Here is a 72,089-nt window from a genome sequence, read left to right on the forward strand (position 1 = left end):
CCTACTGCCCCCTTGACCATGACCTCCCCCCCTCCCCTCACCAAACCATCATCTCCCAGACCGTAAACTACCTCATCAACTCGGGAGATCTCCCACCCACAGTTTCCAACCTCATAGTTTGGGAACCCCGCACCACTCGGTTCTACCTCCGACCCAATATCCATAAGCTGGACTACCCCAGCTGACCCATTGTCTCAGCCTGCTCCTGCCCCACCGAATTCATCTCCACCTTCCTCGATACTGTCCTATCTCTCCTTAGCCCAGGAGCTCCCCACAAACATTCGAGACACTACCCACACCCTCCACCTCCTTAAAGACTTTTGTTTCCCTGGCCCGCAACGCCTCATCTTCACCATAGAATCCAGTCCCTCTACACCTCCATCTGCCATTACCAGGGCCGCCATCCTCTCCTGACGTCCCCAATACTACCCTTCCTCTATCTATCAGAGATTGATAGATTCTTGATGTCACGAGGAATTAAGGGCTACGGGGAGAATGCGGGTAAGTGGAGTTGAAATGCCCATCAGCCATGATTGAACGGTGGAGTGGACTCGATGGGCCAAATGGCCTTACTTCCACTCCTATGTCTTATGGTCTTATGGTCTTCCACTGACACTCTTATTTGTTTGGCTAAACTGGTCCTCACCCTCAATAGTTTCTCCTTCAAATTCTCCCACTTCCTCTAGACAAAAGGGATAACCATGGACACTTGCATGGGCCTCAGATATGCCTGTTTCATTGTCAGCTATGCGGAACAGAACATCTTCCACAGTTACACCGGCACCACTCCCTTTTCTCCGCTACATTGATGACTGCATCAGCGCCACCTCATGCTCCCACGTGGTAGTTGAACAATTCATCAATTTCAGCAACCTTAAATTCACCTGGACCATCTCAGACACCTCCCTCCCCTTCCTGACCCTCTCCATCTCCATCAACAGGAACTGACTTAAAACTGACATCTTCTAAAAACACACTGACTCCCACGGCTACCTGGATTACACCTCCTCCCACCTTGTGTCCTATAGAAATGCTATCCCTTATTCCCAATTCCTCCTCCTCCACCACATCTGCTCCAAGGAGGACCAGGTAAAAACAATGACTGCAGATGCTGGAAACCAGAATCTAGATTAGAATGGTGCTGGAAAAGCACAGCAGTTCAGGCAGCATCCGAGGAGCAGTAAGATCGATGTTTCAGGCAAAAATCCTTCATCAAGAATACAGGCACAGAGCCTGAAGGGTGGAGAGATAAGGAGGACCAGTTTCCCCACAGAACACACCAGATGACCTCCTTTTTTAAAGACCACGTTTTCGCCTCCCATGTGGTTGATGATGCCTCAGCACATCTCATCCATTTCTTGCACCTCCGCCCTCGAACCCCACCCTTCCATCTGCAACAAGGACAGAACCCCCCTGGTCCACATCTTCCACCCCACCAAACCTCCGTATCTATGGCATCATCCACCGACATTTAAGCCAACTACAAAAGGACCCCACCACCAAAGATATATTGCCCTCACCATCCCTATCTGTTTTCCGTAAAGACCGTTCCCTCGTGACTACCTCGCTAGGTCCATGCCCCAACAACCCACCCTCCCCTCCTGGCACCTTCCCCTGCCACCATAGGAATTGCAAAACCTGTGTCCACACCTTCCCCCCCTCACCTCCCTACAAGTTCCCAGAGGAGCCTTTCATATCCATCACAGTTTCACCTGCACTTCCACACAAGTCATTTGCTGTATCCGTTGCTCCCATTGCAGTCTCCTCTACACTGGGGAGATAGGATGCCTACACGAAGAGCACTTCAGAGAACACCTCTGGGACACCCACAGCAACCAACCCCACTGCTCCGTGGCCAAACACTTCAACTCCCCACCCACTCGGCTGAGGAAATGCGGATCCTGGGCCTCCTCCATCGCCACTCCCTTACCACCCGCTGCCTGGAGGAAGAACGCCTCATCTTCTGCCTCAGGACCCTCCAACCCAATGGCATCAATGTGGACTTCACCAGTTTCCTCATTTCCTTTCCCCCTACTAATCCCAGTTCCAACCTTCCAGCTCAGCACCGACCTCATGACCTGTCCCAGCTGTCCATCTTCCTGCTCACCTATCTGCTCCACCCTCCTTTCCGACCTATCACCATTACCTCCACCTTAATCCACCTATTGCACTCTCAGCTACCTTCGCCCCAGCCCCACCCCCTTCCCATTTATCTCTCAACCCCCGAGGCTCCCAGCCTCATTCCTGATGAAGGGCTTTTGCCCAAAACATTGATTTTCCTGCTCCTCGTATGTTGCCTGACCTGCTGTGCTTTTCCAGCACCACACTCTCGACACTATGAAATCAATATTTATCAAGTGTCAATCAACAAAGCAAGATGTTCACACCTGATTCTCTCATACCATTCCCATCATCACTAATGCTCAGAATGCAAGTGTGGAGTACTTTGCCCAGTAGGCAATTGTCTGTCCATTCCAGGTTACAGGAATTTCTTCTTCAAAGCCAAAGGAGAATAAAAGAAAGCCACTACGACAGAGAAAATAACAAGTTGTGAAAACTGCACACTGGTCAGAGTGTGAGTTAGAACTACAAACAGAAATATGTAGCAAAGGCTTTTAAAATGTGCAACCATTCATACAAATTCATTGCTGATCATGGAGTTACATTGCAAAGCAACAGAAATCAGCTTGGTTCAATGCATAGAATATCAAGCATGTATAAAGAGAGTGAAGAAGAGCACTTCAATGTGGATAATAATGTGATAATGCTGAAACAGCAGCAAGACTACCACTTGTCAGATAAGTACAAAAGAGAACAACGTGCATCATTCTATGTGGATTTATGATCACCAGATCAAGATAAATTTTCTAACATCCAAAGCGTTGAATTTAATTTTAAAATTTAAACTCTCTTTTTAATTTAGTCATTCATGGGATGTGGATGTTGCTTTCTGGACCACATTCATTGCCTATGTTGTTTGTTAGCATAATTATTAGCGTCATAGAGATGTACAGCACAGAAACAGACCATTCGGTTCAACTCGTCCATGCCAACTAGATATCCCAACCCAATCTAGTCCCACCTGCCAGGACCCAGCCCATATCCCTCCAAACCCTTCCTATTCATATACCTATCCATGACTTTTAAATTTGTAATTGTACTAGCCTCCACCACTTCCTTTGGCAGCTCATTCCATACACTGGACAATGGCAATATCTGTTTGGGATAAGTTTTTGGCCTGGGCAAAAAAAGTACAAATAACTGAAATCATGTACCAACAGATTTAAGAACAGTTTCTATCCTGCTGTCATCAGACTTATGAACAGCCCTCTCATACATTTGAGTTGATCTCTGTTTGCACCTTCTCTGTAGCAGTAACACGATATTCTGCATTTTATTCTGTTACCCTGGTGTAATGATAATTTTGTATGCTTTGTCTGGGTAACACACAGAACAATACTTTTCACTGTATCTCGGAGCATAGAGTCATAGAGTCCTACAGCACAGAAACAGGCCCTTTGACCCAAACTGGTCCATGCCAACCAAAATGTTCGTCCACGCTAACCCCATTTTCCTGCACTTGGCCATATCCTTTTATCTATGTACTTGTCCAATTGCGTTTTAAATGTTGTTAATGTACACGCCTCAACAACTTCAACAGGCAGCTAATTCCGTATGCAGCCCAGCTTCTGTGTACAGCCGTTGCTCCTCAGGTTCCCTTTCATTCTTTCTGCTCTAACCTTAAACTGATGCCCTTGAGTCCTCCATTCCCCAACCCTGGGATAAAAACTGAGTGCATTCACCCTATCCATGCTCTCATGAACTCATACACTTCTTTAAGATCCCGCTTAATCTCCTATGCTCTACAGAAAAAAGTCTAAGCTTGTCCAAAATGTAGTTACTTGTTTTCAATGTAAGCAATAAAAAGCCAATTACAAGGTTTTTCTGAGCAAAAGAAAGAACAATTTTATTAGTTGCTGACCCTGGAAAAATAATAAACATTCAATGTCAAATCCCTTGTGCAGTCACTGAGGACCTCAAAAAATGCAAACAGAGACATGCACACAGATATAAATTTGAAATGGGATAGTGTTGAAAGTGAAATGAAAATAAAAGAATTTACAGTTAAGTGACCTTTGACTGTCCTTGAAGCATACAGCTTTAATATGAGCCTTCGGTTTGTTATTTGGCTTCTTGGACTGTCAACAGAAGCAAAAATTGCAGCAATCTTTTCAGTGCTTGGTTTCCCAATTTCTCTTTAAAATCAGTAATGTCACCTGGATTTGCTACTTGAGAGACAGGCAGAGAAAGACTTCTGCTACCTTTTTTCAGTCAAAGTCAATCTTGCTCTTCTTCTACAAAGGGGTTTTTTCTTCTTTCTTTTCATTTATTTATTTATTTTATTATATCCAGAAGTGTTCCCACACACAACTGAATGATTTTTCTCCCAATCACCAAACCACGGTGGCTTTTTTTGTTGTTTTTAACCCTTAACAACCACCAGGAAATCATCCATGTAACAGAACTAGACTTTTTTTATTCAGTCTTGAGATACGGACATTGTTTGACGGCCAGCATTTATTGCTCTTTGAGATGGTGGTGGTGAGGTGCCTTCTTGAACTGCTGCAGTCTACCTGCTGTGGATTGACCCACAGGGAGAAAACTCCAGGATTTTGACCCAATGACAGTGAAGGAACAGAGATACATTTCCAAGTCAGGATGACAAGTGGTTTGGAAGGAACTTGAAGTTGGTGGTGTTCCCAAGTACCTTTTGCAGAGTGTTGGCAAACACATTTCATCAATCACATTACTGTGGATCTGGAGTCACATTAGACCAGACCAGGTAAGGACAGCAGTTCCCTTCCCTAAACACAATTAGTGAACCAGTCGGTGTTTTTTTCCTGACAATTGACAATGGATTCATGGTCAACATTAAATGTTTAGTTCCAGATTTTTATTGAATTAAAATTCTACCATTTGCCATGATGGGATTCAAACCTGTGTCCAGGACATTAGCTGGGTCTCTGGATTAGTCATCTAGTGTTAATACACTAAGCCATTGCCTGGCCCTTGTCCTTATCTACTGCCCTTGTCCTTTTAGATGCCAGTGATCATGGATTTGGTGAATTTCTGCAGTGCATCTTATAGATGATACACGCTGCTGTTATCAAGCATCAGTGGTGGAGGGAGTGGATTCTTGTGGATGTGGTGACAATCAAGCTGGCTGCTTTGTCCTGCATGGTGTCAAGTTTCTTGATTATTGTCAGAGCTCACCCATTCAGGCACGTGGGGAGTATTCCATCACAGTGCTGACTTGTGCCTTATAGATAGTTGACAGGTTTTGGAGAGTCAAAAGGTGAGTTGCTCACCACAGCATTTCTAACCTCTGATCTACTGTTGTGGCCACAGTGTTTATGTGGGGAGTCCAATTGAGCTGGTCAATGGTAACCTCAAAGGCGTTGATAGCAGAGCATTTAATGATGGTAACAGTTTTGAATATCAAAGGCTAGTGCTTTGAGAGTTTCTTACTGGTGATGGTGATAGCCTGGCAGTTCTGTGGCGTAAATGTCATCTGTCAGTCCAAGCTTGGATATTGTCTCAAACTTGTTGCACTTGAGCATGAACTGTTTCAGTGTCTGAGGAGTTGCAAATGGTGCTAAACAATGTATAATCATTGGCAAACATCCCTACTTCTGACGTTATGATGGAGTAAAGGCTATTAATGAAGCAGCTAAAGATGGTTGCGCCTAGGACCCTACCCTGAGGATCTCTTACAGTGATGTCTTAGAGTTGAGATAACTGAACTCCAACAAGCTTGACTATCTTCCTATGTGCCAGGTATGATTTGAACCAATGGAGAGTTTGCCCCGATACCGATTGATTCCAGTTTTGCTCGGGCTCCTTGATGCTACACTTGGTTGACTGCAGCCTTGATGCCAAGGCTATCACTCTTACATCACTTCTGGAATTCAACTCTTTTGTCCATGGTTGAACCAAGACTGTAATGAGGTCAGGCGCTGAAAGCCACAGATTCTGGAGTCTTCAGTGCTAATGTTGAAAAGTTGCCAGGGCTCATAGCCTTTGCATAATCCAATGTTTTTTTTGATATCACATGAAGTGAATCAAATTGGCTTATGATAGGTATCTGCAATGCTGGGGATCATTGGAGGAGACAGAGATGAATCACCCACTCAGCACTTCTGGCTGAATATGGTTATGAATGCTTCAGCCTTATTCTTGGCACTGATGTTGTTGGCCTTTTCCATCATGAAAAATAGGAATATTTGTGTCACTCCTCCTCTGGTAATTTATTTAATTGTCCACTGATGTGGCAAGACTGCAGATCTTAGATCTGATCTGTTGGCTGTGGGATCACTTTGCTCAATCTATCACTTGGTGCTTATGTTGTTTGACTTGTAAGTAGTCCTGTTTGGTAGCTTCACCAGGTTGACACCCCAGTTTTATGTGTGCCTGGTGCTGTTCCTGGTATGTCCTCCTGCACTCTCCATTGAGCCAGGATTGATCCCCTGCTTGATGCTAACTGTTGAGAGGGATATTTGCCAGACTGTGAGGTCACAGATTGTGTTGGAGTACAATTCTGCTGCTGTTGATGGTCCACAGCGGTACATGGATGCCCGATCTTGAGTTGTGAGATCTGTTTGAAGTCTGTCCGTTTAACACTGTGATAGTGCCACACATCACAATGAAGGTTATCCTCAATGTGTAGGTGGGAGTTTGTCACCACAAAGATTCTGCAGTGGTCACTCTTACCAATACTTTCATGGATGCATCTACAGCTGGCAGATTGGTAAGAATGAAGTAAAGTAAGGTTTATTTTTCTCTTATTGGTTCCCTCAGCACTTACTGGCACGGTGGCACAGTGGTTAGCACTGCTGCCTCACAGCGCCTGTAGACCCGGGTTCAATTCCCGACTCAGGCGACTGACTGTGTGGAGTTTGCACGTTCTCCCCGTGTCTGCGTGGGTTTCCTCCGGGTGCTCCGGTTTCCTCCCACAGTCCAAAGATGTGCGGGTCAGGTGAATTGGCCATGCTAAATTGCCCGTAGTGTTAGGTAAGGGGTAAATGTAGGGGTATGGGTGGGTTGCGCTTCGGCGGGTCGGTGTGGACTTGTTGGGCCGAAGGGCCTGTTTCCACACTGTAAGTCAAATCTTACTGCTGACCCAATCTAGCAGCTTTATCCATTAGGACCCAACCAGCTCAATCAGTAATGTGCCGCTGCTGAACCACGCTTGTTGGTGGACATTGAAATCCCATATCCAAATTACATTTTGCAACCTTGCCATTCTCAATGTTTCCTCCAAGTGTTTTTCAGAATGTAAGAGTACTTATTCTTCTACGGAGGGAGGACGGTACAAGGAAACCAGCAGAAGGTTTCCTTGCCAAGGTTTAATCTGAAACCACAAAACTTCATGGGTTCAGAGTTAATGCTCAGCAACTCCATCCTGACTGTATACCACTGTACTGCCACCTTCACTGGGTCTGTCCTGCTAGTTGGACAGGACAATGTAGGGATGGTGATAGTGGTGTCTGGGACATTGTCTCTAAAGGAATGAGTCTGTGAGTGTGACATGTCAGGCTGTTGCTTGACTAGTCTGTGAGACAGCTCTCCCAATTTTGGCACTGCACCCGAGATGCCAGGTTATCTGTCTGGTTTCATTTCTTTGCGACATTGTAGCAATTCATATGGCTGAATGGCTTGGTAGGCCATCTCAGAGGACAGCTGCGAATCAACTATATTGATGTGGGTCTCAACTTGATGGTAGGTCAGACTAGGGGAGGATGGCAGATTTCCTTCCCTGAAGAACATTTGTGAACCAGATAGGTTTTTCTGATAATCGACAATGGTTTCATGGTCATCAGTAAATTCTAAATTCCAGATATATTTTATTGAATTTGAACTCCACCATTTGCCATGTCCCAGAATATTCATTTAGTTTTTGGATGAATAGTCCAGCAATAATATCATTAGGCCATCACTTCCACTTCTTGCGATAGCAGGGTGGTTTTTTTGCTTATTTCATCTGCTGAGTTCTTTCTATGCTAAAGAATCATAGGTGATGTTTTCATCTACACGATGTGTAAATTCTCATAATGCTGTAAATCAAATTAGAGATCAACACTTTCACACATCTCCTGTACAGTAGGAAGGGGGAAGTGGAATGGCATTGTTTTCTAGCGTCATTATTTTTAAAAGTGGTTCAGTTCAGAATATCTTTCATGTAATCAACATTAGTATCATGATAAAAAAATAATCGGAACAACTTCAGATGATCAAACTCAGAAATAAAACAGACATTGCTGGAAACATTCAGTAAGTCTTGGCAGCATCAGTGGAGAGAAATTAAAGTTAAAATTTCAGGTACAGTGCCCTTCTTCAGAACTGGAAAACCACCTTACTAGTTTCTGAAATAACTGAACAGAGGCTGTATCCTGGCAACAAGTCCTCCTTTAAATTTCCATGTGCACAGTACATGAGCAGTGATCAGCCAGCTAAGGGCCAGTCCTGAGGATAAGGAAACTCTGATTTCTTAGTTATACCTGTCAGCCAGGGCTCCTTGATTGGTGTGTACGAACAACCCCAAATCAAAGATCACATAGTCAATGAGACGCACCGAATCCTCACTTCAATGCTTCCAGTTTCAACGTGTTTGAGATATCTTAATGTCATGAAAAATGTTTTAAGTTCTTTCATTCTTGTCATAAATGGTGAAACAATTTAACAAACTTTTTTTAGTTCTGTGCAAAAATGAATGAGGGACAAGAAAAGAGAATAAAGTTTTTGGAGATAAAGGTAAAGGTTACAATGATTTTGTTGATTTCAGTCCTAGGGGATGGAAACAATTCTTTAATGAGCCACTAATAAAAAACACATTCCTATAAATTTTGCATTTCAAAAATGTAGGCACCTGGGCTACAACAATGAATAATTAATTATACAGAGTAAGGTCATCACTTCTACTTTTCATCTGTTATTAGGTTTGTAATATTTCACTGGAGGTTACTTAGCTCTTTTAGCTGGACAGATGATGTGCAGTACATATGTGGGTTCAATGATGGACTCACATTCTCAATGTTTACCTTTGCCTGAGGTGTGAAGACTTCAAGGTTAAACCACCACAAGTCATATCTCTCTCTTATGAGAGAGCAGCCCTCAGGTCTGCAGGACTGTGGGAACTGTTTTTTCTTTAATTAATTCATTAAAGCACAACTTCATTTACAATCATTTATTTAAGTTAATCCTGCTCCCTGCATATTGAAATATTGGGCAAAAGTGAGGACTGCAGATGCAATCATGGTATTCAAACAAATGAAAGACTTAACAGACAATCATTTTTTCAATGTATAATTTCATTGACATTACACTGTAAATTTTTGCTATAAATTCTGTGCATTAGGATTGAGCCCTTCACCATCATCTGATGGAGGAGCGACGCTCCAAAAGCTAGTGTGCTTCCAATTAAACCTGTTGGACTAGAACCTGGTGTTGTGTGATTTTTAACTTTGTACATCCCAGTCCAACACCGGAATCGCCAAATCATGACTACTATCGACACCACTAACCGCCGGCTTAAAGTGGATTGGATCTCCAAGAAGATCACACATATCGACATCGACATCAAGTTTCTACAGGAATGCAGGCAAGCAGGAAAGATCCCGAAAGGATTACGTATCACAAACCCACTTAGGTCAACCTACAACACAGACTACGCAGAGAGACTTTGCCACCGCACTTCTCATAAACTCCTCAATCATCTCATGCACCAAGTCTACAGCAGGCGCCACAACCTTGAAATTCAGATGGAGTCCACACTCTCAGCCTGCACTCAGGATACAGTAGTATAATTACGCGACATTGTCAAACAGACAAGGTGACAAAATTACACTACGTACATGCAAACCAAGAACAAAAATCTGGAGAAACTTGACATTCTCACCAGTAATAGCAAAGCCCACCCTAGAACCACAGTAGACAACATTATCACTGCGGGGAAGTCTATTGTCAACTTATCAGACCACACCCTTCGAAAGGAAGAGATTGAAGTCCCGAGTAGGGGTCTCAACTTCTGCCCCACCACCAAAATGGACCCCTTGGTTCTTGCAGCAGACACGGAGGAGTTCAACAGACGAATGAGACTCCGGGAATTCTTTCAAGGTGCCGGCAGTGATCCCACTGAGCCCACTGATGAACTAGAACAGTCATCACAGGGATCTGTAGAGGACCGACTAAAGAAGGTGTCAACATGGACCCCACCGGAGGGCCACTGCCCTGGGCTTGACATGAATGCTCAAACCGTCAGGAAATATATAAATGCCAGATTCACCAGCTGTACCCACAAGGTAGAGCAAAACATCACCCGTTCACAATGCAATGCCATCCAGGCTCTCAAAACCAATGACAACATTGTCATCAAACCAGCAGATAAAGGAGGAGCCATTGTCATTCAGAATAGAACAGATTACTGCAAGGAAGTGTACTGACAACTGAACAACAAGGAACACTACAGGCAACTACCAGCTGATCCGACCAAAGAACATGCCCGTGAATTAAACACATTGATCAAAACTTTGGATCCAGTCCTTCAGACTTCCCTAAGTGCCCTCATCCCACGTACTTCTCGTGTAGGCAACTTTTTCTGCCTTCCAAAGGTACACAAAGCCAACACACTAGGATGTCCCATCATGTCGGGCAATGGGGCCCTATGTGAGAATCTCTCCAGCTATGTTGAAGGCACCTTGAAACCTATTGTACAAGGGATCCCCAGCTTCTGTCGTGACACTACGGATTTCTTACAGAAACTCAGCATCCATGGGCCATTCGAACCGGGACATTCCTCGTCACAATGGATGTTTCAGTACTCTACACCAGCATCCCCCACAATTATGGCATCTTGGCAACAGCCTCAGTACTCAACACCAACAACTGCCAATCTCCAAACGCCATTCTACAACTCATCCACTTTATCCTTGATCACAACATCTTCACCTTTGACAACCAGTTCTTCATCCAGACACATGGAACAGCCATGAGGACCAAATTTGCACTCCAATATGCCAACATTTTTATGCACAAGTTTGAACGAGACTTTGTCTCTATGCAGGATCTCCAACCAACATTATACACCAGGGTACATTGACGACATTTTCTTCCTCTGGACCCATGGCAAGGAGTCACTAATAAAACTACACAGTGACATCAACAAGTTTCATCTCACCATCAAACTCACCATGGACTACTCTCGACTATCTGTCTCATTCTTGGACACATGTGTCTCCATCACCTCAGCACCAAACTGTACCGCAAACCCACAGACAACCTCACAATGCTACACTTCTTCAGCTTCTACCCAAAACATATTAAAACAGCCATCCCCTATGGACAAGCCCTACACGTACACCGGATCTGCTCAGATGAGGAGGAACGTGACGGACACCTGGAAGTACTCAGGGATGCCCTCACAAGAACAGGGTACAATGCCCAACTCATCGACTGCCAATTCCGAAGTGCCACAGCAAGGAACCGTAATGACTTCCTCAGGAGACAGACACGTGCTGCAACCGACATGGTACCCTTTGTTGTTCAATAGTTCCCAAGAGCTGAAAAACTGCGCCATGTTCTTTGTGATCTGCAACACATTATCAGTGAGGATGAGCACCTCACCAAGACCTTCCCCACACCTCCACCACTTGCCTTTAAACAACTGCCAAACCTCAAACAGATCATTATTCGTAGCAAGCTGCCTGGTTCTCAGGAGAACTCCATACAACCCTGTCACGATAGGCGCTGCAAGACGTGTCAGAGTGTTGGCACAGATACCACCGTTACGCATGGGGACGTCTCCCACCTTGTACATGGCAGGTACTCATGTGACTCAGCCGATGTTGTCTATCTTATACATTGCAGGCAAGGATGCCCGGAGGCATGGTATATTGGGGAAACCGAGCAAAGACTACGACAACGGATGAATGGGCACCGCACAACAATCAACAGACAGGAGTGTTCCCTCCCAGTTGGGGAACACTTCAGTGGTTCAGGACATTCAACCTCAGACCTTCGAGTGACCACCCTCCAAGGTGGACTTCGGGACAGGCAGCAGCGAAACGTGACCAAGCAGAGGCTGATAGCTAAGTTCGGTACCCATAGGGAGGGCCTCAACCAGGACCTTGGGTTCATGTCACATTACAGGTGACCACCATTGCATTATACACACACACAGACACTCCTACACACACACACACACACACACACACAGGCACTCCTATACACACATACAAGGACACACATGTACACACACACGCACACACCCTTACAGACATACACACTCCCACACTCACACATGCACCCCCTCACAGACTTAAGACACTCTACAATCACTACACACACACATACACTTTCTCACACTCACAACCCCCAACCCAGACAGATACACACACACACACACACACACACACACACACACACGCATTTTGTGGGGTGAATTTGTACTTGCAGGGTTACATTGTACTTTGCTCAAAAACTGCATGAATCCATGTAAAACTCCGTTACCTCACTTTTTAGATTAGAATCAATCTAAACATCATGGCATAGACAGAGAACACAGGGGCCAACAACTTCAACATATTGTCTAGCTATCACCATTGTTAACAGCTAACCCGAGAATGCAATTTATTAAAAAAAGGTTTTGTGATTTACACATGAAAGAAGTGAAACTACCATGGTATTCAAACAGTTAAAAGACTTAACAGACAATCAATTGTTCAATGTGTAATTTCAGTTACATCACACTGTAAATTTTTGCTATAAATTCTGTGTGGTAGGATTGAGTCCTCCACTATCAGCTGATGAAGGAGCAATGCTCCGAAAGCTAGTGTGCTTCCAATTAAACCTGTTGGACTATAACCTGGTGTTGTGTGATTTTTACCTATTGAAGTATTGGCGTGGAGTATCTGGCTTTGGTTGTCTTCATATACATCTTGTTAGCTCATTTTTGCTCAGAAGATGTTCAACTCTTTATGTCCTGAAACATTCCTTTATTTACATCTGTATGTAAAATTTGTCAAATACAGTTCTTAGTACAATGTCTAAGACCCCTTTCTTCACATGCTCATTCTGGTTTGGTGTCTTCTCTCTTATTGATGTCAAACCATATGCTCAAATTTATCATCATGACTTACATGAGGCTGATTATAATTACATCTTCCATGACCTCAGGGCTAAAGTGCTTTACAGCCAATTAAGTACTTCTAAAGTGTATTTACTCTTGTAATATTATTGCAGCCAATTAGTAAACAGCAAGAATGACCACGCTGTAATGTGATAATGACCGGATGCTCTGTTTTTATTGATACTGATGAAGGTGAAAGTACCCTCCAGGACACAGAGAAAATACCTATTCTTTCTTGTTCATTAATTTCATGTGATTTTTTAAATGTTGATTTGAGCGGGCAAAGAAAACAGTTGGTACAATTTCTCATTCAAAAGGCAATCATTCTGACAATGTGGCTTTCTCTCATAACTCCATTATTGTAAAAACAACTATCAATGATATTCTGGGGAACCCACCCTTTAACTTTACTTTGTTCTCAGCCAGCACCAACGATTTACATACAGAGGTTGCAGATAGCTGAGAGTGTGAACTCACATTGAAATCCTAAGCTGTACTGCATGATGTTGGTAATGTGGCTCTACTGCCTCCCAGTACCAGGAACCTGAGTGCAATTCTCCCTACAGGTGACTGTGTGGAGTTTGTACATCCTTCCTCAGGTTTCCTCTGGATGCTCAGGTTTCATCCAACAGTCTATTGATGTTAAGGTTAAGTGAATTGGCTGTGCTGAATTTCCTGTAGTAGCCTGGGATATGCAGGCTAGATAGATTAGTCATGGGATATTCTGGATTGTAGGAGTGAGGTGGGTTTGGGTGAGATGTGTTTTTGGAGAGCAGGGTGGACTTGATAGATCTAATGGCCTGCTTCCACATTGCAGGGATTCCATGATACATGGAACACTGCTCTGCTCATTAAAAATTACTGAAGGCTGACCAAAATGTAAAGTGCAACTAGTTTAACACAGCTAACATTGGGCAATAAAAGACAAACATATATTTTACTTATTCTTTCAAGATGTTAAAAATTAAAATAGTTTACTTCCTGTAAGCATTAATGTTATAGGCTAGTAAATTTAATTTATTATTGTTTTGATTTCAAAGCAGCAATGCGTTTCGAATGGTGAATGTTGTGGTCCCTATACATCTGAAAATCTGCAGCATGTTCAAACTTGTCATCTCATCTATTTGGTGGCACACACAGGCATTACCCTCAAAACCAAGCCATTTAATGATAAATACAGGCCTCTTGTATGATTTTAAAATTGGGATGTTTCCAATTTGCTTTGGGAAGGGAATCAAACACAGTGCTCTGTGTCAAAAATTTTCATTTTTGTTTCCATTTTTGGGGCATACCACTGGATGTGGTTGGAAGCTTGTCTTCATTGAAAAATAATGGACTGAACTCAGAACAATGAGCTGCCCAGAATCTTGTTCATTCTTAAAAACAAACGTAACATTAATGAACTTTCTCCCCTGTCTCCTTGATCATTGCTGACACAAAACTAAAATATTCAGATTGTTCTCATACTGGCAGAACTAGAAAATAGCTGAAGCCAATTTCTGCCAACTGGGAGCCTTATTGCACACAAATTGCAAAAATCCCCTCCCCCATCTGCCATTACTTTTTATCAAGTCAGGAGAGAAGCGCAGAGCTCCCAAAGAGTTGCATTTTATTACAACATTGGTATGATAATAAAGAGATGGGACATCATTTTTGATCTCATTTGGCAATCTGATGGTCTAGTCTACACTCTTTCAATTCTTCAAATTGCTACTCTCATTATGCCATTTAGTTAATATGGGCATTTTAAGTTTGCATTCCTGATTTAAATTTTACAGTAAATAGTGGTTAATTGATTTTGTACAATGATGAGTATTGTACTTAAGATACAGCTTGACAGAGATTTTGAATCACCACCTCTGCTTTTTCATCAGTGATTTTTGCTGCTGATATTCAGTATGATGCTAAATGTCATAGACGACTATACAACACAGAAAAATGCCCTTCAGCCCATCGAGTCTGTGTTGGTCACAAAAAAGCACCTTATTATTCTAAGTTTAGATTGTCTCCCAATGATCAGAAAGTATCTTTAATAATTCATTGACTGATTTTTCTCAATTACCGATCTCTTACAATAATGAACAGGTAATGGAGTACCTGCTTTGTCAGTATAAAAGCCTCAGAACATGATGGGGTGGCACAATGTGTGTTATAAGCCAAAACATATATATTTCTGTGCCTTGCTATGTCTCTTTAAAGTTTACCTCAGAATTTGACCATGGCAATGTGACCAAAATGGTCATTCAGGGATTTTAAAAGTGGTTCAGTCAATAACCTTACTCCATCTGAACCGAAGGACTCCTTAGTAGATCCAAATTTTGAACATTTTAGGCCAAACTTGACTACTTGCAGAAAATGGTTTGAGTGATGGACACAGTCAGAAGCTATATTCAGTTTTCAAGAACATTCTAAGTTATGGATTTTCTTTTTATCCAGTGATTCAGAAAATGACATGAGTAATTTGAGCAATTTGAAATGTCTCAGTTTAAATAAGCCAAAGGAGAATTAGGCTACATTTCAAGAAAGAGTAGAGCTTTTATTTTACTTTAATCGATCATTTTGAATTCAAATACATTCACCTACACCATTGTTTTTCAGTCTAAGTGGTTGTGGCCAGAAATATGGCATAAATTCAAAGAATTTGATATAGTTATTGACTAGACTTGAGAAGTGAATGTATTATAAGCAGTTTTGCATAGTTTCGGTGGAACATTAATACAGCATTCTCTTGAAATTACCATGTACTCTATAGCTCATGGAGTAAGTTGAATGTAATGTGATGGATGAGGCATTCCAAAAGCACAGGAAATGGTGGCTGGATTAGAGTGGTGCTGGAAAAGCGTAGCAGGTCAGGCAGCATCCGAAGAATAGGAAAATGGACGCTTCGGGCAAAAGCCCTTCATCAGGATATTATGGCTAAACAGCTCTGGCATAGAGGCTTGCTTGCTTAGCGCCGAACTTTGTGTGATATCCTTTTACAGCTCTACTCTCAATTCTGATCACCCTCCCATCTCACTTGAACTCTGTACCATTGATTCTTCAGATGCTTCAAGTTATAGGAAAGATGTTGTCAAACTTTAAAGTGTTCAGAAAAGATTTATAAGGATGTTGCCAGGGTTGGAGGGTTTGAGCTATAGGGAGAGTCTGTATTCCCTGGAGTATTGGAGGCTGAGGTGTGACCTCAAAGAGATTTTTAATATCATGAGGGGCACGGATAGGGTGAATAGTCAAAGTTTATTCCCCAGAGTAGGGGAGTCCAAAACCAGAGAGCATGGTTTTAAGGTGAGATAATAAAGATTTAAAAGGGATCTAACAGGCAACGTTTTCATGCAGAGATTGGTGTGTGAATGGAATGAACTGCCAGAGGAAGTGATGGAGGCTGGTACAATTGTGGCATTTAAAAGGCATCTGGATGGGTATATGAATGGGGCGGGGGGGTTAGAGGGATATGGGCAAATGCTGGCAAATGGGACTAGATTAATTTGGATATCTGGTCAGCATGGACAAGTTGGATCGAAGGATCTGTTTCCATGCTGTATAGCTCTATGACTGTAAATGGAGAACGTCTAAGATTATAAGTGAAGAATATTTCACCAGTCGATTATTTTTTTCACCATTTATCATTCTTCAGTCCATGACAATGACCTAATTCAGATCAGTGCACCAGTAAATCATGCAAAAAGATTCATTTTGATCAATATTTCTGCTGACAGTAGTCACAAGAAATCTCACAGACAGGTATCTTCTTTCCAATGGCTGGCACCTGCCGTGAAATCCAGAACACTATAACTCATTCTCCAAGTTTCTATTTTCTATCTGTTTATAAGAAAGTGCCTAAAAATTCTTGTCACTGAGCAGCAGCTTTCCCCGATGACACATGCAGTTAGAATAGGCATCACGACACGTCGAGAATTATCACTTTCTGCTTCTCCTTCAAAACACTGTGAGGGCATCAAGATCCTGGAATGCGAATATGTTCATTGTACTCTGTCTATTATCATGAACACAGAAATTCTTTCTTTTGAAGATTACGCTGGGAAATCCTATTGAATTACTCACAGTAAATCAAAGGATGTGCAAGTGTATAACAACACTGTATACATGCTTTGTACAAGTTACTATGTTTTTCTGAAATTCATCTGTATATTAAAGGCCACAGATCTAATCCCTTAAATCATTTACAGCCATGGTACATCCAGACATCAATTATAGTGCAGCCAAATCTACATGATAGCAGTTATAGCTCTTACAGGCAGATTGCCCTGGAAATGAAGCCTCACTACTCAATAAGCTATGCCTACTGTGTGGTTGTTTCTTTTTTTGCATTACTATCTGGAATAAAAGGAATATCCACTGGGCTTCAGTAATTAACTAATAAATAACCCATTTAATAGAAGCGAGCTTAATCTTGCAACAAGTGGTAAAATTGAGTAAATTAACTAAATTATGCAGAATTGAAATATATTGATCCCAAACACACATTCACAGTGGTGTTCTGTAGTGATCAGAACTGTAAACAAAACTCCAGTTCTGGCCTTACCAGTGTATTTTATCGTTCCAGCATTACAACCCATTGAGGTGTTTTTGTACTCGGCACCTCATCCAATGAAGGAAAATATCCGACATGCCTTCTTTACCATCTTCTCTATTGGTGCTGCCATCTTCAGGAGCATGTGGACATGTTGTCCAAAATAATTCACTTGCTCTAAGTCTCTTCATAACCTATCATTTACTGTGTGTTCGGGCTGCCTTTGACTGAGCAGTACAAAATGGCCAATGGCTGCCCCTGGCTAATGCAGCAGGACATGACTGACAATAGTTAAAGAGCTTGGGAAGATATTTGCTTAAGTCTTCACAAGTAGAACAACAGTAGCTCTGTAGAATAAAAGTCAGCTGCAGTTGTTGACACATAAGACAGAGATAAGAACATTTCACACTGATCTCTCTTGAAATATTTAATCAATTTGTTCATAACTTATCAGTTAAAGAATTCTAACATTAAGTGCAACAACATAACTTTGGTTAAACTGATATTAAAGTGATTCATAAAAATCAACATCCTTTTGTATTCCCTGCAATGAGCTTAATAAGGAATTTAAAAGATCCTTACGTGATAGGCAAATATTCAATTAATTGGCACGTAATATGGTGTAGCTGGGAAATGCTTGGAAAAGAATTTACATGAAGTTAAAAATCACACAACACCAGGTTATAGTCCAACAAGTTTAACTGGAAGCACTAGCTTCCAATTAAGCCTGTTGGACTATAACCTGGTGTTGTGTGATTTTTAACTTTGTACACAGTCCAACACCGGCATCTCCAAATCAATTTGCTTAAAAGCTGTGGTAAGCAAGGTACTGGAAAGGATTCTGAGAGATAGGATTTATGACCATATAGAAAAACATTGTTTGATTAAAGATAGTCAGCATGGCTTTGTGAGGGGAAGGCCATGCCTCAGAAGCCTTCTTGAGGATTGATGAGACAGGTTGACGAAGGTCAAGCAGTGGATATGGGTGTATCTGGATTTCAGTAAGACATTTGATAAGGTTCCATATGGTAGGCTCATTCAGAAAGTTAGGAGGTATGCGATACAGGGAAATTTGGCTGTCTGGATACAGAATTGGCTGGCTGAAAGAAGATAGCAAGTGGCATTGGATAGGAAGTATTCTGCCCTGAGGTCAGTGACCAGTGGTGTCCCTCAGGGATTTGTTCTTGAGCCTCAGCTCTTTGTAGATTTTATAAATGACTTGGATGAAGAAGTGGAACGGTAGGTTAGTAAGTTTGCCGATGACACAAGGATTGGTGGTGTTGTAGATAATGTTGAGGACTGTTGCAGGATATAACAAGACATTGACAGGATGCAGAGCTGGGCTGAGAAGTGGCAAATGGAGTTAAATCTGGATAAATGCAAAGTGATTCATTTTGGAAGGTTGAATTTAATGCTGAAAATCGGGTTAAAGACAAGATTCTTGACAGTGTGGAAGAAAAGTGGGAGCTGGGGTTCCAGGTATATAGATCCCTCAAAGTTGCCACCCAAGTTGATAGAGTTGTTCAGAAGGCGGATGGTGTTTTGGCTTTCATTAACAGGGGGATGGAGTTTAAGAGCCGCGATGTTTTGGTGCAGCTCTATAAAATCCTGATTATGCCAGACTTGGAGTGTCTAGTTTTGATTGCCTCATTGTAGGAAGGATGTAGAAGCTTTAGAGAGGACGCAGAGGAGATTTACTAGGATGCTGCCTGGATTGGAGGGCATGTCTTATAAAGAGAAGATGAGTGAACTAGGGCTTTTCATGCTGGAGAGAAGAAAGAAGGAGGTGACTTGGTACAGGTATACAAGGTAATGAGAGGCAGAGATAGAGTAGATAGCCAGAAACTTTTCCCCAGGGCAAAAATGGCTGTCATGAGGAATCATAATTTTAAGGTGATTGGAGGAAGGTATAGGGGAAATGCCAGAAGTAGGTTCTTTATGCAGAAAGTGGTGAGTGCATGGAATGCACTGCCAGGTGTTGAAGTAGAGTCAGAGACATTAAAGACATTTAAGCGACTGCTGGACAAGCACAAGGATGGCAGTAAACTGAGGGATGTGTGGGTTAGGCTGTTCTTAGATGGGGATAAATGCTTAGCACAACATTGTGGGCCAAAAGGCCTGTACTGTTCTATGCTCTACATTCTAAAAATGTGTTGCTGGAAAAGCGCAGCAGGTCAGGCAGCATCCAAGGAACAGGAGATTCGACATTTCGGGCATAAGCCCTTATTCAGGAAAGGTTCTACGTTCTACTAAAACAGACTATATGTTGAAATTGCTCAGCACAGCAGTACTTCCTTCAGGTTATAAAAAGCTGTACCAAAGATCTCCAATTACAAAGCTTTGAGCTTGGGCTGTATAAAAGCTAATTCAAAATTGCTTTTTGGACCTTTCTGCTGTGAAGATCTGAAGCTGAACCTATCACTGGGCTCAGACTTTCATTAAAAGCTCTGAGATCTAACACTGTGTAATCCTTCCCTCCCCCAAATGCAAAACCTCTTTTCAGACTAAATTCCATTTGCCACTTTTCCGCTCACTCCACCATACCACAAATATCTTGCTGCAACTGATCTCTTCACTATCAACTTCCCAGACAATTTTTTTTGTGACGGCTGCAAATTTCTCAATTATGCCTCCCATATTTAACTTTAAACCATAAATATAAACCGTAATCAACAAGGGACTCAAATCTGACCTCTGTGGAACACTGTTGGAAACCACTTTATTTTCTATCACTGAAACAATTTTGGATCTAACTCATCATATTGCTGTGTCTGAGAGGTTTTAATCATTCTTAATTTTCTGCCATGTCGGACTTGTCAAATCCCTTCCTAATATCCATGTAGACAATATCCACTGTACTATCTATATTAATCCTCATTATTACTACCTCAAAACATTATTTAGACATGACCTTTCTTGAACAAAACTATGTTGACTGACTTTGATTAATCCATTGTTCCCCTACGAACAGCTAATCCCATCTTTCAATATTGATTCCAATATTTTGACCACCACCGAGCTCAGTCCGATCAACCTACAATTACTTGGATAATCCCTCAGACCCTTTTTGAATCATGTTACAATGAATGCTGACCTCCAACCTTATGGCTATCTAATGAGAATTAGAAAATGATCCTCAGGGCATCCATTATTTTCTTTTGGTTTTCCTTTCAACCTTTAAGAGACTATTTGTTCAGCCCTTGCAACTTATCCATCTTCAAAGAGGTCAGTCCCTTTGGTACTACCGTTCTATTCACTCCTATTTAATCTAAAATGTCACATACCTCCCCTGAGACTTGAATGTCTTCATCATCTGTGTCATTTGTAAATTACCATGCAAATGTCTTATAGGCAAAGCCCTTTCCTTCATCACCCCCTTGCTCTTAATATACTGATAAAACATATAAGAGATGAGAAAAGAACTAAGCCAATTATCACACTGAGTCTGCTCCATTTGTTCATGGCTGATACGTTTCTTAAAGCTATTCTCCTGCCGTCTTCCCACAATTTTTTATTCCCTTACTAATCAAGAACCTATCGATCTCTGTCTTAAATGCACTCAATGACATGGCCTCCACAGCTCTCTGCAGCATTGAGTTCGACAGATTAATCACCCTCTGGCTGAAGAAATTCATCCTCATCACAGTTCTAAAGCATGGTCACTTCACTCTGAAGTTACACCTACACATTTTAGTGCCTCCTAGTATTGGAAACATATTCTCCATGTCCATTCTAACCAAGCCTCTCAGTATTCTGTCAGTTTCAATCCAATCTTCCCCTCATCCTTCTAAACTCAATTTACAGACCCAGCCTCTTCAACTGCTCCCCAAGAGACAAGCCTTTCATTCCAGGGATCAATCTTATAAACCTCCTCTGGATCCCCTCCAAAATTAACATATCCATCCTTAGAAGGGGTTGAAAACTGCTCACAATATTCCAAACGCGGTTTGACCAGACCCTTGTCTAGCCTCTGCAGCACGTCTGTCATTGTTTTACAGCCCCATTGAAATGCTTGCCAACATTATTTTTGCCTTCATAACTGCCAACTGTTAACCTTCAGAGAATCCTGAACTAGGACTCCCGAGACCATTTGCACTTTCAGATTTCCAAAACCTTTCCCTGGTAGAAAATATTCTACATCTCTATTCTTCTGACTAAAATGTATAACTTCACACTTTGCCACATTGTAATCCATCTGCAATTTCTTTACCCGATCATCTAGCATGCCAAAATCCCTCCGCAGCCTTCCAGCTTCCACAACACTACCTGTACCTCCAACTATCTTTGAGTCATTTGCAAACTTAGCAACAATGCCCTCAGTTCGTTCGCCCAGATTGTTAAGATGTATCTTGAATAGTTTTGGTCCCAATACTGACACGTGTGGAACTCCACTGATCACTAGCTGCCATCATGAAAAAGACTCCTTTATCCCTGCTCTCTACCTTCAGTCAGCAAATCCTCTATCCATGCCAATACCTGACCTCTAACACCATTGACTCTTTTCTTACAAAGCAACCTCCTGTGCAATATCTTCCAAAGGCCTTCAGGAATTCATGTCCACTGGGTCTCATATGTCAAACTTGCTCATTACCATCCACTGGTTCTCCTTAGTATAACTTCTAGACAATTCCTATGGAATCTACTACACTGAGGATTCTACTGTGATGTCAGTGTACAACTCCCTATGCTGCAGAGATGGTTGTCTGATCATTGAAAAATCCAAACCCTTGTGGTTATATACATAGCTTTCAAAACTACCAATTTTCAACAACGCAAAAATCTGATGCCCGATCTCCTACACCGGATTCTGAGGCACATGTTCAACTATTCAATTCTCCTAGTGATACATGGGACTGGGAGTAATGCTGAGGTTACTACGTTAAAGGAATAAGTGAGGACTGCAGATGCTGGAGATCAGAAAAGTGTGGCACTGGAAAAGCACAGCAGGTCAAGCCGCATTCAAAGAGTAGGAGAATCGACAGTTCATGCATAAGCCCTTCAACAGGAATGTGGGGTGGGAAGCAGATCATCACGTCGAATGATACCATGGTTTCTTCTTTGTCTATGTGTGTATTCCTGATGATGTCCAAGAATTCCTGTGTTGATTGTATGGAGTGTTTGGATCCGCTGACTAGGTGTTTCAGTTTTTGTTGTAGTTCTTTGGCCAGTTTGTATGCTGGTGTCCCTGGTAGTGATACTATGGGTCTGAGTGGGATGTCTGGTTTGGGTACTTTGGGTAGTCCGTAGAATCTGGGGGTGTTGTTGCTTTCAGGTTTCATTCTTTGCTGGTCCGCTTTGGTTATCTGTCTGTTTTTTTGTAGACTCCTTAGTGTGTTGATTATTCTATTATTCCTTGGACATCATCAGGAATGCACACATAGACAAAGAAGAAACCATGGTATCATTCGACGTGACCGCACTGTTCACATCAATTGACAAAACCCTAGCCAGAGAAACAATAGCCAACCTACTGGACATACATAACAGAACACAGGAGGCCGAACCTATCAACAAGGACGGCATACTTAAACTACTAGACCTGTGCCTCACCACACACTTTACATTCAACAATCAGATATACGAACAAATCAACGGAACACCCATGGGATCACCAATCTCGGGACTCATAGCAGAGGCAGTTATGCAAAGGTTAGAACATACAGCCCTACCACAAATCCAACCCAAACTCTGTATCAGATACGTCGATGACACCTTTGTAATCATCAAAAACACAGAAATAGAAAAAACACACCGAATCATCAACGCCATACTCACAGGAATACGATTCACAAGAGAAGAGGAAAAGGATAGCCAACTCCCATTCCTAGACGTGTTAGTAGAGAGAACACCCAACGGAGAATTCACCACAAGGGTACACAGGAAACCAACACACACAGACCAAGTCCTAAACTATGAAAGTAACCACCCCAACACACACAAACGAAGCTGCATCAGGACACTATTCAAAAGAGCCACAACACACTGCAGTACACCAGAACTACGAAAAGAGGAAGAGGAACACCTATACAAGGTATTCGCCAAAAACGGATACCCACGCAACTTTATCACCAGATGCCTAAGAGATAGACCACGGAACGAGGACATGCCACAACCAAAAGGACTAGCCACACTACCATACGTCAGGAGCGTCTCAGAACTGACAGCCAGATTACTGCGACCCTTAGGACTCATAACAGCACACAAGCCAACTTCCACACTCAGACAACAACTCACTAGAACAAAGGACCCAATAGCCAGCACGAGCCAAACTAACGTAGTTTACAAAATACCATGCAAGGACTGCACAAAACACTATATAGGACAAACAGGAAGACAGCTAACAATCCGCATCCACGAACATCAGCTAGCCACAAAACGACACGACCAGCTATCCCTAGTAGCCATACACTCAGACAACCAGGAACATGAATTTGACTGGGAAAACACTACCATCATAGGACAAGCCAGACAGAGAACAGCCAGGGAATTCCTAGAGGCATGGCATTCATCCACAAACTCCATTAACAGACACATGGACCTGGACCCCATATACAAACCACTACAGCTGAAACTGACACCCGGAAGCGGCAAGAACATCCATCAACAGACACATCGACCTGGACCCCACATACAAACTACTACAGCTGAAACTGACACCCGGAAGCGGCAAGAACAAACCACTATAAATACCGGAAGAAACATCAAAGCAGCGCTTCACAGGAGGCTCCAATAGCACTGATGATGTTCCCTAGCCAGGGAACGAAACGTTTGCAGCAAAAACTTCCAGCGCGGCGAACAGAACCACAACATATCCAACCATTTCTTGAAAATATTCAATATTTTGTCCTCAGCCACTTTTTGCAGCAGTGAATTCCACAGGCTCACCACTCTCTGGGTGAAGAAATTTCTTCTCATCCAAGTCCTAAATGGCCTACCTCATATCCTTACTTTGTGACCCACTGGTAACTGGACCCACTGGTAACTGGAACATTTATCCTATTGAATCCTATTAGAATTTTGTAAGTTTCAGTGAGAACACACTCATCCTTCTAAACTCCAGTGATTATTATCCTAATTGATTCAGTTTATCTTTGTATATCAGTCCTTCTATTTTAGAAAACAGTATGGTAAACTTTTGTTGTGCTCCCTTCCTAGCCACCACATCCTTCCTTAGAAAAACAGACCAAAACTGCGTGCGATTGTCCAAGTGTGGTCTCACCAAGACTCTGCACAACTATAGCAGGACATCCCTGCTCCTGTGTTCAAATCCCCTCAAATCCTCTAACAAACCATTTGCTGTCTTCACCATCTGCTGCACCTACCTGCTTACTTTCAGCGACTGGTGTACAAGGTTGTCCAGGTCTTGTCGCATCTCCTCCTGTCTTAATCTATTGCCATTTAGATAATAATCTACTTTTCTGATTTTGCTCCCAAAGTGGATAACCTCACATTTATCCACATTACACTTCTTTGGTCTTGCATTCACTCAGTCACTCAATGTATACATATCACACTGAAGCATCTCTGCACAGTTTAGCCAGCCACCCAGCTTCCCCCATCTGAATCATTAATACATCTTGTGAATTGTTGGCATCCAAGCACTGACTGCTGTGGTACCCTTGGAAAATGAGATTTATACTCATACTCCTTGTTCTCTATCTGCCACCAGTTCTCTCTCTGTGTCAGTGCACTACACCCAATCCCATGTGCTTTAATTATACGTGATAACCTCTTATGTGGAACCTTACAGAAAGTTTCTGAAAATCTCAGTAAACTACATCCAGTTGTTACCCCCTTATCAACTTTACAAATTACATTCTTGAAAAATTCCAGTAGATTTGTCAAGCATGATTTCCCTTCCATAAATCCATTCTGACTTTGTTTGATTCTGTCACTATTTTCCTGTTTTGTGCTCTGCTATTAAATCTGATGTTTTCCCAGTAGAGAATGCAAAACAACACTTTTCAATGTGTCTCGGTACATCTGACCATAATAAATCAAATTGAATCAAATCGAATATTTTGTAATGGACTAGAGCATTTTCCCTTCTTTCACAATCAGACCTTTTCTATAATTCCCTGTTGTCTCTCCACTTCCTTTTTTAAATAATGGAGTCTCATTAGATGCCCTTCAATCCATAGGAACTGTTCCATAGTCTAAGAATCTTGAAAGATGACCACCACTCTATCCATTACTTCTAGGGTCACTTCATTAAGTACTCTGGGAGGTGAACTAATGGGCCCTGGGGAGTAATCAGCCTTCACTCTCACCATTTTCCCACAAATACTAAGTTTACATCTGTTGTTAAATCTCTCACTAGAACCTGTGTTCCACAACATTATCCACATTCTTCTTTGTGAAGACAGATCAAAATATGCATTTAATTGGTCTGCCATCACTTTTTTTCCTAATTATAACTTTCCCTGTTACTGATTGTGAAGGACCTATATTTATCTTCATTAATCTTTCTTTCTTCAGCTCAGTTCAGCTGAGTACAGTGTACATCCTGTGGGACATGTGAAATCATGGACACGTTGTGTAGCTCAGATGAACACATTTGCAGAAAGTGTCATTGGCTGCAGAAGATTGAGCTCTAAGTCTCAGACCTTCTCCAGTGGCTTGTGTCAATATTGTACTTCTATGGGGCTATATGAATAGCAAGTTTAAGGAGGTCGTTGCATCACGGGTACAGGCACAAGGGAATGGGTAACCACCAGACAATCCATTCCATTCTCAACAATAATGAGAGTGATGATTCCTCAGAATGGTGCAGCAAGAGGCAGTTCTGCTATGCATGCAGGAAGGAAGATGAGTGCTATAGCAACAGTGATAGGGCAACCCACAGTCAGGGGATCAGACAGCTGTTTCTATGTCTATCAACAAGACTTCAGGATGATATGTTGCCTCTCTAGTGCCTGGGTAAATAACGTTCCAGAGCAGCCAGATATTCTTTTTGAGTAGCGTGACCAGGCAGAGGTTGTGGTGTACGTTGGTATCAATTACTTATGTAGGACCAGGGATTAGGTTCTGAAAGCACATTTTGCATGGCAAGATAGAAGATTGAAAAGCAAGACCTTTAAGGTTGTAAGAGTTGAAACATGTGACACTGGAAAAGCACAGCAGGTCAGGCAGCATCCGAGGAGCAAGAGAATCAATATTACAGGCATAAGCCCGTCATCAGGAATGGTGGGGGGTAGGGGAACGAGTCTGAGCAATAAATGGGAGGGGGCTGGGGCTGGAGGAAAGGTAGCTGGGAAGGCAATAGGTAGATGCAGATGGGGGGGTTGATGGTGATAGGTTGGAGTAGAGGGTGAGCGGAAAAGTGGGAAGGAAGATGGGCAGGTGGGAAAGTTCAAGAAGGCAGTGCCGAGTTGGAGGGTTGGATCTGGGATGAGGTGGGTGGAGGGGAGATGAGGAAACTGGTGAAATTGACGCTGATGCTGTGTGGTTGGAGGGTCCCAAGGTGGAAAATGAAATGTTCTTCCTCCGGGCGTTATGTATCTAGGATTTGGCGTTGGAGGAGGCCCAGGACTTGCATGTCCTTGGTGGAGTGGGAGGGACATACAGCACAAACTTCCAGCGCGGCGAACAGAACCACAACAACGGACACCCGAGCTACAAATCTTCAACCAGACTTTAATGGTTGGATATGGCTCTTAGGCCTAAATTGATCAAATCAAATGGAGTAAAAGCAGGAACAAGGTACGTGATCATTTCAAATGGCTAAGCAAGCTCAATGGACTGAATGGCCTTCTCCTACTCCTATGTTCTATATCTCTGTACGCTGACCTGTCATTCAGTCACTTTGAGTAAAACATTTGCAGCATTCAGTCACTTTGAAAAATATTTATTACAATCAGAATAATAGGAAATCTTACCAGTACTCACTAATCAGCATCTTCCTTGTGCCAAAGTACAAGCTAATGAAAGAAGGCAGCTCTTAGTGCAGACTCTGCTCATGTTATTTTCAGTCTCATGAACCATTCCCCTCTTACACTATACTCAAGCTCTTGGACATCCCCCTGCCCTTTCAATGATGCCTACCTTTGTCACATGGTCCTCACTTCACCCATTCCTCTAGTGATGTTGGCAAGTTGCAGAATTAGATCTAACCTCTCTACATAATTCTGATACGTTCATGACACTTTTGTTAAACTTGAATTTACAGCATGAAACAAACAATAGTATAGCATAGGAATAGGCCCTTTGGCCCATCAAACCTGTGTCATCAGATGACACCTTTCTCAACTAAAAACTTTCTAACTCTTCACGTTTCACATTCGTCTATTTCCTGCCTATTCCTGTATCTATCAAGAGGCCCCTTTAACATTGGTACTGTATCTACTTCTGCCACCTTCTCTGGCAGTGCTTTCTAGGCACACTGTATAAAAATCTTCCCTCTCATATCTCCTTTAAACTTGCCCCATTTTATCTTAAACCAATGTTCCCTAGTAACTGACATTTCTAGCCTGGGGAAATAGACTATGATTACCCTTTCTCTCAATGTCCCTCATTACTTGGTACACTTTTACAGGTTGCCATTTAGCCTCCAAACTCAAGTGGAAACAAACTAAGTTTGTCTAATCTCTACACATAGCTAATACTTGCCAAACCAGGCAACATGCTAGTAAACCGTGTCTGCACCATCTTCAAAGCCTCCACATCCTTCTGGTAGTGTGGCAACCAGAACTCTATGCAATATTCCATATATGTGTAAAAAATGAGGTCTGCAGATGCTGGAGATCACAGCTGCAAATGTGTTGCTGGTCAAAGCACAGCAGGTTAGGCAGCATCTCAGGAATAGAGAATTCGACGTTTCGAGCATAAGCCCTTCATCAGGAATAAGAGAGAGAGAGCCAAGCCGGCTGAGATAAAAGGTAGGGAGGAGGGACTTGGCTCTCTCTCTCTTATTCCTGATGAAGGGCTTATGCTCGAAACGTCGAATTCTCTATTCCTGAGATGCTGCCTAACCTGCTGTGCTTTGACCAGCAACACATTTGCAGCAATATTCCATATATGACCAAACAGATTGATTTTGCCAATGATGTAATTGCTGAAGGTGAAGGAGACAATTCAAGCCAATCTTCAATTTGAAGGGAAAAATACATACCACAGTATAATTTATGCTGGAATAAAGTTTAAAATCTGCTCACAAACATTGAAGATGTTGTACATACAACTACATGGAAACCACCATCTGGAAGTGACAACCAACATTCGATGATTCAAGATATTACAAGGAAGAAATTGCCTCTTTGGGAGATGCAGGATTCTGCAAATATGTCTGTTTCTGCAGGGAAGGCATCCTCTATGGAAGAAATGCAAGATTCTCCAGTCAAAACTGACTTATGTACACCAGACCACTACAGAAATTGATGGTAGTATATTGCCTCATGGACAGAAGACATTAGAATCATATGACCTAATACCGGATTTTGCTCAAAGTCTCTTTAGAAATGTCTATCATTTCAATATGATGTTTAATTGCTAACATATAATAAACTATACCTTATTAATGACAATTTAGACAAGAAAATGGTTTTCCTCTAACACATTGAACCAAGCAGGCTGTGTAGTTTCCTAAACTTAAAGAAGATGGGTGGCTGCATCTTTTGTCATGAGCAGCCGCTCATGCATTATAATGACTTGACATGACCATACACCACAGCACAGAATCCCTGGTTAGATATTAAAGTGTGGCTGTTTACTTATTTCAGGGGAATGTCATTCAGCAGTTTATTGGATGAAAGGAAGCAATACTCATCTGTTTTGGGAGGACTGAGTACTTCTCTGTTTCAGGAGCTCATGATTGTTCATTTGTTGGGAAAGAGGGTTGGAGGTTGGAGGAGTCAGACTCACCTCTTTGGGTTGAGGGGGTGTGTATGATACTCATCTGTTTAGGGGCAGGGAGAGGTGTTCACCTGACTTGTTTTTCGATAAATGCAGTTGGCTGGACTTTTTCCATGAATAAGGCAAAGTATAGCAGCATTATGTTGGCTTGTTATCACTGAGTCAGAGAAATTTTCCAACTTAAATTGTGGCTTTTCTGTCCATTTTATGTATATTGGCAAGGAAAGAGCATTTTAATTTAAGCCAGCTTTCCAGTTCTTGGTCCACTGCCCTGAAGGTTACAGCAATCCAAATCCTACAATCCCTACAGTGTCGAAGCCATTCAATCCATGAAGTCTACACAAACCCTTCAAAAAACATCCCACACAGATCCATCCTCCTACCTTATTCCTGTAACCCAACATTTCCCATGGCTAGGCTAATCCACCTAGTCTGTACATCCTTGGACATTATGGGTGATTTAGCATGGCCAATCCATGTAACCTGAGTATCTTTGGACTGAGGGAGGAAACCGGAACATCTGGCAGAATCCCACACAGACACGGGGAGAACATGCAAACTCCACGCAAACAGTCACCTGAGGGTGGAATTGAACTCAGGTCCTGGTGCTATGAGAGCTAACCACTGAGCAACCAAGGTGAATAAGTTTTTTTTAATGTTATGAAGACTTCTGCCTTGACCACCCTTTCAGGCACTTAATTCTAAACCCTCATCATCACTTGCATGAGAACAATTTTCCTCCTCCAACCCTTCTACTAATTACTGTTTGTACTCGAGCAGTAGTCAATTTTTTAAACTACTTTTTAAGGTTAAGTTTATGAGGTCGACTATTACATGAATACTATTTTTGAGGGGATGAAATTCATATCAGTCAAAATTCATATTGTATCATTAGCAGAAGCCCAAACCTCTGAAGAAATGAAAAAAAAAGAATTATGGTAATTCTGAAACCCCAGAGCGGAAGCCAGCAGACTGAAAGACCAGGAGCAAAGCAGAGCAAACGGAAGACTGGAATGCTGGAGCAGGACATGACAGCCAGCACCCTGTTGATCTGTTATCTGTGAAGAACTAGGGTCGATCTTTACATGAGATGTGTGAAAGATTCCAGGTAATTTGGCCAAAAATAGGGGGTCAGCTTTTACAGGAGATCGACTGTTACTCGAGTATATATGGTACTTCAATTATTTGTTCATTGCTTGTGATATTTTGTTAAAGGAAGCAGATCCTTCTTATTCACTTTATTTTGGCTCCTCATTGTTTTATAAATTTCCTTTCTACTTTTGCCATCTCTGATCCAAAGAACACAACTCCAGCCTGTCCAAACTATCCTCAGTTAAAATTTTGCCAATACTGATAGAAACCTTTCTGCAACATAGAAACATAGAAATAGGTGCAGGAGTAGGCCATCCAGTCCTTCTAGCCTGCATTACCATTCTCTCTGATCATGGCCAATCCTGTGGTCCCAGTATCCCATTCCCATTTTCTCTTCATACTCCTTGTTCCCTTTAGCAAGGGCCACATGCAGCTCTCTCTTGAATATATCTAACAAACTGGTCCAAATAGCTTCCTGTGGGAGTGAATTGCACAGATTCACAACTCTCTGAGTGAATAAATTCGTCCTTATCTCAGTCCTGAATGACTTATCCCTTATTCTTAGACTGTGACCCCGAGCTCTGGACTTCCCCAGAGGGAACTTTTCCCCAGCATCCAGCCCGTCCAGTCCCATCAGGATTTTATATGTTTCTATGAGATCACCTTTAATTCTTCTAAATTCCTCTGAGGACAAGTCCAGTCAATCATATGTTTCTTCATATGTCAATCCTACCATCCCAGGAATCTGTCTGGTGAACCTTCGCTGGACTATCTCAATAGCAAGGATGTCCTTCCTGAGACAAAGAGATCAACGTGGTCACTGAACAGTACAACATACTTTAGCTGTGGTCCAACTTTCTATGGTTCTATCATAATTTTCCTGCTTTTATATCCTATGCAACAGCTATTAAAGTAAGGGATACTTTCTTACTCTACCTATTTTATCTATCCTTCTACCTTCAGGGACCCTTGGAGATGTGTTCCAAGGTAATGCAATCCTCTATCCTTCCCAGTACCTATGATTTATTAAGCATTTCTTTGCCCTGTATTTGGATTGAAACACTGTCATGTGCAAATGTGTAATCTAGTCTAATGTACTTATATGATCTTTAACATGAGGCACACACACTATAGGCAGACATCTTAAGCTACAATTCAATAAAGTCCTCATTTTGAACATACTGTTGTGTTCTACACTCAAAACACAATGTCTCTGAGCTGAGCACCCAGAGCTGAAATCAAACACAAATGTAGAGCTGTGAGCTGCTACTGAAAAGAGAAAGATAAATGAAAATCAAAGTGAACATGCTCCTTCAGGGATAAAAGCTACAGCTTTTCCCCTTTTTAACTTCTGCTCAAAGAATATGAGACAAAAATGTAAAATCTTCCACACAGAGGTGGAATAATACAATGGCTATGGAATTTGTTGAACAAACGAAAAGAATAATAAGTCAGCATACTTTTATTACATTTGGGAAGAGATTGTTTTAAAATATATTCCACTCAGAATCCCTCTAAAGGAAAAACACACACACAAGAAGTTTTATCAGTTTTGAAAGCAATCTTTGAGTCCCCAGTGAATGTTACATAGAACTGTATGCTTTCAGTGTTAGAGAACAAAGCAAAAGTAGTTCATTGAACAGTACATGGCATCCTTATTCAGTTTGCACAAATTGTGAATTTGTGCAATTAAAAGATGACATTAGAAACAGGATTTTATTACAAATACACAATCCAAACTGAAATCATGCCTATTGAGAAAAGAAAGCAAGAGAGCAATTGACCTGAGCAGAGGTGTCACAGTTGTGAATGAACTGATAGAGCATTTTCAAGGCACACAAGGTTTTGCATAATGCTCACAGACATTCCATGAACAGAAGGTCAAGCACTCACAAACAATGTGAAGGACTCAAATGCTGCAAAAGGCAACATTCCAAACAGAACAAGGCATGCCAGCTCGGGGAAAGCAATGTTCTCACTGCTAGAAGCTGAATAATTGCACACACAAGTGTCTGGCTGAAAAGGAACGCAACAAGCAGGTGCTGATGACCGCTAGAGAGCTTTCAGCTGGAGATTCTGACAAATCACTGCACACTACCCAACAGGTTGGTTCAGTCGGGTCAATAGGTTTGTGGCTGTTAGAACGAGGACTGCAGAAGGAGAAAATCAGACCAACATAAAATGTTAGGTAGACACATGGGTATCATGCAGCAACATGACCTTCACAGACTGGAACAAGTCTAAACGTTGGACTGGTAACCCTCAACATACCAAAAGAGATTTGAAACATATTGCAGCACAATTGTCTATAGAATACATCCTAGATGGAGGAGAATATCATCTCTAAGTAAATGAGAATGCGAGACCAATTTGGTGTATTTTCCTTTATTTGCTCATGGGGAGCGGGTGCTGTCACTACATATATCCGGCTGCAGAAGCTGTTCCTTAACTGCAGGTGACTGATTAGGAAGAGCTGAACGCACCATTTACACAGAACACACATCAACCATCAGACCCAGTAACCCACAACAGAAATGGCATAACAAGGGCTACCATAGCAACAACAAATGACACAAGACTGACACTCTCAGGCAGAAATAAGAACCCAGATGAGCAGCTAACGACAGCAAGATGCATGTATCATTAATGGACCAGAATGATTAAAAGACTATGTCTGCAATGCATGCAAAGAAACTGAAATGATTAACAGCTAAAGCATAGAACCTGAATAACTAGAAATTAACATGATAATGCATGCCATGTTGTCTTCTTTTTATGTAAAAAGGGAGATGCATGTTCTGAAATATAGTCATGTGCAAATGTCTGTTCTAGACTTCCATAGGCACATGAATTGATGGGAGAATGCAGGTAAGTGGAGTTGAAATGCCCATCAGCCATGATTGAATGGCAGAGGGAACTCGATGGGCCGAATGGCCTTACTTCCACTCCTATATCTTATATTGTCACTTGCATTTTATAGTGAATAATACAACAAAATAAAGTGAAAAGCTTCAACAGTCACCACAAACCGGCGCCATTTTGAATAGTTTAAAAATAAAGAGAATAAAAAGGTATAACCGAAAGATAGTTTATCTGCATTCCTGATTTGGAGATGCCGGTGTTGGACTGGGGTGTTCAAAGTTAAACATCACACAACACCAGGATAGAGTCCAATGGGTTTAATTGAAAGCACACTAGCTTTCGGAGCATCGCTCCTTCATCAGGTGGTTGTCAACCACCTGATGAAGGAGCGGCGCTCCGAAAGCTAGTTTGCTTCCAATTAAACTCGTTGGACTGTAACCTGGTGTTGTGTGATATTTAACTATCTGCATTCCAGCATTCTGTCCTGAAGCCTGAGTCGGCTCACCAATGACAGCTCTGCTGTCACCCTTCTTCCACTGCCTCACTACCGCCCTGTGCCACTCCCACTAATGTAGGAGTCGTCACTTTTTAGTACCAGTTCTTTGCTGCTGGGCCCAACTCACCGATATCATCATCAATTCCATGTCCTGTGCTGAACCCACAATTGCCCCACAAACAGGACTCCCCAGCTCCATTGCTACTGTCTCTACCTTCCTCTCAACCAGGAGACTCTGATTCCAGGCCCGTTGAAACCAGGAGTTGTTGCCATATGAAACAGACATCTTACGTTTCACTTCAGTAAAGTTCACTTGTTAAATACACTGCTATGTTGTACTCTCAAAACATCTTGTTTGCCTCCTGAAATACTATTTCCTCAAACTTTGCAAGATTGAATTCAATTTGTTACTCTTCTAATCCACTCATAAGATATCTTCCTGCAATCTACAGCTTTCTCCCTTGCTATCAACCGTGCAGTAACTTTTCAGATTATCAATAGATTTTTCAATGATGTTTCATGCATTTGAATCTAAATCATTGACAGATATCATGAAAAGCATGAGATCTGGTATGAAATCCTGCAGAAACAGCTTGCTAGATACAGCAATAGCTGTCAACAATATTGCTTTGCTTTGTGCCACTGAAATCACTGATATGGAAGTTCAAGGGCTTTTAATTAATCTTTATCACTTTCCTTATTACTGACCTGTACATGTCTAAAACTGGTGGGGAATTAAATTGAACGCAAGACTGACAAAAACGCATTAGTGCTCTGACTAAAGCTCTACATATCATTGTTCCCACTGAAGATACTGTCTATTTATTAGTCTGGGGCCTTTAAATTACAGCAGAGGATTTCTCCTTTTGTTATTGCTATAAACAGATTTAAAATGAACTTAGCTGATTGTAAGTAACAATGCATCAACATGTACCAAATCATAAGGGAGCTAGTAATCTAACAGTCATCAAATTATTCTAGATTGCATCAAAGTGAGTTCCATCTTAAGGAGATGTGGGTTATCATTCTATGAATGGCTTTATATCCCGTGATTGTAACTATGCTATTATCACCTTTCCATTTCTCAGCACCGTTCACAATACATTTTTATGTCACTAATGATGGCTCCAGTCCCTTCAGCTTGATTGGTAATTTTCGCACAACGAGGTTTTTTAAAAAATATCAATACTTTAAGAAAGCGGGATATTTACTAGAATTAGTTTTATCACGTGCAATCAATAAACTTTTCAATTAAATTTGTTACTTCAGAGTTTCCTTTGGTATACTGAACAGCTCAGATTCCATGACTACAGACAGAATGTCCACTGCCAGGAGGTTGAAAGCTCACACAACACTTTGTAGCTTGACTCACAAAGCTGCTGATGCTTCCTGGATTCTGTCTGCTTCAGTGCTAAAGCACACAGACATCACCAATACTCATAGATAATGAATGACACTTTACTATTGATTTGGACTTGCCTCATGTTTGCAGCTATATTTTATCTTTTATCCCAGGCTGATATTCTACACTTCCTGCGTTTCCAGTAGCAGGTTTCTCCTTCATTCTGTTTCGAACGGGTGATGTTTCAAACTGTAAAGCAGCTGTTATATGATGATAATATAATTTACCAAGCAAGCGGGAATGCTTCTATTTCCAACAAAGAAAAGCCTCGTGTCAGCAATAAGTTAAGATATCTAATCAGTTTCAGTGTTGCAATCATTGCAGTATTTCAGTCGACCCCAAGACAAGCCCACGGTGCAAAATGTGCAGATCATAACAAGCTAGGAGAGAAATTGTAATAACTATCATGTGAAGGAAAAGCAATGGTGTTCAATTCATTCAGCCTCACAGTCTACAGTCGAGGAGGGATGCCTGGGATGAAATGATATGATAGATGAAAGTATCTCTTTGCGAAAGGGAACATGCACTATGCTTTTGAGGTCTTCTTTGGTTGTTGGGCATTGCTGTGATTAAAATCCTAGTCTTGTCAGTGTCATTTTGTCTCCATTCAAATCAGAGTATCATTTCTTTTACTACCTGTATCTCTTTAAAGGGCCCAATGGAAAATTGTTTTTTTGTGGATAGTGTGGGATCATTTCTCATTTATGGATCAAAGAAAAACAGCAAAAGGGGACGGGGCAATGGCATAAAGAACATCCCTTTGCACAGCAACTAAATGATCTCAGATCTGACAGCCTTTACTATGGTCTTTCCTAACATGCAAGGCATGATCAAGAGGGGGGGTCTCCAGTCAGTGAAAAGTGTGAATGTACGTCCATCTGATGATAAATGGTGCTGTGCCTGGCTGGGATTGCCCCAGCAGTGAAATTGTTTGCCTCCTATTCTCAGCTTTGGTTCACAAATGAAAAATGGTCAGGGCACTACAAGGTGCCCAGTGGCACTCTTAGCAAGGCATTCATGAGAAAAAGAAGTGGGCTGATGAAGAGAAGGAAACAATCAAAAAAGAAAAACAAGGTAAACTGCATCGGTAGCATTCTAATAGCTCTAGACACTGAAAGATCTGTTTCAGTGACATCAAGATACATAAAACGACCTGTGCAGTGTGAAACATGTGAAAGATTCAACCCAAAAAGTTTAGCATTTTATTTTTATCTGTTACTTGGAACTTTCTTAGTGTTTCCCTGGGTTTTTAATCCACTTCTTTTTATCCCCTCGTATTTCAATATGTTCAGTTTATTTTAACTGTATTTCTTATTATCCCTTTTATCCATTCAACTCTTATGCACTACAATTTGTTCTGCTTGCTAAATTGTCTTGCTTTGTGTTCTTTCCATGGCCTGGAATGTATATTCGTTAGAGCTGGTGCTAATATTTGTGCTGTATCATCTTTCTGAACATAATGTTAATCTGTTACTTGTATAAAGAATTATAGTGATATTTTGGAACTTCCAAGAATACAGATGTCCCAAAGAGCTTTACAGAAGTGCATAATATTGGAAACATTACTGTCAATGTTCACACAGCAAACACTCACAAAGAGAAATGCTGTAATCATTAAATAATCTGTTTTAGTGATATAGATTGAAGGATAAAGCTAAATGGATTAACTCGGCACTAAAATAGCAAATACAAAAGAATGTCAGCTTAAAGTTTATGGCATTGACCGATGATGGAGTAATTTCTATATTTCCGACAATCCCCCTGTCTCTGCATTTGTCTTAGGTAACCATTGGAGCCTCTGTATAAACTTCTGTGTAAATGCTCCATTGATCCACATTGAGCTATGTAAGCCGAGTACTGTCAGCGCGCAGAACATGAAGGCAATTCTAAAAAAACTAAATGACTTTTGTTTGACATGAAGGCTGAAACCTGGCTACAAGTCAGGATCATCAGTCTGAAGAAAAACCCAGAAATTGAAAATGAACATTTTGGTGAATATCAAAAATGGAGAAAACAAAGTCAGTGGATTCAAAGATTTCATTATACTTGAATCACGTTACTTCACATATAAAACTAAGTTCCTGCAGGGCATTTAAAAATATATATTTAGAAACATTTCCAATGCTAAAACTGAAGTAATTTTATGTTTCAATTAGAGTTCTATTGAAATATCTTGCTGGGCTTGCTGCTATGTCAATACAAGCTTTCAAATTATAACAGTCAATTCCATATTAAAGCCACAATTGGAAAATGCTGGTTTTCTAAGGTGCAGTTTCTAGTTTTCTTTTTCTGAAAGCAACCATTTACTTTCTCATGGATTAGCAAATAGTTTGGTGAAGTGAATCTTTCTGCTGTATGAACAGTTTGTGCAGAATCAGAAATGATATTCAACTCTTATGCACTACAATTTGTTCTGCTTGCTAAATTGTCTTGCTTTGTAGATTATGCCAGCGCGATGTGTGAAGATTGATTGTGTTTTTTCTTATATATCTCAATTTCTACATTGAGAAAAATACTTTGATTACTTGTTTTGAGATGTCCAGTGGGTGTTAAATGTGCGATATAAGTTCAAGTCTTTCTTTAATTAGCTACAAAACACTAGACTGTGAAAGGTGCTACATAAATGCAATTTGATCTTTCCTGCTTGATAGCATTCTTAAATTATGGACTTTTTCCATTTGGGTTGTCTTTTATTTCGGTAGGACAAATGCAGTCTTGGTTAAGATCACTTCACTGCTCTCCAAGGATAAACCTCTGCTGCCTGCCTACAGTGACTTGGAGACTGTGCACCCAAATGTCCAATCAACAGTCACCCTGATTGTCGGTTTACCAAATGCAGCACACAGGAAGTTGAATACCTACATCTATTCCTATAATCTATTGCACAAGACTGCACCAGGCATAAAATCCTCAAAAACTACTAAGTTCAGTAAATTAAGAGATTACAAAACTCACTACTACAGGGAATGACTGAGACAAGCAGCACTGATGCATTTAAGGGGAAGCAAGTTAAAGACGCAATGTAGAAAGGCACACGTGGGTTAGATGACAAACGATTGGGATGAGGCTCATGTGAAGCATAGATACCAGCCTTGAACAGTTGAATCAAATGGTTCTGTGCTGTAAGTTATATGTCATTAATCATAGAGTCTTAAAAATATACAGCATGAAAGGAGCCCATTGGTAGAGCCAGCCAATTAATCCAACACTCCTCCTCTTGCCCTTTGGCCATGTCATTATTTTATTACTTTATTTGTATTTAACCAAATTTTCTTTTGCTTGTTATTATAGAATCTGCAAAGATTGTGCTTTCAGTGATTTAATTTAATGTAACTCATCCCTAATTTCTCACTTTGAACAGTAACCTAGTTATGGAAACAAATTTCATGTGGCTTTAGGTAACACAACTCAGCAATGACATTGTACCAATTAAATAATTCTCTTCCATCTTCTGTTGGGTCTTGACAATATCTGTTTAAATTTAGGAATCACAGCTGCTTTGATGGGTTTTCCTTAGTAATTAGTTACCCATCAATTTCCCATGTTGAACTTGGGCAAATGAAGTAGATTCCAACATATTTTGTCATATAATATAGCCTAAAAAGGACATGAAAAATATCTTTGTAAATCCTGTCAGATTTGAAAAATATGAGGCTTTACCTATCAGTTCTGAAGGCCATAATCACAGATCTACAAATGGACTCAGTTTTAGCCTCCCCCCGCATCCCTCCCCCCCCAATCCCCCACCCCCTTTAGTAAATTTAAACATTTTTCAAGGTAATGGAGGTCAGTGATGAAAAATTGATTAATTTTCTACTTTTGTTATGTTGTGTCAGCATCAAACAGACGTGGGCTAGTGAAACAGCCAAATGCGTAGCTAATGTGGTTTAGTCACAGACTCAATAAAGCAACTCCAACATCACAAATTTGTGTTCTTTTTGTATACACTATAGGGCTGGAGGAGCCCAGATCCAATCATAGAATCCCTACAGCGCAGGGGCAGGCCACTCAGTCCATCAAGTCTACCCTGACCCTCCGAGAGCATCCTACCCAGACCCAATCACCTCCACTTTCCCTGCTTTTCCCATGACTAATCCACCTAAGTGGCATACCTTTTGACTGTAGAAGTAGATCAGATCGCCGGGATGAAATCCACGCAGACATGGGAGAATGTAAACGTCTCACAGAGTCACTCAAGGCTGGAATTGAACCCGGGTCCTTAGCATCGTGAGGCAGTAGTGCTGACCACTAAGCCAACATGCTGCACTTGTCCTGATGGAAATTTACAAAATTATGAGAGGTATATAAAGCACCTGGGACCCGGGTTCCCACCTTGGGCAACTGTCTGGTGTAGAATTTTTACATTCTTTCCGTGTATGCGTGGGTTCACTCTGGGTGCTCCAGTTCCCTCCCACAATCCAAAGATGTGCAAGTCAGGTGAATTGACCATGCTAAATTGCCCATAGTGTTAGATGCATTAATTGGGGGTAAATATAGGGTAGGGGAATGGGTCTGGGTGGGCTACTCTTCAGAGGGTTGGTGTGGACTTGTTGGGCCGAAGGGCCTGCTTCCGTACTTCAGGGAATCTAATCTATAGGGTGGATAGTCAGATGCTTTTTTCCAGGTTGAAAAGGTCAACTACAAGATGGCCCAGGTTCAAAATGTGAGGGAAGATGTTTAGGGGAGTTGTGTGGGGAAAGCTTTTTACATAGAGGGTGGTGGGTGCCTCGAATCATTGCCAGTGGAGGTGATGGAAACAGGAAAGTTAGCAACTTTTAAGGCATATCTTGATAGACACGTGAACATAAGATGAACTGAGGATAGGAGTCATATTCAGGCAATAATTAGCAGATCTAAATAAGGAATCAGAAGCTGTGCAGTCTTATCGGGCCAGAAGGCCAGTCCCTGTGCTATATTGTATTGTGTTGCAATGTTCTTGAACATGGGATGGAATGTCACCAAGGCAGATGGTAAAATCTGAATTTAATCTGGAGTTGAAAGTTCATCTAATTGAACTGTATAACCATCATCAATTGTCATAAACCCCATTTGCTTCACTCATGTCCTTCAGAAAAGGAAATCTGCCCTCCCTAACTGCTTTAGTCTGATTCTAGAAGTGATACAATGCTGTTGACATTTGTCCCTTGCATCCAATTCCAGTCCTATGTTGCCACACACTGTTCTTGGATGTATTCATGTAAGGTTAGCAAAACTTCCCAAAGTCTAAAATTCTGGACAAAATCCTGGAATGAAGCTGCAGCAAACACACAACAAAGTCAACAAAATAGGGATTTCTATCTGGGACTATTTTTCAATCTGAAATTCCAATTTACACCTTCTCTCTGAAGGAACATTCAACCAAACCTAACAAATGTGGATGTGCCAGTGTTGGACTGGGATGGACAAAGTTAAAAATCACACAACACCAGGTTATAGTCCAACAGGTTTACTTGGAAGTACTAGCTTTCGGACCGCTGCTCCTTCATCGGGTAGCTGTGGAGCAGGATCATTTGACACAGAATTTATAGCAAAAGATTACAGTGTCATGCAACTGAAACAATATATTGAACAAACCTAGATTGCAGAATTGTTCAATATATCATTTCAGTTGCACGACACTGCAGTCTTTTGCTATAAATTCTGTGTCTTATGATCCTGCTCCACAACTACCTGCTAAAGGAGCGGTGCTCCGAAAGCTATACTTCCAAATAAACCTGTAAGACTATAACCTGGTGATGTTTGATTTTTGACCTTGCCCAACCCAGTCCAACACTTGCACCATCACATCAAGTGCTGTTCAACATGGAGGATTAACGATTCATCAGCTGAGGGAGGATGGTATGTGAAATTTAGCAGGCGGTTTCTTTGCCCATGTTTAACCTGGAACCATAAGATTTTAGGGGGTGCGGATTCAAAGTTGAGGATTCCAAGGGCAATTCCCTCTTTACTATACACCACTGTGCTACCACCTGTGCTGGGCATGTTCTGCTGGTGGGTCAGGACACATCTAGGGATGGTGAAAGTGGTGTATGGGACATTTTCTGTAAAGCATGATTTCATGAGCATGACTATATCAGGCTGTAATTTGATTAGTCTGTGAGCTAACTCTCCCAATTTTGGCACTATCCCCCAGATGTTACTATAGAGGACTTTGCAGGATTGACTGGGCTGTTTCTGCTGTTGTTGTTTCTGGTGCCTGGGTCAATGCCAGGTGATCTGTCCAGTTTCATTTCTTTGAAACTTTGCAGTGACTGATTTTGCAGCCAATGGCTTGCTAGGCCAACTCAGAGAGCAATTGAGAATCAACCCATTTCTGTGGGTCCGGAGTCCTATGTAGGCCAGATTAGGTGAATGACGTTAGTGAACCAAATTGGTTTTCCAATAATTGACAATGGTTCCTTAATTCCAGATTTTTTTTTCAGTTGAATTCAATCTCCACCATTGCTATGGCAGGATTCAAGCCTGGGTCCCCAGGACATTTGCTGAGTTTCTGGATTAATAGTATAAGCAATAATATCACTAGGCCATCACCTCCCCATTAACTGAGATTAGACTGATAGGGAGGAACTAGATTTGATTTCTAGTTCTCATGGCTAAGATATATCAAGCAATGTTGTCAGATGATTGCCAGTGTTGCTGTTGCACTGGAAGAGCTTGGTTAGTGACACAAATAACTCTGTAGCACAAATCTTCAATATAATTACCAGAATGTTGTAAGGGTCCATGGTCAATGAAGTATCCATTGCCTTGAGTCATTTCTTGGAGTAAGTCAAATTGGCTAGAAGGACAAATGGTACATTGGCTTTCATTGCCAGACAATGAGGATTGCTGAGAAAAATACACCTTGTCGATGCTTTTGACTTGTACTAGTCAGGCCATTTCACAAGAATACAAACTCAAGGGGAAATCTAACATAGATAAGTACATGAATAGGAAATGTTTGAAGGAATATGGGCCAGGAGTAGGCAGGTAAGCATAGCTTAGTTTGGTATTACGATCGGCAAAGGTTGGTTGCATTGAAGAGTCTGTTTCCATATTGTATGATTCTATGACTCTATATATGGCATGAGGGAAGTGTGTTTATTGGTTGGCAAGTGGAGTTTGCTTGCTAGAATGTTGTCAGAGCAAGTGCACCCATTATAGCTGGTTGACAAATAACAGCCAGGCATTTCAAGCCTTTGACTTTGATTCATCGTGACATTTCACTGAGAAGCCAACCAGCGAATTGCTATCACCTATTTTGTTGAGTTGAAATAGGCATATTGTGTGTAGAGGAGTAAAGACATTTTGCTAGGTTGATGTAGGGTCTTGGAGAGGTGCTAGTTGAAGTATGGTGTACAGTTTTGGGATCCTCGTGTACATAGTTAACAGGTTTAATTGCCCAAGAGTTCAATGGCAATTCACCAGGCTGATTCCTGAAATGGTAGCTCTCTGAGAAGAGATTGAAGAGACTGGTATTATATTCTCTAGAATTTAGAAGAATGAGAGGTGATCTCATCAAAGTATAAAATATTCTCACTGGGGCGAAGAGGAGATGTAGAAAAGAAGTTTGTTTGGTGAGCATGAACTGAGGTGGCAATGAACATTTGATAATGAAGGAACATAATCTCAGAGTGAGTAAGGCCTTTTGGCACTGAGATGAGGAAGAATTTTTCATTGAGAGGGTAGTGTATCTTTGGAAATCTCTTCCCTGAATGCTACGAAGACTCAGTCATTTGTTTTATTTAATATAGATCGATAGATTTCTAGATATTAAAGGTAACGGGGACATGAAAATTGTGCAGAAAATTCTTTGATGTAGACAATCAGCCGGCAACTAATTGAATGACGGAGAATGTTTGAGGGGCCATCTTACCTACTCCTGACAGTATTTCCAGTGCTCCAACCTTAGTTATGCACTATTCTTGACAAGAATTTTGTTCTTATCCCGTGCAAGTCTTTGGAGATGTGCACGTTTTGTGAGTTCAAATGATTGTACAGGAGTTGCTGAGCCTTTTAGATCATCTTAAGCCTGAAAGATGTGTGAGAGCCAATACTACTGTGGTTTCAACAATGTAATCTTAATAGTTCTCATTAATTGAGACATATTCAGTGTGAATGAACATCTGATGGAAGTGCCTGATATCTTGTGCAGTTCAGTGACAAACATACTTTGTTAACTCACTCCAAAAGGTGAACGAAGCATTGAGCAGACAGAGGTACTTAGCCTGTGGTTTGCAGCAGTTAATCCCATAAGACTATAAGAAGGAAGCGCAGAAGTAGATCATGCAGTCCATCGAGTCTAGAATTTAGAAATATTTAGAATCCCTACAGTGTGGAAACAGGCCATTTGGCCCAACACAGTCCACACTGACCCTCTGAAGAATTACCCACTTAGACCCATTCCCCTACCCTATTACTCTACATTTATCCCTGACTAATGCACCTAACTTACTCATCCCTAAACACTATGGGCAATTTAGCATGGCCAATTCACCTAACCTGCACATTCTTTTTTGATTGTGGGAGGAAATTAAAGTACCTGGAAGAAATCCATGCAGATACAGAGAGAATGTGCAACCTCAACACAGACAGTTGCCCAAGGTTGGAATCAAACCCAGGTCGCTGGCGCTAGGAGGCAGCAGTGCTAACCACTGTGCTGCCCCTATTCAGTAAGATCATGGTTGATTTGATAATCATTGAATCTGGAAGTCCTCTAGCCTGGGGCTAGGACTGTCGAGGCTGGATTATTAAGCATATTCAAGTCTGAGACAGACATATTTCCAGGAAGGGAATCAAGGATTATGGAGAAAGGCAGCTGTACAGAATCATCCTTTTGAATGCTTGATCCAGCTTTCTTTGAGCTGCCCAAAGTCCCTGACCTCCATTTCATTCCTGGTCCAGGCTGCCTCTATCAATCCAGATGGTGTCCCTTTACCATGTGTGGAAACAATTGTCTCCTTCTCTTTAAGAATGCCAACAGGTGAACCGATAATACTGAAGCATGGTTTATGTGGTATCAGATATCTCCAGTGGTGAGTGGAATGATTGACAGAGGTTGAGTGATGTTCCTGTCTTGCAGAGCATGAAGTGTCCTATGGCTGTCTTTTGAACATGCTGTCAGATGTTGGAGCCCAGAAGGCCCTGATAGGTTTCAGAACCTCCTGCCCATGGGTTTCAGCATTCCACTCATGTGTAAATAACTCCTATCTTAGGCACAGCACAACATAGTTCCAAAAATACAAGATTTCAGCTCATGTTCCAACCACTGAGCTGACTTTGAGATAAGTGGTATATGTGTACAAGGAAAATCACAAAATCTATAATCTTTTGTAAAATGAGGAAGAGTTCTGCATTAGCATTCATTATGTCAACAATGCAGATAACCCTGTTCAATACCAATGATACTTTATGTAGGCTACAGGGCGTCAACAAGAACACAATCCTGTTTGGTTATTGAAGAGAGAGACTTTGTGGCTAAACATAGGTTTATCACAGTTTTGGATTAATTCAATTGTCTCTCCCAGGAATACGTGTGTGGCATTTTGAGAGAACAACAGGTTTATCAGGTTACTTATATCAATGGATCAGAACAACCTGAGGGCTGTTGTGATTTTCACCAGCAGTGTTAATTTTCCTCAAATAGACCAGACTGATTATTAATGATCTTCAAGTAAAGAGACTTAGGCATTAATGTTCTGCAATCTAATACACAGGAGCAGTAAATGACAATGACCATTACAAGCTGAATAAAGATCCATAGAATCCCTGCAGTATGGAAACAGGCCATTCAGTCCAATGAGCCCACATCAACCCTTTGAACAGCGTCCCACCCAGACCCATCCCACATCTTACTCCTTAAACCTATATTTCCCCATGGCTAATGCACCTAAACTCCGCATCCCTGAAAGCTAAGGAACAATTTGAATGGCCAATCCACCTAATCTGCACATCTTTGGATTGTGGGAGGAAACTGAAACACGCGAGGGAAATCCACACAGAAATGGGGAGAATGTGCAAACTCCACACCGACTGTCATCCAAGGGTGGCATGAAACCTAGATCCCTGGCACTGAGGCAGCAATGCTAATCACTGAGCCATCATGTCCCCTTCTACTTATGACTGCAAATGCACAATTAGCATACAGTATGCTGAGTGATTTTCATTAACCTCCAGATATACAGTCAACTAGTTAAAATTATTGATGTTGCACTCCCATTACACATCACATATTTTGTTGTTGGTTCAGTCAATCCTGAGACATCAAAGTCTTCCATTCTTCTATTCTTGGGCTACACATTCCTGAGGCGATGATGGTTTGGTGGGATTGTCAATGGACTGAAATTCCAAGTGCAGTCACCGTACTCCATTAGCGAGAGATCACTGATGGCTGTTTATCCTTTATTCACCACACCTCAGGCAAGCAGAGAGATTGAGTAGAGCGTGCTTTATCATAACCTCACATCTCCTCCTGGAATGTGCCTTCGTAAAGGAAGTCTAGAGAGAGATGCAATGGGTTAAGTGTAGATTTGTCCCGAGCAGCTCTGTGACGCAGGACTCAGTGCTCAACAGTCTCTTTCCCAGGACACACACCAAGATAAACCAAGACTGTGCCTGGAGGACGATCAACTTTGTGAAAAAATGTTCTTTGGTTTGCCCAAAACTTGTTGATCTTCCAGAACATGGAGTTGACCTCGACCGTGTGTTGCGGACTGACACATTCCAAAGTCTAGAACTATGCGCTGAGGGATGCACTAAAGTTTGGTGTAGCTGCCACCAAGGTGCTGTGGAGAAAGTCCACCATCTCAATACCTTCTGCCAAAGTTAAATGGGGGTCTATTCAATTATCAGACCCTCCTGATGCCTCAAATATATGTGAATATCATCTTGTACATGTAAGAATTGCCTATGCTTGGTTCGCTAGGTAGAGTCAAACTCCACAGCTTGTTTCTTCATATGCTACTGTACAGAACTGAACTGCTTTAGTGAGAATGTATTATGTAAATGTATTTTATGAACAAAATCTGTTTTTGGATTAAAAATAAGAACGTCAGCCAGTTTGGGAATTGAATCCATGTAGTTTGGTATCACAGTGCATCACAAACCAGCCGTCAACAAACCAACCTCGAGCTCCAGGTAAGGAACTAGGATCTGGGTTCAAATCCCATCACAGCACGTGGTAGAATTTAAATTTGAATAAAATATCTACAAATAAAAATTTAATATTGACCATGTTGATTCCTGTTAAAAAGAAGACACTTGTTTTGCTTTCGGGAAGAAAGTTATCTTCCTACCCAGTCTCTGGATAATTCTTAAACTAGCAAAACCTCAGTTTTATCAAGTGCTTCACCACCACATTCTCATTTTCCAGCCATTGATGTCTCTTTCCCATGAATGAATTCACAAATAAATAACACATAAACAGCTTTTAATCCTTTAATTACAGATTGGGTTTTCTTTCATTAGAGAGACGTAATTGTGAAAATATCCAAAGCTTCACAAAGAGGATGGGACAGATGGTCACCTTCTGAGAAAGCTCTCTCTCATATTTTGTACAGCATGTGCAGTCCTTTTCACTTTTAGGCATGGAAATTTAGGAATTTTATGGAAATTTAGAAATGGAGCCTTTTTTTAGGTGTGAGAATCAGATGCAAACAGCAAATAAGCAATTATTCTAAAGAATTTAAACCTTGTATACCTGGATATGGATCTTAGCTAAGCAAGAGATTAAGAAGTCTCTCAGGAAGTACATGGACATGTATTTATTTACAAATCTTCTGGCAAATCAAAAGCAAAAATGATGCCATTATCCCAATAATACATCACAGTTTTAGCATTTCATTCATAGGCTAGCTTTGGTTTGTTCATGCAGCAACCCAAATGTAATTAAATTTGAGCTGGATCAATGTACTGATTTACTAGTGCCATTGTTTCCTGTTGGCCTACAGTGATGGATTAAAAACATATGCTTAACCTAATGCTTTTGTCTCAGATATAAAATGTTCAGGAAATTAGGGTGAAGCTAAATTTGCAAGATCATTGGGTAGGGCACTGCTTGCATTGTTCCCTAAGCCTCCATCAGGGCGTAATTTCTATTTTAAAAATTGTTCCTTTTTTTTGTTGGATTCAGCCAAATTGGCTGGCCACAAATAAACTAGTCAGTTCATTACATCTACCTGGAGAAAGTCAAGGCTTACATCATCAATGCAGCAACTTTCCAGTCATACTTTGTTTCCCACATGAACCAAACAGAGACAACTCTCAGCTTAAGCTTTTGTGCCCTTAGTTCTGTCATAAGACTGTAAGACATAGGAGCAAAGGTAGACCATTCAGTCCATTGGGTTTGCTCCATTATTCAATGGCTGATAATCCTCAGCTCTACTTTCTGCCTTTTTCTGCCACAGCCTTGAATATAATTAATGACTCAACTTCAACAGACCTCTGTGACAAAAAATTCCACAGATTCAAAACCTACTGAGAGAAGAAATTCCTCCTATTCTCTGTCTTTAATGCGTGGCTTCTTATTCTGAAATTATGTCCTCTGGTCTGAAATGGTCTCACAAGGGAAAATAACCTTTCTGTACCTGCGCTGACAAATTCCATAAGAATCTCCACTCCTTCCCCTTGAGACCATTTCCTGGTGCCTCTTGTTTTCCAGATGATTCCATCAGATTTGCAGAATCAATTTCAATAGAGGCCTGCTATGGAACTTAATCTTTGCATTTTTTTTCTCACTTTTATTTGTTGGGTTTTTATTTTCCTGAGTGTAGAAACTGCAATTCTTTCAAAGAATACAAACCAAAGAAAAACATAGGATATACCACTGTGCCCATAATAATATTACAATTGCAGTTATTTTCTGAATGAAGAAATTCAATATAAAGTGATTTGAAATTGTATTTGTGAAGGTATTGCTGCAAATGTTGTTCAAATCATAAATGTTCATGCTGCCTGGTCGTTGCAGTATAAAAGTGTGCTAAAACATTGACAGCTGATTTTGAAATCTTTGCAACAAATACCTTGAAGAACTTTGTCCTGTGTGTTATAAAAAAGAATACAAAGGCACTGGAAATGATGCAGAACAGATTTACTCGAATGATACCAGAACTGAAAGGTTGCACCCAAAAGGACAGATTTCCGAGTTTAAAGCTGGAGATTTGGGTAGAGAATGCTTACTTTGTTATTACTTCCCTAGGCATGCCCATCATGAAAAAACTTTTGTCCTTTCTTATGACTATCACTTTTGCTTTTGTCTTTTACAACAACATTTGCTCTTAAATGACATCCTATACGATTAATTCATAACTTAGCTCAGTCACTCTCTATCTTTCCTGTCTATTCACTCTGTGTGTGCTTGTACCTGCCACACATTATCCTTTCTCCTTCCCTTGTGCTATCTCTTCATAACCGGTGTGCTCTTGTAATACCTTTAAATTCTAAGGGAAAAGAACTTACATTTATTTTTCAACTTTCATGACATTACGATGTCTCATTTGCAGCTAATGAAATACTTTAGGAATACAGTCACTTTTGTAATATAGGATATGTGGCAGCCAATTTGGAAACAGTAAGATCCCACCAATAACAGTGTGATAATGACCAGATAACCTGCTTTCATAATGTTGACTGAGGAATCAATATTGGTAAGAAACCAGAGAACTGCAGATGGTGAAAATCAGAAATAAAATCAGAAATTGTGGGAAAAATTCTGCAGATCAAGCAGCATCTGTGGAGAGAAAGCAAAGTTCACGTTTTGCGGGAGGTCAGGTGACCCTTCTTCAGAAAAGCAATATTGGGGTAAATTATCGCAAACAAATTAAACTTTTTTTCACACTGTGAGAAACTGGGGATGGAATGATCTGTCTGGAAATGTGGTGCAGGCAACTTTAATTGAGGTATTCGAGCGAGTACTGAATGACGGTTTGAATGGAAATAATTATGCTTGTTTGAAGAGCCAGTTCAGGCACAATGGGCCAAAAGGTCTCCTTCTGGGTCATGCACTTCTGCAATTCTGAGAACTGATCATTTTCACTGTTTAATAGGCTTTGCTGAGTGAGAGCCCTGTGCCAGGTTTTGGATTTTATGGAAGTTCAAATGTACATTTGGCCAAAATTACATCAGCTTCACCTTTCTAACTGATAAAGATTCTGTGGTCTTCACAGACATTCTATCTGTAACAAACACAGAAAATACTGGAGAAGCTCAGCATCTTCAAGCAGCGTCAATGGACAAAGAAATATTTCATGTCCAGAATGACTCTTCAAAATGACTTTTCTATGATTTTTGTGATGACGCTGTGATTTTAAGAGGTATGTTTTATTCTGGTTTCTTTTAGAGAGAGTCTGGGGGGCAGGTGCTGAGCAGTCTATGAGAAAATAAGCAACTTGTGGAGTTTGTTTTTAAAAAGGTTGGAATAATAGAAGCAGACTGAATGGGTGCTGTCAACTCCCACCAACAGAACCAGTGATTTTAGGTTTAGCTTTTAGCAGGTGATTTCAGGTCTTAAACTAGTGAGAGCCATTTTTTCCTCTCTCAGTTACAGCCAAAGGTTGGGGATTCTCTGTCTGCTACAGCTGTTTCATGTGAGATAATCCATTTTCTGAATTGGTTTTGGCCAAGAGCGTGTTTTTGGGATGTTATTTTTTGGAACAGTTACTGTTTAATAGTTTAAAAAATCTGTTAAGTTTTAAAGTAAAGTCAATTTGTTTCAAGATCTTCTTTCCTTTTGTTGCATTTTACCTACAGTATTTGAATAAATTGTGTTTTGCTTAACGTCAAATAGTTTGACCAATCGAGTTATATCTGGAACAATGAACCTCAAATTTACCTTTAACATAAGAAAAACTTGAGGCTGAGGCTACCTTCTTAATATATCTTAAGGGGATCTGGTCAATTCATAACACTTGATGTTTTGACTGTTCTCTGTATGGCATTTCTCTCTGTAAACAGGTTTTCTCTATTTTACTTGATCAAATACCATCAGATTATGTATTACATGCTTTAATCTCCAGATGGGTACTCTTTTTTAGAGAGGTAGCCACTTAAATTGTCATATCAAAATTTTACACATTCATCAGAAATTAATGACAAAGATACATTTGGAAGAAAAGGTTAAATAGTCACAAAATATTTGTAAGCTCAGCATTGAAACAATGGGATCAGAATATGAAGTAACACAAATGTAGAATTGGACTCAGGTGCTTAGTTGATTCAGTCATTGTTACCATAGCTGATCTCAGTGCCATGTATAGATACAACACCTGATATCATAGTAAGAACGTGAGAGATTGTAGTGGAACTAAAATCAGACAGTTCAAAGTGGCTGGACATTTCTCCACAAATGACTGTGAGTGTAGTTCTGATATTTGTTATTTTATTAAGACTATGGAGCTGAAAATCAAATAAGTGCAGATAGCAATGCTCACAAGAGCATGCATTATTATAAAGCATTCCATTCTCGGGTGACTGTGTGGACGTGGCTATATTTACACAAGAGCAGGCAATTCTCCATCATCAATAAAAGATCAAATTAACTGGTCATTTATTTAGTTAGTATCTGTGGGATCGTGTTGGTGTGGACTGGCTTTTAGCAGTTGTCTATGTGGTAGGCCATACCCGCTGGGTATATCCACCATGTGGTCAGTGAACTGTAGGAGAATGTCACTTACACGGGCCTCTTTATATTTGCAGCAATTCATGTTAAAGCAGAAAAGCAGTCAAGGTATTAGTTTAAGTAAGTTAAAGGTTTTCTTATTACAGAAGGTTCCTTTGAGATATTAATTACAATTAAAACAAGTTCAGAAAAGGGTAAAAAGAATGCTTATTATAAGAAGGTCCCAGTGAGCCATAGTAAGATGCTGCTGTGGCCTATTGCTTTGTGGTTTTTGTTTGTGATGCAAAATAATTAGTACTTCACGCTAAATCTAGCACCTGTAATGGCCTTTGTAGTTGAATAGCTGGTGTTTCCTCATACAAGTAGTATCCTGAGAACAAAAGATTTTGGGAAAAAGAGAAAATTCCTGGTTTCCGGTTTGGCAGGAGTGGCACTTCATAACATAATGTATCTGTTTTAAAATGTTAATTCTATTCTCAGTCTCACTCATCTGAAGTATTGTTCTTTCCTGGATAGTTCATGATAGAAAAGTCTCTTTGTTTTACTTGATCAAAAACTCCTTGTGAGAGCACTTCCTAAAGCTTTCCCCAGGAGTTCTGCACACTGGTTGTTCCTAGCCAAGTTTCTCAACCTAGTTCAAGAGCTCAAAATGATGAGGAATGAATTAATTTACAAAGCAAAGAAGTCAATTATGCTGAATTAGAACATAGAATATTACAGCACAGTACAGGTCTTTGGCCCTCAATATCATGCCAACACATGGAATCAGTCTGAAGCCTATCTATCCTACACTATTCCATTTTCATTCATATGTATATTCAATGATCATTTAAATGCCCTTAAAGTTGGCGGGTCTACTACTGTTGCAGGCAGTGCTTTCCGCACTTCTATTATTCTCTGAATAAAGAAACTCCCTCTGACATCAGTCCAATAGCTATAACCCCTCAATTTAAATCTATGACCCCTTGTGCTAGCCATCACTATCTGAGGGAAAAGGTTCTCACTGTTCATCCTATCTAACCCTCTGATTATCTTATATGTCTCAATTAAGTTACCTCTCAACCTTTATAGGGCGGCACGGTGGCACAGTGGTTAGCACTGCTGCCTCACAGCGCCTGTCGACCCGGGTTCAATTCCCGACTCAGGCGACTGACTGTGTGGAGTTTGCATGTTCTCCCCGTGTCTGCGTGGGTTTACTCCGGGTGCTCCAGTTTCCTCCCACAGTCACAAAGATGTGCGGGTCAGGTGAATTGGTCAAGCTAAATTGCCCGTAGTGTTAGGTAAGGGGTAAATGTAGGGGTATGGGTGGGTTGCGCTTCGGCGGGTCGGTGTGGGCTTGTTGGGCCGAAGGGCCTGTTTCCACACTGTAAGTCTAATCTAATCTTCTTCTCTCTAATGAAAATAGCCTCAAGTCCCTCAGTCTTTCCTTATATGGCCTTTCCTCCATACCAGGCAACATCCTAGTAAATCTCGTCTGAACATTTTCCAATGTTTCTGCATCCTTCCTGTAATGCGGTGACCAAAATTGTACACAATGCTCCAACTGCTGCGATTAAGTTTTGTGCAACTGTAGCAGAGTTTTGTATAACTGCAGCATGACCTCATGGCTCAGAAATTCAATCCCTCTACCAATAAAAGCTAACACACCATATGCCTTTTAAACAACCCTATCAATCTGGGTGGCAACATTCAAGGATCTATGTACATGGACACTGAGATATCTCTGTTCATCTACACTACCCAAGAATCTTACCATTAGCCCAGTACTCTTTATTCCTGTTGCTCCTTCTGCAGGTTATCTATGCCCCTCTGTAAACTGCAACATCCTTCAGCATGTCCACAACTCCACCAACCTTAGTGTTATCTGCAAATTTACTAACCCCTCCTTTGACATCCTCAACTCGGTTGTTTATAAAAATGACAAACAGCAGGAGCCCCAAAACAGACCCTTGTGGTACACCACTAGTAACTGAGCTCCAGGATGAACATTTCACATCAAACATCATTATCTGTCTTCTTTCAGCTAGCCGATTTCTGATCCAAACTGCTAAATCACCCTCAATCCCATGTCTCCGTGTTTTCAGCAATAGCCTACAGTGGGGAACCTTAACAAATGCCTTACTGAAATCTATTTACACCACATCAACCACTTTACCCTCATCCACCTATTTGGTCACCTTCTCAAAGAACTTAATAATGTTTGTGAAGCACAACCTGTCCTTCACAAAACTGTGTTGACTATTTCTAATCAACTTATTCCTCTCTAGATGGTTATAAATCCTATCTCTTATAATCCTTTCCAACACTTTACCCACAACCAAAGTAAGGCTCACAAGTCTATAATTTCCAGTGTTGTTTCTCCTCCCTTCTTGAACAAGGGGACAACATTTGCCATTTCCAATCTTCTGGCACTATTCCTGTAGACAATTGTGATATAAAGATCAAAGCCAAAGGCTCTGCAATCTCCTCCCTGGCTTCTCAGTGAATCCTAGGATAAATCCCTTCTGGCCCAGGGGACTTATCTATTTTCACACTTTCCAGAATTTCTAACACCTCCTCCTTGCTAACATCAATCCTGCCTAATCTAGTAGCCTGTATCTCAGTATTCTCCAATACTGACAAAAAATATTAATTTAGTGCTTCCCCTATCTCCTCAGACTCAATGTACAACTTCCCACTACTATCCTTGATTGGCCCTAATTTTCCTCCAGTCATTCTATTATTCCTGATATACCCTATAGAAAGTTTGATCCTACCTGCCAATGACTTCGCATGTCCCCTGCTGGAATTGTTTTGACGTTCTACCTCCCATTTACTATTTCTCTCTGAAGCTAGAATTCTCACACGGCCATTGCCTGTTTGCAAACTCCTAGTATTTTTAGACTCTTTACATGTCTAGGTAAATCCCTCAGCAATCCTCTTGGAGGCTGTAGCTCTATTATTAGGTGACCATATAGGCTATGCTTTTTAGTTTCTTGTGTTTGGTTAGATCAGATTTTTTTTTACAAACATATATAATGTCTGAGCAACTTTGTTCATAATAAGTAGTGTTGCACTTCAAAAGTTCATTTATTGTGAGAAATGGTTTGAGGGCTTTTGAAATAATTTGTGTAAATATTTTTGCAATTTGACTTTTGTGTTTTATGCTTACAATGCCTTATGCCTGAGAATCATATAAAAAGTACTTTTTTTGTTAAAGGGAATGTCCATTAACTTATTTATTTGGTTCAAATAAAAGATTTGAGTGTTTTGCATATTATGCAAATTTCTACATATTTAAAATATGTAGATTTTTATCTCTCAGAGATTGCAGTAGGATCAGAATTTGTTTAATGAGAATGCAAGGCCTCTGAATTCATTATTAATTTTCCAAATGTTATTTATAGCACAAAGTAAACCTAGATGTTGGAAAACAGAAATAACAACGGGTTATACCAGTAATCCACTGAAGGATCAGGCAACATCTAAGAGAGAAATGAAAAGTTAATGTTCTTGGCAGAACATTTCAATAGATTTGATAAAAAAATTCCTAATAAAAATATTCACCGTTCTCATATGTTGTGTGATGGGTTTTACATTTCTAGGATACTTTAGTTTTTAATTATGACTTGCAGATTTTCTCTCTCTTGATTACAAAGAGAAATTTTATTACATTAGGAAAAGAGTATATGTAAAGACTGCTCAGTCAGGACGAGAAACACAATTATAAGTGTGTCATAAAGGAAGGACAAATGGAGTTCAATGAACATAACTTTAGATAGAGGCCTGTCTTCATTATTCCACACAGAGATAAACTATTTCTTTTGATCACATAGTCTAGTTGCTCTGCTGTATCTTCACTGTATCTTGAGGACAATTTATGGGTGGAATCTCCTCATTATGAGGACAGTGAGTGGCTTGGAGGAAAACATGCAGTTGGTGGCCTTCCAGGAGTGAAGGCAGAAAATGACTCTATACAGAGAGGATAGCAGCTATTTGGAAAGCATTGTTGCAAATGACAATTCATGCTCAATCAATTCTTCTGTTGTATATTTTAAAATGAGATGCATTGATCTATGTTAAACTATTGAATTAAGGCTCATCCGACAAAGGTGGTATATGGATTTAGGTCAGTGATAATCCCATTGAATCGCAAAACTGACTCAAGGGGCTACGTGGTCTCCTCCTATTCCTTTGGAATGCTTAGCTGAGTGTTAACTTTGGGAAGTTTCATAGAGGAATTTTCTCCTCGAGCTTGACTGAGTTATCTCATGCAATTTTCCACTGATCACATCACTATGCATGCATCGTTTCTCCATACTGCCACACCCACTGCTCACCTCACCACACTGACACTATGCCTTTATATACTGTCCCACTCTACTCTCACATCATTATGCATGCATCATGTTTGTACAGTGCCACACCCACTACTCACCTCATTATGCATGCACCATAAGGTTGAGAAATATAATAGCCATGATCGATTGGTGAGCAGATTTGATAGGCTGAATAGCTGAATTCTGCAGCCATATCTTATGGTCCAACAGTACCATACTCATGCTATGTTTCACTCTCTAGCAGTGGAAGTACTTGCCACTGGCAGGACTTTCAGGGATTCTTGTCACCTGCACCATATTGAAGTCCAGGTGGGCAACAGGTCAATCAGTACAAGTCAGGAATTGTCCTTCACGGTTGCAATGTGTGCAGAATTACCTCAGAGATGGTAGACAGAGGCAAGTTGACAGTTACATTTGCTGACTGAAACTTGGAGAGTTCAGTGAGTGAGGTGGTTCTTTTTCCTCAGGATCACCAGAGGAACCATGGCACCAGATCTTTCCAATTTGAACTGAAATTTCCATCCAGATTAATGTGATGACTACAGCCTGGAGGACCACCCAGCAGAACAGGAGGAAGGCTAATGAACTTTACTGCTCCACCAGCGTAAGTGCCACCAACTTCTCTCGGCTACCTCACGCAATCTAACTCTGCACTTGCACCCACTTCCCATTAAGACTCAAGGTCTATCACTGTCACTATTTCATGTGGCACCTTCCTTCAATCGCTTTCATCAATCCCAACTCCCCAGACTACAAACCCCATGTGTACTGCATGCTGACAACCCCCTCACACTCACTACCCTTCCCCCACCTGCCCCAGCAGCAACTTTCACCTTACCCTTTGTCATATTCCAGGAGAAAGCATGTCACTATTTTGTGGAGACAGCCAAGATGGGTGGTGGCATGTCTAACATGCAAATCCTCACCTCCACCTCCTTACTTGGAGAGGCATACAGCTCACAGAATCCCACACAGTGTGGAAACAAACCGTTGGGTCCATTGATTCTACACTGACTCTCCAAACATCATCCCAACCAGACCCAGCCCAACCTGTGACACTGCATTTCCCATGGTTAACCCACCCAGCCTGCACATCCTTGGACAGTATGGGCAATGTAGCATGGTCAATCCACTGAATCTGCACATCTTTGGACTGTGGGAGGAAACCTGAGCACCCACAGGAAACACATGCAGACACAGGGAGAATGTGTAAACTCCACAAAGACAGTCGCCCAAGGGTAGAATTGAACCCAGGTACCTGATACTGTGAGCAAGAGTTCTAACCACTCAGCCACCATGCTGCCCTCCTCTGGTGATGCTGAGACTTCCATATCCTGAAAACTTACTAATATTCAATGTCAAGTACTGTGCTGCTCTTCCATTACCACCATTGTAAACGTGAGAGCTACAACCCTTACTTCACAGATCATTCTCTCTCTCTTTTCTGGTTACTGCCATGACATGCCCAGGCCCTCAACACATTATCTGTACCTCAGTAGAAGAAACCATAGATTCTTCACTGAAAGCCCTGGCAAGGTTGACTCCTGTGTATTCCATCAGTTCAGATCCACATTCATGATTACCTTAGCTGGTTTAGACTTGGGAGCATATTCTGGTGAGTGCAATACAGCCATAACTCTGCAGCTGGTGAAGAAGAAGCACCCCAGTTCACTGACACTCACAAGATAACCAGACACCTACTCAGCTGCAGGAAGAGAGGACCCCATGGTGTTGGCCATTAATAATTTCTGCCAAATGCATAATCTGACACAGAAGCATCAGGCAGATTTGTTAGAGACACTCAGGGACTTGATTCAAAGGTCAGAGGAGTGCTCAAAGACTATCTGTATTTTTTTGCTCCTGGCAAGTGAGCAGCTGGACTACCTATCTGGGCAAGACAGAATATGGTGTCACTGCCCCTCTCAGCTGCACATCATTCCATGGAAGATGTGTGACCATTACTCTACTGCATCTTCACTGTATCTTGAGGCCAACTTATGGTTAGAATCTCCTCATTAGGAGGACTGTGAGTGGCTTGGAGGAGAACTTGCAGTTGGTAGCATTTCCGTGTAGCAATTGTTCTTGTCCTTCCAGATGATGTTGATCATGGATTTGAAATGTGTTGTCTAAAGAGCCTTTGTGAATTTCAGCAGTGCATCTTGTAGGTGGTACACACTACTGCTACTGAGTGTCATGGTGGTGGAGAAAATGGATGTTTGTGAATATGGTGTCAATCAAGCAGGCTAAAAATATAAGGCTTCATATAGAACCATCTCTCAATAGTTAAAGTTGTTATATGTTTTTATGTCACTAATGGTACAGACTCTCACTCTCTAATGTACATGTTTAACTATTCAACAATGGCTACATATGTGCTCACTATTTTTTGATGTCCTTCTGCCTTTAGTATGGGCCTGTAATCCATGTTTTAAGTGTGTACTGGCATTGAATTGAGTTCCCATAGACTTACATTGCTTTAATTACTAATTTGGTGGATTGCAATGAGATCTGGGTCTTTTCATGTCATGTGACTGCAAGACTACAGTGCAGCACTTAACCCCCTCTTCCTTCACTTATTTGTTGATGCCTTGTCCTTATGGTTTATATTAATGAACTTCCAGCAACTTCAGTTCGTCCAGATATCCCTCTCTGTGGACATGAAAGTGCAAACTCAATCAATGTGCATGTTGTGGGCATATTTCAAACAACCACAAAGTATCTGTGATTCACTGCACAGGATGTCAACTGGGTATGCTTCCATCAGGTGTCTGATATGCATTTCATGAGAGCTGGGAGGACACATCCGGTTTGCTCCAACAGTAAGGCAGTAGAATGATAAAGCACAGATATTTATCATACTTCTTGGTTCCTCTAAGTGGAATAGTTAGCCCTTATTTATCACTGCAAGCTTCTAATGTTAACCTTAATGTTGATATAAGTAAAGAAGATGGGTTGGGTAGGCTAGAGATTATTAAGGTAGACAAATCCCCAGGACCGAATGGGATCTATCCCAGGTTGCTCAGGGAGGCGAGAGAGGAAATAGCTGCCAGATATTTTTGTGGCATCCTTAAATATAGGTGAGGTGCCAGAGGACTGGAGGATTGCTCATGTTGTCGCCCTGTACTAGAAAGGTAATAAGGATATTCCCGCCCTCCCAACTTCGTCAAACATCGCCCCCTGCTCCCAACCCTTTCCAACACCACCCCCCGCACCCCCAACCCCGTCAAACACCTCCCCCGCGCCCTCAACCAGAGGATATAGATAGACCTGAGAGTTGGGAGGAAAAGTGGCAGATGGATTTCAATCCAAACAAATGTGAGGTGACACATTTAGGCAAGACTAATTCTAGAGCGAATTATACAATGAACAGAAGAGTCTTGGGAAAAGTTTTAGATTACTTAGATTACTTACTTATGTACAGTGTGGAAACAGGCCCTTCGACCCAACAAGTCCACACCGACCCACCGAAGTGCAACCTACCCAGACTCATTCCCCTACATTTACACCTTCACCTAACACTATGGGCAATTTTAGCATGGCCAATTCACCTAACCTGCATCCAAAGTGCAGCAAAATCGGCGTTTTGGGCAAAAGCCCTTCATCAGGAATAAATGAAGGGCTTTTGCCCAACATGTCGATTTCACTGCACTTTGGATGCTGCCTGAACTGCTGTGCTCTTCCAGCACCACTGATCCAGAATCTGGTTTCCAGCATCTGCAGTCATTGTTTTTACTAATTCACCTAACCTGCACATTTTTGGACTGTGGGAGGAAGTTAATGAGCAGAGAGATCTGGGAGGGCAGGTCCATTGTACACTGAAGGTTGCTGCACAGGTGGATAGAGTGGTCAAGAAGGCATATAGCATGCTTGCCTTCATTAGACAGGGTATTAAGTAAAAGAGCTGGCAAGTCATGCTAATATTGTACAAGACATTGGTTCAGTCGCATTTAAACTACTGTGTACAGTTATGGTTGCCACATTACCAAAAGGATGTGGACGCTTTGGAGAGGGTGCAGAGAAGGTTTACAAGGATGTTGCCTGGTATGGAAGGTGCTAGCTATGAAGAAAGGTTGAGTAGATTAGGTTTATTTTCATTAGGAAAAAGGACATTGAGGGGTGACCTGATTGAGGTTTATAAAATCATGAAGGGTATAGACAGGTGTATAGAGACCAGCTTTTTCCCAGGGTGAAGGATTCAATAACGAGAGTCACGCTTTCAAGGTGAGAGGTGGAAAGCTTAAGGGGGATACACGTGGCAAATACTTCACACAGAGGGTGGTTGCCAGCAGAGGTGGTAGAGGCAGGCACGGTAGATTCATTCATTGCGTATGGATAAATGCATGAGCAGGTGGGGAGCAGAGAGATACAAATGCTTAGGAATTGACCGACAGGTTTTACCTCGACAGGTTTAGACAGTACATTTGGATCAGCTCAGGCTTGGAGGGCTGAAGGGCCTGTTCCTTGGCTGTAAATTTTCTTTGTTCTTTATTCTTTGTTCTAACCTCTTACCATCATCAACAGAAAAGGTTGCACTCAATGTATGACAGGTTATGTGTGTGACCACATTCATATCTTTCTCCCTATCAATAACAATGCAGTTGGTAGTAGCCAAGATGGCTTCATCTTGAAGGAGTGGAACTCTCTGACCTTCTCAAGGAAGGTAAGCCAATGAACAGATAGCTTGACAATTACATTAATATGTGCACCCTGCTGTGACAGATTATATGTGTCTTGATGTTTTAGACAATTAAAGGTGCTTTTAAAATGTATGCTATTGCAGCTTCCTAAGAATTAGAAATGATTATCAATGTAGTGAGGCACAAAGTTTTATCAGTTGGTTGGTTGTTTGGATCTCAAGGATATATTCTTCGAGTAAAAAGTGAGGTCTGAAGATGCTGGAGATCAGAGCTGAAAATGTGTTGCTGGTTAACCTGCTGCGCTTTAACCAGCAACACATTTTCAGCTCTCAAGGATATAATTTGGCTGTCCTGGCAGATCAGATTTGGAGGAGCCGGTGTTGGACTGGGATGAACAAAGTTAAAAATCACACAACACCAAGTTATAGTCCAACAGGTTTATTTGGAAACACTAGCTTTCGGAGCACTGCTCCTTCATCAGGTGACTGCTTCACAACATCCTGATGATGAATCAGCGCCTCGGAAGCTAGTGCTTTCAAATAAATCTGTGGACTGTAACCAGGTGTTGTGTGATTTTTAACTTGGTAGATCAGAAGGGGCTTCCTAATATACAGCAGATCATGCATCCCATTGCTTTGTAATTGCAACGTTGCAATAATCAAAAGATCTGGCCCTTTGCTGCATTAAAACAGGATGGCATGGATTAAAATATGAGAAGCTGTACCACACACACACACCATAGCATTGATCAGATGTTGAGCTTGCAACTCCCAATGGCATCACTATGCATCACAACAGAAGTTGTAAATTATTACCTTTAAGTATCATTCCACTATCCTTTGGCAACTTGGGTTCTTAACTTACTGGACCAAGCATAACTTTTTCTGACCAACGTGCTACAGGATCTTAGTTGCTTATAGATTATCACCCTCTGAATCCATCAGTTTTATGATCATTCCACTTGAAAACAAAGACCCTTAAATCAACACTTTCTGTCAAATATTACTCTTTCAGTCTTCTGCCTCCAATTTTCCCAGTTCTATCTAATCTTTATGACCTTTCGTGTTTCATTTCTGATTTACCACTTACAAGCATCTCCTTTTGATATTTATCGCCTTTGGGTAACATTTCCAAGCCTGACCTGCCCACTGCCTCAGTGGGCTGTTTTAATAGTTTACGCTTGCCATTTCTCACAAATGTGTTCCTGCAGAATGTGAAAAATGTCTGTCACAGAAGCAGCTGGCATTGGCTGCCAACCTCTCCATTCAACTCAGCGACTCATCCATCATAAAAATAAAACTTTTTTTGCTGTTTTACTTTTATAAGAATAATGCCTATATTGTCCTTTAGGCTTTTTCAAAAAAATTATCTAGATGCTATATCTATACATTGTTCCCATCGCTGTATAGAATTCTTTCAATACAAAATATTTTATTATTTGAATGCCTTTCCGACATTAGGTTCTTAGCCATAGTGAGGTTGCCTGTGGAGAACATCAAGCACTTCTAATGTTTCCAGTGTCTGTGTGCCAGGCTGCTAATGCAGTGATGAACACTATATATTGGCAGAGATTTAATGGCAATGGATGTTTCAATGGGTTGCAGTCGAGAGCAGGAAGAGAGCTCCATAGCTCAGCAGGTGGAACGGTGCAATGTTGGCAAAGTCTCTGTAGATATTCAAAGTAAATCCCTTGTTGAATATTTAAGTATTTTCTGCAGAAAAAAAAAGTGCTTCAAATTGGAAGCCTCTCCAACAGTATTCTGAAGAGCACACCAGAAGTATTAAGGGATCCGAATTTACCATCTAAAAGTTCAGTGACCATAATAAATATACAAATTTTATAATGATGTATTTGCTGGTATCATGCATTTATTCAGCATTCATCTATCTCAGGAGGTTGATTACATAAAAGAGTAACATTAACTCAGAGATCCCTCTTGACTAGAACAGAAATGATAGATTAAATAGTTTGTCCTCATCACCCCCCCACCCCCCCCCCCCCACACACACACACACATACACTCGCCATCTGCCCTCCTCATCACCCTCCAACCAAAATGAAGTCACTTGAGAAAGATGATTGGGAAATTGTGCAACTAAACATGCATATTTAATGCAGGATGAATCATCAGTGCAGAAAGAGTCAGGCAGGACATTTAGAGTCAACACATTTAGTGCCACTTATGCAAAACTGCTGAACTGGTGCTTAGATTTGCATTTTTATTAAATAAAGCGCTAAAGTATATAATGTAGTTTCATATAATAAAATTTTCAATAACTGGTAAAATTGTTTTAATGGTTAATTCATTATGCCGTTGTCGTCATCCATTCTTTGATGTATATATCACTAAAAATGCATTGTTTTCATTTGATCCATCAGTGTTAGGTGCCATCACCCAGGAATCTTATTGTTTTGCTCTCCCATAGTCTGGGAGTCACTGAGTGCCACTTCCTCATTCTTATTTTTAGATTGCCCTACCCAGAGGAGGACATTTTTGAGCTTAAGCATGTGATTGAAAAATCAAATGATGCTTGAGTTGAATTGCTGATGATTGGAGGCAGGACACAGGGCAGGACTTTTGTATCAGAACTTATAGGTGTGTTTGAGTTCAAATTCATCTCCATTGCCATCAATATCATCATCTTTCTGTCCATCTCCTATCATGTAGTTCACAAGTACATAGCTGCCACCTCACCACGTTGCTTGGACTTCAGAATTATTGAGATTTTCTTACGTGTGATCAGGGAAGCAGAAAAGAGAATAAGGATTTATGAAAGACACCAATTACATTTTTAAAACTCCTTTTATGACTTTGGAGCATCCCAAGACCTTTTTTTTTGCAACCAAATAAACAACTTTGTTCAAAATGTGTCATTGTTCTAAGGTAGGAGAGTTGGTTGTAATTTATCCAAGGCAAGGTCGATGTAATGCCAATGAGGTAATTTGAATTTGTGATTTGGTTAAAAGGATAACTATGATCCAGGAGGTAGAATTCTCTGACTCTTTGAATATTTGATTGAAATTATTCTTACCTTCACTTGAGGTAGTGGTGCTGCATCTCAGCATTGAAAAAACATAGCTTATTAAAGAACATAATTACATATTTTACGAAAACATGCCAGAAATGTAATTGTTAGCACAATTCAATTGATTGAACAATTTAAAACAGTAGAATCAATGACATTCACAAAAAAGAATTGGAAAATTCCTGCAACAGCTTCCAAGTAAATCATTTAAATAAGAGAAACAACAGGATTTAAATACGATGGCAATGAAATAAGCAGCCTCCGGCAGATGTTCAATCACAAATCCTTCAGGTAGGGAATTGAACAGACCCATACGGAAGAGACATTTCATGCAATATAGAATTGCTACAGGTTTACACACATAATTAAGACAAATCAATATATTTATTTACTCAAACAAACAAAAAACAGAAATTGCCAGAGAAACTCAACAAAACTAGCAGCTTGTGTAAAGAGAAAGTAGAGTTAATGTTTTGAGTCCAGTTTGTGACAATGCTGCTCCTTTAACAAGGTTAAGTTGTTCTTGTTTTTTTTTCAAAAGAGGTTGTAAAAGGCAAAGGTTATGATTTTTCTGGTATGGGTAACTTTGAATATGGGGAACAGATACTGCCTAAGACAACAATCAGGGAAAAGGGCTTTTAGGTTTTTTTTAAAACAATTGTAAAATGAAAGGGAAGTAGCCAGTTCTCTTAGTTCAGGGATGATTCGAGTTTGGTTTGGGTTTTAGCAAGCAGTCAAGTCAAAGCTGCTGGTAAAAGAAAGTTGCTATAGTGGAAAGAGATTCCATGTTTCAGCAAATGATCCCTGGCTTGTCATCCCTGTCTCTGATATCTCTCCTGTAAGAATCTGTGTTTGAATTTACCTTTTTGCCAAGGGCTGCATTTATAGGATGTTGCAGAAAATCAGAAGAGCTCTTTGTTAAGTTGTGACAGATATCATGTCGGTCGGGTTTTCAAATTGTTGTTATTCTAAATTCTGATTTGTTTATATTTCCTTCAGGTGTGTGTTTCAATATTCTGTTTTACTTAAACCAAGTGATTTAACAAGCTGGGATAACCACCTTTCATCTGTCTGAAACAACTAGAAAAGTTAAGGTCTGCCTACTTCCTTACAATGCTTTGAGGGAGTCCGGCCTGGTCCAAAACAAGTGTCTCTTTTTCAGAACTTAAAGCAGCTAGAAAAAGCTGGTGTTATGGAACAGACAAAATGCCCTCAAAATATATTAAGAAGACAGTTTAGAACCTAAAATCTTCTTATTTAAAAGTAAGTGTGAGGTATTGTGTTCTCAATGAAATTTGATTGGTCAAACCACTTGACATTAGCAAAACATCTCATTTTTACACTACTGTTAAAATACTGGCAAAATATAAAGAAAAGAATTGACTTAACTGTAACACTATCCAAATGCTTAACAAAATAATAGATATATTAACTACTACTAATTAGCTGTTCCAATACATTAACATCCCACAAACACACCCTGGGCAAAGGCAAATTCAGAAAAATAGTTTGTCTCATAAACAATTCTACAGTCCTGTGAGAAAAACATTAAGAGGAAACTGAGAGAAACAGTGTAGCAGGGAGAGATGTACTACAGCTTCCAAACCCAATTTCAAGGTTCCAACAATGACTGCTACTGAAAAACTAAAATTAAAATATCATGGCTCTATGGGACCTTGGTCCCACCCATTCAGACTGCTTCCATTATTTCTCTGTTAGAAAAAAAATGCTAAGGCCTCACAAAATGTTTACTCTATTGGCTCTGAATAGAACTGCTCATTACCTCTCTCTCTCATCCTTTCTTCACAAAAAATAACAAGAATAAAATACATCTCTTCAAAGCAATTGTATTGTCAGAATGGTACTTATGCTTGGGGAAGTTAGTGGTGAAATCTTGGGGACAGTCCATGTCACAGTAGAGAAGGTGTTGGATGTTTTAGAAGGTGGATAATCTCTTGGTCCTGACCAGATATATCTAGGAACACTATAAGAGACTTGAGAAGAAATTATGGGGGGCCCTGGCTGATATTTTTGCATCATCGATAACCAAGGGTGAGGTCCCAGAAAACTGCAGGGTAGCAAATGTTGTACCCTTATTCAAGAAGGGCTGCAAAGAAAAAGCTGGGAACTATAGGCCATGAAACATCGCATATGTGGTAGGTAAGTTTCTTGAGAAGATCATGAAGGATAAGAATACACATGTATTTAGAAAGACAGGGTTTGATTAGGAGTAATCAACATGGCTAAGTGTGTAGGAAATCATGCATCACAAATTTGTTGGAGTTCTTTGAGGAAGTGGCCAAGAAGGTTGACAAGAGTAGGGTGTTAGACATAGTCTATGTGGATTTCAGTAAGGCCTTTGATGAGGTTCCACATGGTAAGCTGCTTTGGAAGTTTAGAATGCATGAAATGCAGGGGGAACCGGCAAATTGGATACATAGTTGGTTTGGTGGTAGGAAGCAGAGGGTAATAGTGAAAGGATGTTTGTCAGATTGGAGGCCTGTGACTAGTGGAGTGCTAATTGCTATTTGTATGATTGGATGAGAATGTATAAGGCATGATTAGTAGGTTTACAGATGACACCTAAATAGAAGGTATTGTGAACAGTGAGAAAGGTTGTCAGAAATTGCAGCAGGACCTTGATCAGCTGGGAAGTGGGACAAGTAATCGTAAATGGAGTTTAATAAAAATAAGTGTGAGGTCTTGTATTTTAGAAAGTCAAATCAAGGTAGAAGTTTCATGGCATATGATAGGACGTTAAGGACTGTAGTGGAACAGAGGGACCTCGGAGTTCAGGTGCACAGGTAGACAGAGACAGTGAAAAAGGCTTTTGGCACACTGGCCTTGATCAGTCAAGGCATTAAGTATAGATGTTGGGAAGTTATAATGCAGTTGTACAGGATGCTGATGAGGCTGCAACTTCAGTATTGTGTTCCATTTTGGCCACGTTTCTAGAGGAAGGATTTATTACATGGGAAAGATTGCAGAAGAAAATTACAAAGGTTTTGCCCAGACTAAAGGGTTTGAATTGTGGGGAGAGGTTAGACAAGATAAGACTTTTTTTTCTTTAGAGTGTAGGAGACTGAGAGGGGGGCTCTTATAGAAATGTTTAAGATCATGAAAGGCATGGATAGGGTGAATGCATTCAGTCTTTTTCCCATGGTTGGGGAATCGAGGACTACAAGGCATCAGTTTAAGGTTAGAGGGGAAAGAATGAAAGGGAACCTGAGGCGCAACGTTTTTACACAGTGGGTGTATGCATATGGAATGAGTTGTCAGCAAAAGTGGCTGAGGCAGGTCCATTAACAACATTTAAAAGTCAGTTGGACAAATACATGGATAGGAAAGATTTAGAAGGATGTGGGCTAAGTGCAAGGAAAAGAGTTTAGTACGGATGGACATTTTGGTCAGCCAATTGACCAGTTTGAACCAAAGGGTGTATCTCTGTGCTGTAGGACGCTATGGCCCTCTGATCGTTTTCTCTGCCCAACCTTTTATGTCTCTCTAGACTCCGTCTCCACTTATCTGTACACTCCTTCCCCCCCTCCCGTCATCATCAGCATCTTTTCCTAGTTGCTAACTGCTTCCTTAGTTCTGAAGAAAGATCTCTAAACATTAGCTCTGATTTCAATGTACCAACCTTCCAAAGAGGATCCCACCAGATTCTGCCCCCACCCTATCCCCATAACAACCATGGCTAACTCACACAAACCTGCACAAAGCAATTTAGCATGACAACATCAACTAAGGTGCACATCTTTGTGAACTGTGGGAAGAAACTGGAGCACCCAGAGGAAACCCACCCATACATAGGGAGAATGTGCAAGTTCTACACAGACAGTCAGCCTGTGCTGGACTTGAACCCAGGTATCTGATGCTGTGAGGCAACAACACTAACCACAATGCTACCATGCCATCCTAGTGAAGAGTCGGCTTCACAGATTGTGAGAGCCATGTTGAATTTCTCCAGCAATTTCTGTTTGCTTCAGAACTGCAACATCCCCTGTGTTTTTGTTTTATTACATTTATTTAGTCTGTACGTATGATGGCAGATCAGGTTTTAAATGGAAAAGAAAGATATTGTTGATAATTTATTGTCGAGTGGATTGGAACTGGCAGGTATAAATTTGCAAGAATCACAGAAACATGGCTGCAAGGGAATCCGGACTGGGAACTAAATATCCAAGTATAGGCATCCTATCAAAAAAAAAACAGACAGATGACAAAAGGAAGGTTGTCTTCTTAGTAAGAAATGAAATTAAATTATTAGCAAGAAGTAATATAGATTCAGAAGGCATAGAACCTGTATGAGTAGAATTGTGGAATTGCAAAGGGAAAAAAACCCTGTTTGGAGTTGTCGATAGGCACCCTAGCAGAAGTCATAGCACGGAGGAGAAAATAAGTCAGGAAATAGAATAGGCATGTAAGAAAGACATTATTACATCTGGGACTTCAATATGCAGGTGGACCATGAAAGTCAAGTTGGCAGCAAATCTCAAGAAAAGGAATTTGTGGAATGCCTACAAGATGCTTCTTTTGGAACAGTTTGTGGGATAGCCCATTAGGAATGGGCATTTCTGGATTTGGTGATGTGTAAATGAGGCAGACTTGATTAGGAAGGTTATGGTAAAAGAAGCTAGACGAGTCGTGAGTTCATGGAATGCCCTGCCAGTATCAGTGGTGGACTCTCCCACTTTATGGGCGTTTAAACGGGCATTGGTTAGACATATGGAGGATAGTGGGCTAGTGTAGGTTAGGTGGGCTTGGATCAGCGCAACATTGAGGGCCAAAGGGCCTGTTCTGCGCTGTATTTTTCTATGTTCTATGTTCTATGTTCTAAGCCCTAGGTTCAGTGACTATAATATGATAGATTCATCCTGCAGTTTGAGAGGGAGAAGCTGAAGTCAGATGTAACAGTATTGCAATTGAGTCAATGTAACTAAAAAAATGTGAGGGAAGACGGGAATCATGAGAAGATAAACTTGAGACTTTTAGACTATCAAAACATAAATCCTACAAAAGAGTGTTATCAATAATTTTTTAAATTTGGTGGCAAAGTGGATATGGATCCCTTCAAGTCTGAGATGATGCATTGTAGATTCAAATAGCCATATTTCTAGTATGAAGAGTCTTGTTGTGTAAACGATATGAAGTTTATGTCATTACTATAACTATTTATAATTAGCACTGATAAAGTGCACATTACTACAGACATTGTCAGAGAATAGCCCCATGGTCTGCATCCTATAAATTCCTTCTTAATCTGACCAATTCAATTCTGGTCTCCTTCCTATCAGAAAGATGCTGTGAAACTTGACAGGGTTCAGAAAAGATTGACAAGGATGTTGCCAGGGTTGGAAGATTTGAGCTGTTTTCTCTGGAGCGCGGAGGCTGAGGGCTGACCTAATAGAGGTTTACAAAATTATGAGGGGCATGGATAGGGTAAATAAGCAAAGTCTTTTCCCTGGGATGGGGGAGTCCAGAACTAGAGGGTATAGATTTAGAGTGAGAGGGGAGAGATATAAAAGAGACCTAAGGGGCAACTTTTTCACACGGAGGGTGGTACAGGTATGGATTGAGCTGCCAGAGGAAGTGATGGAGGCTGGTACAATTGCAACATTTAAGAGGCATTTGGATGGGTACATGAATAGGAAGGGTTTGGAGGGATATGGTTGGGTGCTGGCAGGTGGGACTAGATTGGGTTGGGATATCTGGTCAGAATAGACAGGTTGGACCAAAGGGTCTGTTTCCATGCTGTACATCTCTATGACTCTATGACTCAATTGCACATGACAGCAAGTTGTGCTTTCTGAATGTAAATAAATATTAACCCTTTAAAATTCTTTCAGGTAAATATATAAGATCTCCAATCAGATTATTTTAATTATGATTGTATTGTTATATGTTTGTTTATTGTTTTATATTTACTACAACTTCATTCCCCTCCAGGTTACAAATTCAAATGAACATTATTGATGAATATGTTCTTTTTAGATCTGGAAGAATGGCAGTCTTTTGGGTAGATAACTTGAACAATCTCTCTGATGGTCTGAAGTCTGCACTTCCCTTCTGAGCTGAACAGGATTTACTCTCTTGTATTTCAGATCACTTTTAGAATATCTCCATCAAGCAGTTTTCTCCTTCATTCTATTTGCTATTGATGTACATTTAGTTAGAATATTTAGATTTTCTGCTATCTCATCTCTCCCATCCTTGACTTTACAAATTCTAATAGTCTGGAGGATTTAATATTTACAATTCATTTTTTACATGAATAAGAAATGCTTTGAGGGATATGGGCCAAGCACGGACAGGTGGGACTAGTTTACGATGGGACTGTTGGACAGAAGGGTCTGTTTCCATACTTTATAACTCTTTGACTCTATTTACTGTTCTCTTCAGATCAGGAAAAATGGAAGTTTGCTGTGTAAAAGATAGTTGATCTGAATTATCTTCCTGACAGTCTGAGATCTGTAGCTCTCTTTTGAACTGGAATGCTCTTATAATTCTTTTGTGAGGAACTCATTGTTGTATGTCTATAATTTAGTGGATCTCCCTTTTTCCTGTCTTTGCCATATCTTGAGTCTTTGCACATTGTTTGTCTCTCCTTAGAGGTGATTTCCTTGGATGTCTATACACCAAACCTTCAATGAGTGTCAGTGGAATGTTTTTCTTTCATTCCACATGTTTCTATGTGTTGAAGATTGTCTGCAGCAGCTAGATGATCATGTATACCAACACTAACATCCTTGAAACTTCCAACAGCACTGGCATTGAGGTCATGATCATCAGAAATCAACTTTGTGGGAAGGCAAATATTTAGGATGATTGAGTTCTGACTGTCAAAGCAAATCTTCCATGCCCGGCTCAAGGAAGGCAATCAAATGAGAGGAGGATAAAGGAAACATGTCAAAGGTTATCAGAAGACATCTCTCAAGAAATGCAACATCAATAATAATGCATGGTACCCTCCTCTCATTTATCTCTCCACCCATCAGGCTCTCTGCCTGTATCCCTGATGAAGGGCTTTTGCCCGAAACGTCGATTTTCCTGCTCCTCGAATGCTGCCTGAACTGCTATGCTTTTCCAGCACTACTCTACTCCAGAATCTAGTTTCCAGCATATGCAGTCATTGTTTTTACCTAATGCATGGGAAACTTTGTTCAAAATAAACTGAGTTGGATGAAGGGATGCAATTATTTGAGAACACCGAACAGCCAAAGGAAATACAATAAAGGAAATGGAGAAAGGAATGCCATGATGTCAAGGTCAAGGACCAACTCCATCTCCTAGAAACACCCGGCAAATGTATGATCCAAGATATAATTCTATGATCAGGCTCATCACACACACTGGAATCCATAACCAGTGACTCAGAATTTCCTAGGTGAACAATCATACTCATTAGTCAGTGATTGCTGACAATGATGACATGTTAGAAGTAGGTAAACTCACTATTTTGTCTTCCTGTTTTTGGTGCTCTCCTTCCTTCCCAGCCACTAATTATTGCTGAACCCAGTTTATTCACCCCCTCAATTCTGTTACCTGGAGTCTTTTTCTTGCTTGATCTAATATTCTTTCATTGTTGTTGGCAATTTCTTGTTAGAAGTTAGGAAGGTCAAATATTTTGTTTGAAATTGTCTCCTCCTAATCACTTCAGTCTCTAATGGTTGACTTGTATTTAGAGTGGCTAATTGTTCACAGCGGTGTGTGGCAAACTGACTCAAATCAGCTTTGGGAGCAATCAAAAACATTTCAGACAAATCGTTATATTACAGCATTCCAGCTCATTTACAGTACTGAACAGATTTTTAAAATTTTAATGTAACTAATCTCAGAAGCCTTTTTGTTTGTTTTTCATTCATTCAAGGGTGAGGATATCACTGACCATGCTAGCATTTATTACTCATCCTTCATTGCCCAGAGGACATTTGAGAGTCAACCACAATGCTGTGGGTCTGGAGTCACATGTTGACCAGACCAGGTAAAAATGGCAGATTTCCTTCCCTGTATGATGTGTGAAATAAATGGGTTTGCCTGACAGTCAGCAGCCATTTCATAGTCATCTCTTAATTCCAGATGGTTTTATTAAATTCAAGTTCCACCATTTGCCCTGGCAAGATTCAGACCTGGGTCCCCAGGACATTACCTGGGTCTCTGGATTAATAGTTTCGCAAAAATGCCACTCTGCCCTTTCATCTATCATGCACTTATGGAACCGCAAAATGTTTGACTGACTTTCTCTTGACTTTTGTTGCTTAAGCTTTTCTATTTTTGAATGGGATTGAGGTCAGAAGACAACTTCTACTCAGGAGAGGGAATTCTTGTTTGTGAAGTACATTATCTGGTATTCCCTAATACAGAAAATTCCTTGTAGCTTGCTGGACCGTGCAACTGAACCTCAGTCAGCAGTAAACAGTGATTTATCACCCAAGTATGATCTGACAATACTGTGACACCTGCTCCCATGTCCAACATGAATAGATGAGATGCCCATGAATGTGAATGCCTGTTTGCCAAAATGTTTGGTTTAACTGTTGATTTATTGTGTCTGACTATGTCCATTTCAGCAAAGTCACCTCTTTTGTTAACATGAAAGCCTATGATATTAAAAGTTAGCACTATTCATGCCTTTGTAGTTTCTTTCCTCCACATATTGACAAGGACTTTAACAGTCTAGTCCTTCCAGCTGCATTGATGTATCAAATGTATCTTTGGGGTTTTGTAACTTATGAAATGAGTAGCTTCTGTAGATTTCCTGTGCCAAGCTTTACCTTCTCCCCTGAGCATTTATGTGCTTGTTTCTGGACATTTGCTTCACTCACCCATCAGAATAGTTTTCTTTAAAGTTAGCTTTTCTTTGTATTGTAGTAAACCTAACAGTCTCATCAGTAAAACCTTTAGCAATCTGGCCTCTTATGAACTCTAACTATAAGAGTGACGAACTTAGAGCATGGATCAGTACTTGGGGCTACACTGTTGTGGCCGTAACTGAAACATGGATTTCACAGGGACAGGAATGGTTGCTTGATGTTCCAGAGTTGTGATAGTTTAAAAAGAACAGGGAGGGTGGAAAAAGAGGAGGGGGTGTAGCATTGCTA

The sequence above is a fragment of the Hemiscyllium ocellatum genome, chromosome 7, assembly GCF_020745735.1.
Source record: "Hemiscyllium ocellatum isolate sHemOce1 chromosome 7, sHemOce1.pat.X.cur, whole genome shotgun sequence".
Classification (NCBI taxonomy): domain Eukaryota; kingdom Metazoa; phylum Chordata; class Chondrichthyes; order Orectolobiformes; family Hemiscylliidae; genus Hemiscyllium; species Hemiscyllium ocellatum.